General features: G+C 49.9%; 4 protein-coding genes and 1 non-coding gene across 11 annotated transcripts in view; 3 read left to right on the forward strand and 2 right to left on the reverse strand.

The window, feature by feature from the left end:
- Nucleotides 1-18,812: 18,812 nt before the first annotated feature.
- Nucleotides 18,813-24,018, reverse strand: LOC126027638 (protein FAM187B-like). Its single transcript, XM_049786639.1, has 2 exons — nt 23,309-24,018; nt 18,813-19,197 (listed from the first exon to the last, which is right to left on the reverse strand). The coding sequence occupies exons 1-2, from the start codon at nt 24,016-24,018 to the stop codon at nt 18,813-18,815; spliced, it is 1,095 nt and encodes a 364-aa protein (XP_049642596.1).
- Nucleotides 21,206-21,324, forward strand: LOC126029206 (5S ribosomal RNA). Its single transcript, XR_007502851.1, has one exon. It is a non-coding gene; the product is annotated as a 5S ribosomal RNA (ribosomal RNA).
- Nucleotides 24,019-33,255: 9,237 nt separating the features above from the next.
- Nucleotides 33,256-33,972, reverse strand: LOC126027660 (protein FAM187B-like). Its single transcript, XM_049786664.1, has one exon. It carries the CDS (start codon nt 33,970-33,972, stop codon nt 33,256-33,258), a length of 717 nt encoding a protein of 238 aa, XP_049642621.1.
- A 7,860-nt stretch (nt 33,973-41,832) lies between these two features.
- LSR (lipolysis stimulated lipoprotein receptor) lies at nt 41,833-59,279 on the forward strand. 2 transcript variants are annotated; one of them, XM_049786593.1, is made up of 9 exons: nt 41,833-41,979; nt 43,210-43,554; nt 51,636-51,755; nt 54,155-54,301; nt 57,631-57,783; nt 57,892-57,948; nt 58,042-58,173; nt 58,427-59,043; nt 59,125-59,279. In XM_049786593.1, exons 1-9 carry the CDS (start codon nt 41,880-41,882, stop codon nt 59,158-59,160), a joined length of 1,707 nt encoding a protein of 568 aa, XP_049642550.1. In that variant the 5' UTR covers nt 41,833-41,879; the 3' UTR covers nt 59,161-59,279. The 2 variants fall into 2 exon arrangements, with proteins under 2 accessions (XP_049642550.1, XP_049642551.1); XM_049786594.1 differs by having other exon boundaries at nt 41,834-41,979; nt 58,045-58,173.
- Nucleotides 59,280-61,138: 1,859 nt separating this feature from the next.
- USF2 (upstream transcription factor 2, c-fos interacting) overlaps nt 61,139-68,875 on the forward strand; it is an 8,506-nt gene continuing 769 nt past the window's right edge. The window contains exons 1-9 of one of the 6 annotated variants that reach the window (XM_049786633.1): nt 61,139-61,229; nt 61,509-61,555; nt 61,708-61,826; nt 62,004-62,204; nt 62,596-62,746; nt 62,840-62,930; nt 63,121-63,179; nt 68,566-68,660; nt 68,749-68,875. The exon at nt 68,749-68,875 is cut by the window's right edge and continues 20 nt beyond it. In XM_049786633.1, the coding sequence (XP_049642590.1) occupies nt 61,153-61,229; nt 61,509-61,555; nt 61,708-61,826; nt 62,004-62,204; nt 62,596-62,746; nt 62,840-62,930; nt 63,121-63,179; nt 68,566-68,660; nt 68,749-68,875 (967 nt within the window). In that variant the 5' untranslated portion in view covers nt 61,139-61,152. The remainder of the gene's footprint in view (nt 61,230-61,508; nt 61,556-61,707; nt 61,827-62,003; nt 62,205-62,595; nt 62,747-62,839; nt 62,931-63,120; nt 63,180-68,565; nt 68,661-68,748) is intronic. The other 5 variants (XM_049786635.1, XM_049786634.1, XM_049786636.1 and 2 more) reach the window with 5 other exon arrangements.

Here is a 68,875-nt window from a genome sequence, read left to right on the forward strand (position 1 = left end):
TCAATCAGGTTAAGGGAAAGTAGGATGTGAGCTCTAAGTCAGCCAATCAGATGAGGGCAAAGTAGGGTGTGTGTTCTGTGTGGTCAGGGGATTAAAACAGGGAGTGTACACTGTGTGTTTAAACAGGATGTTTGCTCAACGTATTTAGCTAGGGCCTGTTTCATCACTCTCTCTCCACTGGATATAAAAACAGACCCTTTACTCTAGGGGTCCTCAAACGTTTTAAACAGGGGGTCAGTTCACTGGTCCTCAAACTGTTGGACTATAGGTTTTTTTTTTTGGGGGGGGCATACCCAGTGATGCTCAGGGGTTACTCCTGACTATGTGCTCAGAAATCGTTCCTGGGTTGGGGGATCATATAGAATGCCAGGGATCAAACCCAGGTCCATCCTGGATTGGCTGCGTGCAAGGCAAATGCCCTACTGCTGTGCTATCTCTCAGGCTCCTATAATTTTGGGGCCTTAGTTTGAGGACCTATGCCTGAGACCGAGAGAGGTAGTCAAGAGACAGAGAGAAGGAGTAGAAGAGAGCACATTCCATACATGCGCACTGTGCCTCCCCCCCAAGAGTCAGCTGCTAAGCAGGACATGCATCAGTGTCGGGCCAGATAAATGTCCTAGGTGGGTTGCATATGGCCCAGGGGTGGCAGCTTGAGGACCCCTGCACTTTCCCTAATTGGTGTTATTCTTCAGCCCCTGCTGGTAGACATTCTCTCCAACTTCAGTTGTTTCATGACCAAGGGAGTTCTTGTTTTCTATTGCATTGTTCCTGTGCTTTTTCTAGGACGGCAAAGAGAACAGTGAATTTATTTTCAAATCCACCCATCAACCCACAAAATTTAATTAAGGTCACTCCCAGAAACCACATGTCACCAAACCTAATAATTTAATAGTAAAAGTATAAAAATATCATAACAGTGATTGCCTTTGGGGGGTGAAGTGGAGCTAGAGATTACCTGAAAAGGGGTGAAGGGAATGTGAGGGGGTGATGGAAATGTTTCTTTATCTTTTGTATTACAGAGTATATGCTCTGGTCAAAACTCAGCATGGTCAGGGCCAGAACAATAGTACCATGGATAAGGCACTTGCTTTGCAAGTCTCCATCCTGGGTTCAATCCGGGTACCACATATGGTCCCCCAAGTCTACCAGGAGTGATCCCTGAGCACAGAGTCAGGAATAAGCTCTGAGCATCATCTGATATGGCCCTCCCCTTAAAAAAAAATCACAAAATCTCAGTATGTTTAAGATGTGTCCAATGCATTACATACTTCCTCAAAATACAATGGTAACTATTAATTCTGGTTAGGGACATGAAAACTGAAATGCTTGGTGACTAATGAAGGTACAGTCTACTTTATAAAACTTCACTGATTTTGAGATGAATAAAAAATTGCAAACCTCGGGGGCCAAAGAGATAGCATGGAGATAAAGCGTTTGCCTTGCATGCAGGATGGTGGTTTGAATCCCAGCATCCCTTATGATCCCCCGAGCCTGCCAGGAGTGATTTCTGAGTATCAAGCCAGGAGTAACCCCTGAGCGCTGTAGGGTGTGACCCAAAAAACAACAACAACAACAACAAAATCCAAACCTATGGAAAATCAATTAAAATGTCATTAAAAATAAAACATTTGGGGGCTGGAGAGATAGCATGGAGGTAAGGCGCTTGCCTTTCATGCAGGAGGTCATTGGTTCGAATCCCGGCATCCCATATGGTCCCCTGAGCCTGCCAGGAGCAATTTCTGAGCATGGAGCCAGGAGTAACCCCTGAGCACTGCCGGGTGTGACCCAAAACCCACAAAAAAACAAACAAAAAAAATTTAAAAAATTTGGTCTGGAGCAATAGCACAGCAGGTAGGGCTTTTGCCTTACACATGACAGACCCAGGTTCGATCTCAGACATCCCACATGGTCTCCAGTTGCCTGCCAGGAATAATTTCTGAGTGTAGAACCAGGAGTAATGCCTGAGAGCTCCTGGGTGTGGCCCCAAAAACCAAATCAACCAACCAACCAAACCAAACCAAATCTATTGATAAAAATGGCCCAACCCCAAAACTGAACTTCAACAAGCTGCCAAACCTTCATATCATCCTAGGAAGATCTCTGGGTCGAGAACTTTCTTGCCCTTTTAGAATGGAAGTGGGCAAATTTCTCTCTCTTCTGACTAGGACCAGAAGTTACCACACCTGACCTCCTCTGCCATAAAAATAGGCCCAGCTCCTTCTCCAAATTTCATGGTATTGACTACCCAGTGGGAGCACAGCAAATTTGACTGGAAAGTTGCATAGAAGCTCACCAAGCTCAAATGAGCAAAAACAATAGCATAGAAGGCTCAATTAATACTAATTAGCTCAGTAAATCCTCCAACAATGACTTTAGGAACACGACTATGAGCTATAACAATCATCACAAATTGACTTTTATAGATCCAGTTTATGATAACTCTATTTGCCATTTTGTGGTAATAAGCCATAGAAAGTTCATTTTTTTTTATATGTCTACAAAAGGGGAGAGTTTGGGAGGTGAAAGGAAAATGGGATATTGTGTTAGGGTCCGGAGTAGAAAGATGAGACCACACAACTGCAGTAAAGCTGAACAAAACTTTAATCTGTTTGCCAACAGCCCCCAATCTGGAGGGGTTCAGGGATTTCTACTGGCTCTGCCCTCAGAAATTGCTCCTGGCTTGGGGGAACCCTATGGGAGTAACCCCTGAGCACCTCCAGATGTGGCCCAAAAATACAAAAACAAAAATGGTAGTGTATTATTATTAAATGTATGTTTGTGTCTGTGTGTCTGCTTAGTTTGAAAGAACTCAAAATAATAGTGCTCCCAACCAGGTCACCTTTGCTACTGAGTGCTATCTAAGGGTGCTTAGGTTGGTAACCATTGCTGCATACTGTCTAAAGCTACTCAGATTAGTACTGATGTTGGTGTTGGTCACTGGGTGACTTATGTGAAGTGGGAAGGAGAGAGATGGCAGTCCCAAGAAGGGAATCTGCTGCTTTCTATCAACCCATCCGGAGAAGTGGTTGGAAGAAATAGGACTAAAAATGTCCGCAGCGAGCCCTTGCACAACACAGACATCAAGTCCTATCAGCTTCACTAGGCAGCTATCAAACTGCACCTGACATTCACTGGAGATTTTTTTTGGAGAAAATCTCCACCACTAGCAATTTTCTTGGGAAGCCATGGATTCAGGCTGGAGCAAAGACTCAGCTCTTTGCAGGAAAAGGGAAGTCAGTCCTAGATCTTGCCCAGATCTTTCAGAGCTGTTGTATTTCTTTATAGAAAAGAATTTCAGGGGGCTGAAGAGATAGCGCAGTGGTAAGGCGTTTGCTTTGCAAGTGGTTGACACAGAACCAATGATGGTTCGAATCCCGGCATCCCATATGGTCCTCCGAGCCTGCCAGGAGCGATTTCTGAGCAGAGAGCCAGGAGTAACCCCTGAGCACTGCTTGGTGTGACCCAAAACCAAAAAAAAAAAAAAAACCAAAAAAAAAAAAAATTTCAGGAGCAGTGAAGTAAAAACAAGAGAAAGCTGAGGAAGGGCAGGTAGAAGATGAGAGACAGAGATAGAGACGAGACAGAGAGACAGAGACAGAGAGACAGAGACAGAGAGAGACAGAGAGATAGAGAGATATGCTTTCAGGGGAGAGCAGAGGCTTTTCCAAAGGTGGAGAAAGCCCCAGTACACAACTCAGCATCAATATAGGAAAGTCTTGTCTCAAGAGGAAAGATTCGGATATATGTGTTCAGGCACCATGTACCCAGGCAATACATATGTGTTCCTGTCCCTTGTTCTAAGTTGACATTTAAAGGATTCTCCCAACCTGCTCCACATAGAGCTTTTTACCCAGGTAACAGTTCCGTTGCTAGGGTGGTTGCCATGGAGAAGGATTGATGGTCTTCTTTGATATTCCTTTCCTGGCCTTTGTACCTGCTGGAGCCTCTCTCTTTAGCAGGTCCAGTCTTCTCTGAGACTGCAGTGGTGTCAAGTGATACCCAATAATGAAGTAACCTCTCCAAACCTCATTTCTTAGTTTGACTACATCTCAAAATTCATTGCCTTGCCGAAGGGATAGTACAGCAAGTAAGGTGCTTGCCTTGCACACAGCCGACCTTGGTTTGATCCCCAACATCACTTGAGCCTGCCAGAAGTGAATCCCTAAGTGCATAGTGCAGAGCTGGGAGTAACCCCTGAGCACTCTCAGCTGTGGCCCAAAGATAAACAAACAAACAAACAAAAATAATGTATTGCCTGGAGGAACCCTTCCCTACCTGCTTCCCTGCGTCAGTACATTCAACCTTACTCCCATCTCACTCCACCTTCATCCAGCAGGGGTTGATTGCAGTAAAGGAGTCAAACAAACACAAATGTGGAGACAAGAACATAGGAACTGTTCAAGTTTTAGGGTCTACTGAGCAGCCTGGTCTTACAGGCAGGCCAATAAAATATTATTCCCCTACCACTCCCCTGGCCTCCCAACTGTTTTTTTACTTTATCTTTTTGGGTTACACCTGTGATGCTCAGGGGTTACTCCTAGCTATGCTCTCAGAAATAGCTCCTGGCTTGGGGGACCATATGGGACACTGGGGAATTGAACCAAGATCCATCCTAGATTGGCTGCGTGCAAGGCAAATGCCCTGCTGCTGTGCTATTGCTCCAACCCCCAGGTGAAGGTGAGACATTGTTGATAGGACAGTTATTGGACATTCAATAGGCACAGAAAGGCCAGAGGTTGGGGTATGTCATGCATCTAATCACAGGCATCGAAGAGACCTTAAACTGTTTATGCTATTCTTTCCTGGGTACATTATTTTTTTTCCCTATTCTCTATTCTATTTTTTTCCTGGATGCACTTTTGCAAATCCTTTGCATTCTAAGACCAACCTAAGCAAAACCTAGGTGCATGTCCCTTCCTTGGTGTTTCTTATGAGGGAACCAACTTCCCATGCTGTCTGCATTCTAAGCTGAAGGAGAAGAGAGGCAAGACGTGATGGTAGTTTGTGAGTGACTGACAGTTACCAAGAGAAGCATGAACAAAACCTAGAATGATGCTGACTGTATCACTCTACCAACCACAATGGCACATCCTTGGTCTAAAGCCTTCATGCATGCCACACTTTACTCCCTACATCCTGGGCAGGTTATGTGGTCTTTCATGGGGGGCCTGGTGGGAACAGAACCCTCCTGTTCCAAAGACCTGCAGATTATTCATGCCGGTGACCCCGATGAATTGAAGGTTGGTGCATACCAGGCTTGTCAGGACACAGGAGAACAGTAAAAGAAGAAGCACTGACCACTGTTTGCCTTTAGAGGGAGGAAGTGGTAGAAATGGGAGTGGCAGGGATCTGGGGCTCAATCTTTCTGGAAATGAGACCAGAACCATCTATTCATGAGTGCCTAAGTATCTCATGCATGTGCACACCCATGTTTAGCTCATGATCTCTGTGAAGAAAGGGGCAATTTGCATCAGAGATGGGCGGCCTGAAGGCCCTGTTGGAGCCTGGACTTGTTGCCTGCTGAGAAGGCCTCACTGAGGAGCAGGAAACAGACACTCCACCCAGCTTTCCAGGTGGACTTCATCATGCTCATTGCCAATGCTGGACAGAGTACTCCCTGAGCTTCAATCAGTAGGGTGCAGTTAGGAAACTGAGGCAGGGAGAAAGTGACCCCATGAGAAATCTTTGAACTGGAAACTGCTCTGTGAAATCCCCACCACAAAGGATCATAGCACAATTGGAAGAAATTGGACTTAGATCTCTCAAACCCCTCAAGACCAAGGAATGTCTCTGGAACCAACTTGGATTTCAGTTACAGCTAGGAATGTACCTAAAATATTAGTGACAGACCATATACATCCCTAAGCTGGAGCAATAGTACCACCTTGGCATTCTACCTCCAAGCTTATTGAGATCTGTAAAATGGGGACAATATGGGCACTTAGTGGGCAAGTGTCTGTAGAAGACAAAATTGAGGTCCGCCTGAACCTCTAGGATTATTAGTGTTAGGATCATGGTCTCCACCAAAGAGATCATACAGGAGAAAAGAACAAAGGAGGAATGAAGAAGAAAAGAGAGCCAAGAGAGAAGATAAAGCTTTGCTAGCAAAGAGAAAGAAGTAGCCAGTGAGGAGGAAGGGGTGGGAGTTGGAGAAGTATGAAGTTGAGGACATTTCAGAAGAGCCTGTCCCACCCTGCCCCAGAGTCCTAACAAAGTTGTTCTGTATTTTTGGGGTTTTTGTTTTTTGGGGGGGCACACCTGATGAGGCTCAGGGGTTACTCCTGGCTATGCGCTCAGAAATCGCTCCTGGCTTGGGGGACCATATGGGATGCTAGGGGGATCCAACCGAGGTCTGTCCTAGGTCAGCCACGTGCTAGGCAAATGCCTTACCACTTGCGCCACCGCTCCAGCCTCTCTCTCTCTCTCTCTCTCTCTCTCTCTCTCTGGTTTCTTTTTGAGTCACACTTGGCGGTGGCAGTGGTGGCAACGGCAGTGCCGCTCCCGGCAGCATGGGGGGACCATATGGGATGCGGGGATTTAAACCACCATTGGTCCTGGGTCTGCTTGCAAGGCAAACACCCTACCGCTCAATTGTTCTGTTCTTGAAGGAGCTGATGGCCAGGTCTTAAAACCTGCCTGGCCACCATGGTGGTGTGCTGATGGACTGAGTCCTGAATGTCATTCTTGGTTTCTGATGTCCCAGCTATGAGTCATAATCATGTTCTGCTCTCTTGGGCCTTGGTTTGTTCAGTTTCTTTTGTTGTTGTTGTTTGTTTTTGTTTTTTTGGGTCACACCTGGCAGCGTTAAGGGGCTATTCCTGGCTCTGTGCTCAGAAATCGCTCCTGGCAGGCTCTGGGGACCATATGGGATGCCGGGAATTGAACCACCATCTGTTCTGGGTAGGCCGTGTGCATGGCAAATGCTCTACCGCTGTGCTATCTCTCTAGCCTCATCAATTTGCTCAGGTTAGCTCATATTACAGGTTGTCACAAGAGGCTGATGAAGCCTCATGGGGTTCTGAAGCCTTCTGAGTCGAGGGCCAGGCAGCATGGCAATTCTGCTAGTGAGTTGTCATTCAATTTTCCCAGTTCTCACTTGGCAGACAAACCGAAAGGCTATAAATAGCCGCCTCTTGGTTTCTCATAAGCCCGTTAAATACAACTTGGCATGTGGCCCAGGCTTCCTGTCAGGACAGTGGGCAAGGTCTGTTTTGGAGAGATTGAACAGGTGCCAAGGCCCTGGACTCAGAAGGAAGCCCCGCTCTGCACTGGGGCTCAGGTGTCATCCCAGGTCCACCCCCTTGTACCCTCCAGACCAAACTCACCCATTGACCACTCAGGCCCTGTGAGCCCTGCCCAATGACTCAGGCCTACCATGGCCTGTTTGCCCCGCCTCACCGTCTGGGCCAGAAACAGGTCAGTCTGTTCACAAATGGATTCTGAGAAGGCTGTGCCAGGTGTTGATGGTCGGGGAAGAATGCTCGAGAAGGGGAGGGATGAGAGAAAGAGAGACAGACAGAGACAGAGAAGAGAAAGAGGAGGGCAGAGAGGTGGAAGCACTAGGAAGGGGGCTGGCGAGTCTAGTGCCTCCTTCTATCTCTATCCAGAAAGTTCTCAGAGGCTGACCTCACCCCTGGCTCAGAGTGAGGTCCCTTGAACAATAGTCAGATTCTAAATTCCCCTCGTCTGGGCTCATCTGCTCTGCATGTGATGTCAGAGTTTAGCACCTGCTCTCTGCCTCAATTTCTCCAGGTGTAAGATAAGATAGTAACAATGTCCATCCAGCTGGATTGTCAGAGTCTATGGCTGCCATTTCTCTCCATCCCCACCACTGCCCCCACCCTCACCCCCACCCCCACCATCATCACCTCTTGCCTCTTGCTGCTCTGAATCGGCTTTGACTGCTCACACTCACTGAGTGGTCCTCAAACTATGGCCCGCGGGCCACATATTGTATTTGTATCTGTTTTGTTTCTTCATTGCAAAATAAGATATATGCAGTGTGCATAAGAATTCGTTCCTAAGTTTTGTTTTTACTAGAGTCAGACCCTCCAATGGTCTGAGGGACAGTGAACTGGCCCCCTGTTTAAAAAGTTTGAGGACCCCTGGCTCACAGCCTTCCTGTCAGAATTATCAGTTAAGAACAAGAATACTGGAGCCAGCCTGGTTGGGTTCCACCAGCAGCCACACAGCTGTGAAACCTCAGCCTTATTTTGAACCTCTCTTTGCTGCAACTCCCTCCCTGGAGCACAGGGTACAATGACTACATAGACCCCAGAGGAAGTTGAAGACAAGAAAGATGGCCACCCACCGAGGCTTAGGACAGCACACCTTCCTTTGCTGCTGTTGTTCTTAGAAGAGGTGTGAGTGCTCTCTTTCCACCAGGGCTGCTGTGATGTAACCAACCGGAAACTGTCCTCAGATCCTCTAGGGAAACATCTGCTTGAGGAACACACACACACACACACACACACACACACACACACACACACACACACACACACACACACAGAGCAAATGGTGCCGAGAGATAAGATGATTGTCAGAACTTGATTGTATCTAACTGCAACTTATGCAAACCTCTCCTTGGACATCTCAGTTCTGAAAGCCAATAAATTCCCTCCTTTGCTTATTTTGGGGGAAATCACATTCAGCAGTGCTCTGAGCTTACTCCTGGCTTTAAGCTTAAGGATTAGTCCTGGAAGACTGAAGGACCATAAGACTTGCTGGGCATATAAACTGGGTTGCCCACTGTAGCCCACTATACTATCTTTCCAGCCCCTATTACATTTCTTTATTTTGTTTGGTTTTTGTTTGTTTGTTTGTTTTTTGGGATCACACCCAGCAGTGCTCAGAGACTACTCTTGGCTCTATGCTCAGAAATCGTCCCTGGCAGGCTTGGGGGAACAAATGGGATGCTGGGATTTGAATCACCATCCTTCTGCATGCAAGGCAAATGCTATACTGCTGTGCTATCTCTTCGGCCCGTACATTTCTTCTTAGCTTAAACCACTTTGTTCAGATTTCTGTGATTAGTAGCCATGTGGATGGTGACTAAGAGTGAGAAGCAGCAGGGAACTCAAATACCAGATAGGGAAGAGAGGAGGAAGCAAAGGAAGAGATAAACAGGGCTGGCTTGAGAAGGGCAGGCTGTATGCCTGCCATGTTGTTTACTGTCTGTGGTAAAGTGGTTACAGAACTCAGTGGCTTCACTTTCAGGTGAGTTTGAGATGCAGACCCTGTGAAGCCAGGGGTAGGTAAAAGAGAAATGATAGCACAGCACGTTTGCCTTGCACACGGCCAACCTGGGACTGACCCGGGTTTGATCCCCAGCATCCCATATGGTCCCCCACACCTGCCAGGAGCTATTTCTGAGTGCAGAGCCAGGAATAACCCCTGTCACCAGATGTGTCCCCCCAAAAGAAAGAAAGAAAGAAAGGAAGAAAGGAAGGAAGGAAGGAAGGAAGGAAGGAAGGAAGGAAGGAAGGAAGGAAGGAAGGAAGGAAGGAAGGAAGGAAGAAAGAAGAGAGAGAGAAAGAAAGAGAGAAAGAAAGAAAGAAAGAAAGAAAGAGAAAGAAAGAAAGAAAGAAAGAAAGAGAGAAAGAAAGAAAAAGGAAGAAAAAGAAAGGGGCAGAGAGATAGCATGCAGCTGATCCAGGACAAATGGTGGTTTGAATCCTGACATCCCATATGGTCCCCCATGCCTATCAGGAGCAATTTTTGAGCACAGAGCTAGGAGTAACCCCTGAGCACTGCTGGGTGTGGTCCAAAAGCCAAAAGAAAAAAAAAAGAAAAAAAAAGAAAAGAAAGGAAGAATAAAGAAAGGAAGGAGAAATGGAGATAGTAAAACAAAGCATTGCCCTAACTTATTTTGTGTGCTAGGGAGAATGTAGGGGGCTTAATGCACTTGAGAGGTAAGTGGTCAGGTAGTTGAGTAGTTTCATCTGTAGTTGAGTAGTTTCATCTGTACTGTGGCTGTGTGAGGAGCAGAACATATGGATGCAAGTTCAGGACAAGGTGGAGAAGCTCCCCTGGGTGGGCTAGTGTTGAGTTCTCGGTCTCTGAGGATCCTTGCCTCTGAGTTCTGTGCCCGCTTTCATGTTTGGGCTTAGATTATCAGCTGAAACATCTGCAGTGACTTGCTGCTCCTGGTTCTGAAAAATGGTTTCTTTCAGGAAGCTCTAAAGCAAGAATAGTTGGACAGGCAAATTATTATATAAACACTGAACCAGTTGCAACAGCAGACCCGAGGCACAATGGTGGCAGGCACCCCTGGCTGCAGAACTCTAGACACAGTCCTCATTCCTCCTTGGAGACATTTGGATCATGTGTCTTCATCACCTTTTCCTATTAAGAGATGGGGGCTGGAGTGATAGCACAGTAGTAGTGCATTTGCTTTACACGTAGTCGGCCCAGGACAGACCCGGGTTTGATTTCCAGCATTCCATATGGTTCCCCGAGCATGCCAGGAGCGATTTCTGAGTGCAGAGCCAGGAGTAACCCCTGAGTGCCACTGGATGTGCCCCCCCAAAGAAAAATATGGTCTTTATCACCCCACCTTTGAAATCTGGGCCAATCTTGGACCAATTAAGCACAGTGACAGTAATGAAGTGCTAGTTCTAAGTTTAGGTTTCAGGAAGAGTTGCAATTTTCACTTGCTTTCTTGGGACCATTGCATGGCCTTGTGGACATGTTTGAATTTACCGACTGGAGAAGAGACTGGAGACTTCCCAACCAAGTGCCACCTAGTTCCTTGAAGGTGATGACAAGTGCATGAATAAGTCTAGTCAGGTCTGGAGAATCACCCAGGTCAGCTTAACCTATATTCCCCATCTACATATTAGAGAGAATAATCAACAATAGTTGGATAAAGACACTGAGTTTGGGGGTGTTTTCTTATGAGGGTTTAACCCAACCTTGACCCATGGTCTTCCTAAACCTAATCTTCAGATCATGTGGCAATCAAGGTTTCCCTGCCCCAGTTCCTGGTCACATGCTGGTTGTAAGCCCGGGGCCTAAAGAGATCTTGCTGCAATTTTTATTCACTTTCTTGGGCCCTCACTACCACCTTGTGGACAAGCCTGGGTTGGCCTGCTATAGAATGAAAGACCATGTGAAGCAGAGCCCAGTTGTCTGAGTACATGGCAAGTGGTCAGCCTATAAAACAGCTAACTCCCCGACATGAGAGAGACCTCAGCCAAGGGGCACAGAGCCATACTGAGCCCGTTACTGATCAGCAAAGCAGAACTAATTTCAACTTAGAGCAGAATTACCCAACTGGTTTGTAAACTTGCCAAGTAATAAAAAAATATTCTCTTAGGAGCCTGGGCACTAGTATAGCAGGTGGACATTTGCTGTGTACAGGACCAATCTAAGTTTGATATTTGGCACCGCATATGGTCTCTCAAGCTCTTCAGGAGTGACTCTGAGCACAGAGTCAGGAGTAAGCCCTGAGCACTGCTGGGTGTGGCCCCCAAACAATAACAACAACAACTATTCTCTAAGATCTTTGAGTTGGAGGATTTTGTTTTGCAGCTATTGCTTATAATTTAATCTTTTTCTTTGGTGTTGTTTTGGGGCCACATCCAGTGATGCTCAGAAGTTACTCCTGGTTTTTTTACTTGAAATAACTCCTGTCAGTGCTGGGGGACCACAAGGGATGCTGGGAATCGAACCCAGGTCAGCCACATGCATGGCAAATGCCCTACCCTCTGTGCTATCACTCTGGTTCCATAATAACTCTTTTTTTTTTTTTTTGGTTTTGGGGCCACACCCTATGACGCTCAGGGCTTACTCCTGGCTATGTGCTCAGAAATCTCTCCTGGCTTGGGGGACCATATGGGATGCCGGGGGATTGAACCTCGGTCCGTCCTAGAGGTTAGCATGTGCAAGGCCAACACCCTACTGCTTGCACCACCATTCCGGCCCCTCCATAATAACTTTTTTTTTTCATTTTTCATAATAACTTTTTTTAAGCTCTGTTTCCTTCTGTTAAACACAGGAACTATTTGGACTGGTAATGAGGAAGGAGGAAGCTGTAGATTTATGAACTCAAAGCTCTTAGCACACTATTTGATAGAAAGAGGTTCAATTAATGGAAGTTTTTTTGGTGTGTTTAGAAGGGGCTTGGGTTTGGAATCCATGCCTAGTAGTGCTCAGGGGCTCTTCAGTGCTCTGCAGTGTCCCCTAATTATGCTCAGTGCAATACCAGGGATTGAACTGGGGTTGGTCATCTGCAAGCCAAGTGTCTCTCCAGGAAGTTATTTTAAAAAGAGGCAAAATAAAGGACAAAGAGATAACTGATAATGTTCCTTTTACTCTGAGTCTCCATGCCTCGGCCTGCCATCTGTGACTCATTTCAGAGTGGGTGTCCAGTGGCCCATATTCCTCATGCTTTTGCTTTTAATACCACCAAACACAGACATTCCTTAGTGGGATCTTGGGAAGAGGTGCAGCTGGTAGCCTGAGGATTAGAAAATCTATTTCAATTGCAATTATAACTAGTTCTAGACTGTCTCGGGTTCTGATGCAATCTGTCATTTTCTTAACATATGACATTAAGCAACCAAGGAACCCACTATGAGTATACAATTTAATTCCTGAAAATTAGGGATACTGCAGTTCCCTTTTAGAAGTACTGCTCATTCATGTTTTTCTTCTTTTACCAAAGCCATATTCTATTCCAACTCTTTCAGGAACTGGAGATGCAAGGATCCGGTGGGGGAAACAACAACAACAAAAATCTCTAACCTCAGTTAGAGTTCTCAGTTCAGTGAGCAAATAAAAATATTAATCTAACATGAGAAAAATACCAAAGTTGGGGCTGGAGCGATGGCGCAAGTGGTAGGGCTTCTGCCTTGCATGCGCCAACGTAGGAAGAACTGTGGTACGATTTCCCGGTGTCCCATATGGTCCCTGAGCCTGCCAGGAACAATTTCTGAGTGCATAGCCAGGAGTAACCCCTGAGCATCACTGGAAATGGTCCCCCAAACAAAAAAACAAATAAACAAACAAAAAACAAAAACAAAATAAAAACAAAAAAACAAAAAAACACCAAAGTTACTAGTGATTTTTAAGGAATTGATATTTAGGAACCAAAGCTGTTAGTGCTCAGGGGTCAATCTTGATGGTGCTCAAGGAACCATATGCTATGTTAGGGATGAAGCCAGGCTGGTCACGTGCAAGGGAAGTGCCTTAACCCCTGAACTATGTCTCCAACCCATGACTAGTATTTTGGAAGGAAAGCGTCTGTCAGTCAGGAAGTACTGAATGGTGCCGTGATAACAACTATTCCCCATCTTATGGTTTATGTTTATTTCTTACGTATATGCCTGTTTGTTTGGGTCAATTAGAGTTCCACTCATTCCTCAATCTAGGCTGTCCACGCAGCCTCGGTCTTGAGTGTTGGGGGTTCTGTGCTAAGGAAAGAGGAACTATAGAGTATAGTGCGCTGACAGTTAGGGTGTTCTAGATTAAGTGACACATATTGCATCTGTCCACAGAACTAGCTATATGTCCCCACTCAAATATAAGGAGGCCAGTAAGTGTCATCCCACACTGTGCTGGGAAGCTGAAGAACAATAATACTGATCACTCTGGATGTGTGTACATGTAGGATCCTACAATGACTGATACATTTATCAGAACTCATAGAAGGCACAACACAGCCTCATTGTAAACTATGGACTGGACAGTAATACAGTGAATGTTGATTTATCAAATGTAACAAAATCTCCTCTGTGTGTTGATGGTGATGGAGAAGCTGTGCCTGGATGGGAACAGGGACAGGAGATAGGAGAGAACACTCTGTACTTTAATTACATTGTGAAAACCTTAAAGTGCTCCAAGAGACAAAATACAAATGGCCTTTTAAAAATTTACAATATGGAAAGGAAAAGGGCAGAACAGGGCAGTTAAAATGGAAACACGAAATAGGCTCTGTCTTACGTGGCACCTGGGCTTGTGGATGACCTAATAGGGGGTCACAGTTCCGGCTATTCACAGACGAAAATGACAGCTTCTCTGGAGGACACACACCCTCGTGTGGAAGGAATTCAGAATTACTGCTACAAATTCACATTAGAGGGTTGGGAGTGACAGTACAGAAGAAAGGGTGCTTGCCTTGTATGGGGCTGACCTGGATTTGATCTTCAGAACTTTATATGACAACCTGAGCCTCCAGGAGTGATCCCTGATTGCAGAGCCTGGCGTAAGCTCTGAGCACTGCCAGGTAGGTCCTCAAACAAACAAAGAAAAGAAAACAAACTCACATTAGATTACACCATTCTACTGTTCAAAAACTTTTCCATAAAACCTCACCCAGGCCTACATGGCTATCTTCATGATCTAGCATCAGGCTCTCTTCTCTGTGTCCTTTACCCTCAGATAGATCTTTCTACCAATCAGACACCCAGCCCAGGGCCCTTACAGATCTGTCTGGGCTTAGTTTGGTAGGCTGAATTGTGACCTAACCCCAAAAGATATCAATCAGCTCCTTATCCCCATGGTTTGTGAGTATGAACAGGTTTTGCAGATGTGACTGAGAAAAGAATCTTGAGAAGGGGAGATTATTTTGGATAACTGTGTCCCTTCAGTGTAATCACAGGGTCTCTTATAAGAGTCAGGAATAGAGATCAGAGAGAGAGAGAGAGAGAGAGAGAAAGAGAGAGAGAGAGAGAGAGAGAGAGAGAAAGAGAGAAAGAAATTTAAAAGTATTTAGTCTTTTATTGTAGATTTGGAGATGGCAAGCAAGTGGCTTCAGCCCCCTCAAGTATTCTAGTCATGACATCTTAATTTTAGTTGAAAAAGAAAAAACTCATTACGAACTTAGAAGTTTCAGAACTGTTAGGTCATATATCTGTGCTGTTTTAAGTCATCAAGTTTGTGGCAATTTGTTAGAACAGTCACAGGAAACTGAGATCGCCTTCCTGCAAAGCTCTGCCATCAGCCTCTCTCTCTTGTTATTCAAGCCTCATCTGAAAGGTCATCTCTGGGAAGCCAACCCTGCCTATGCAAGGTAATAAATATATGTAGAATGAATAATTAAAAGTGCAAACAGGCACTTGATCCCAATAAAGGCTGAAGCAAGAGCTCACAAATTAGTATTTGTGGCTAAAGTCAACCTACAGGTGTTTTCTTTGCCTGGATTAAATTGGAAAAAAATTTAGTACTTTTAGCTAATATTCATAAATGAGATAGCTTTTCTCCTATAACTCTTTTCCCAGAACCATCAGATACTTTCAAAAGAAGTAGGCCTGTTTGTACTACACCACAGTACATGGTGATGATTGTCTAGAGTTTCATAACATAGTATCAAAGGGCACCCCCCCCCCAAATCTTCTAGTACTCTTTCAGTGTAACTGTTGCCCCTATAGTCTTTCTCCCTTGTTAATAATTTTTGCGGCTTGCAGAGACTCTCTATTAGAAATTCTGGGCCTTGAAGTTTTCCTATAAGCAGTTAGTTTAAATGAAAGAATAGAAAGAAGCAAACTGTTCAAGTGGCAGAGCATTTGTATGGAAGTGTATGGAAACACTAGTATGGAAGGCTCTGACATATCCACAGCTGTGTAGCTCCACAGATCATTGCAGGAATAACCTTTGTGGCCTATTGAGTACTAAAGAACCCAAGAACCACACCATTGGACTCTAGAACTTAACTGGCAGGTCTGTACCATCAAGCCAAACACTTCTAGGAGTGGCTCCTAGGCCCCTGAGTATGTAGGGTCAGTCCCCTATATTTTAAAATAGTGATAGAATGTATCAGCAAGAAGATAAAAGGTACAAAGAACCAGAAGGAAATTTTATAGCTAAGCAGCTATTAAAAAAAAAAAGGCTCCTAAAATAGACTTAATAACAGAATGGAGATGAAAGAGAAGCCAGTGAACTTGAAGACAGATCAATGGACCTTCTCCAATCTTTAACAGAAAAGAAAAAGACTGGAGAAAATTTACCCAAATCTCTGAAACCTATAGGACATCCGAAAGTTTAGTATTTACATCTTTGTATTTACATTTACATCCGAAAGTTTAGAATTTACATCCAGAAATGAAATGTTGGGCTGAAAAGTATTTGAAGATGATTACCTCAGAAAATCGAGGTGGGGAAGAGGACAAGTGGAGTTTTTGTTTGTTTGTTTTTTGTTTTTTGTTTTTTTTTGGGTCACACCTCGTAGTGCTCAGGGGTTACTCCTGGCTCCATGCTCAGAAATCACTCCTGGCAGACTCAGGGGCTCGGGGGACCATATGGGATGCTGGGATTCGAACCAATGACCTTCTGCATGAAAGGCAAACACCTTACCTCCATGCTATCTCTCTGGCCCCCAGCAAGTAGAGTTTTAACAAAGTGGTTACAGCTGTGAATACCAGAAACCCCTGAGAACTTTGGAGTCCCTCCAAGAATGGGGCTTATCCAGGATGTGTGACATCCAAGATTAGGGGGCTGGATATAAAAACCCACTCCAGTTTGTCATGCATAAGGATTGCTTCTAGGAGCACCAACCTCTTGCCTCTACTCCACTATAGATTCCTGAAGGAAACTGGAAATTTCTATACATGCAGGAACCAATCAAAGGACAGCTGAAGGGGTTTCCAGGTGGACTGGCATGGACCAACCAGCCTATGATCACCATCTAACAATTTGTCATATAGGTAATAGCTTCAAACTACATACATGTCTGAGCCTTCTGTTCCCATGGCCGAGCTGGGTCCTTTGCTCAGAGTCTTAAAAGCTACTATGAAAATGTGGGTCAGGTTGTATTTTGATTTGGAGGTCAACAGCAGTTCAGGTTGGTAGGGTCCATTGCTAATGGCTAAGGTCCTGAGGTCCAGGCTTTTTTGCTGGCTGTCTCCTCGGATCCTGGAGATCACTTTGTCCCTGCCCAGCTAGCTTTCCCCACAAGGTGGCTCACTTTATCAAGTCAGTAGGACCCTCTTTACTCTCATCTATAAGATCATCTTCTGGGTTGTGAGTGAACCAAGGAGGGGTGTTCCAACATCAGACCCCACTTCTTTCATCAGTCAGAAGCTAGTCTCAGGCTTCACATTCCATTAGTCAGAAGCCAATTTTGGGACTCACTATTCTATCAGAGGCCAGTCTCAGGCCCCCAGCCTTATGGCTGGGGAGAGAGTCACAAGAGATTTTCAATATGGGGCTGGAGAGATAGCACAGCGGTAGGGCATTTTCCTTGCATGCTGCTGACCCGGGATGGACCTGGTTCAATTCCCAGCATCCCATATGGTCCCTAAGCCTGCCAGGAGTGATTTCAAAGCACAGAACCAGGAGTAACCCCTGAGCACGACTGGGTGTGACCCAAAAACCAAATTAATCAATAAACAAATGAAGTTAAAAAAGAAGATTTTGATATGGACACAAGATTGTTCAGGAAGCAAAGGTTTAGCCTAGCGTGCAGGCAACCTGGATTTGATCCCCAACACTGCTACTGATCCCCCAAATGTAGCCAGGAGCAACTCTGCAGCAAGTCAGGAATAGTCCCTCCACCCAGCTGAGTGTGATTCCAAATCCACCCCCACTCCTTAAGACCTAAAGTTATGGACATGGGGAGAAGGTAATCATGGGAGACAGGCTCGTCTGCACCATGGGTGGGGACTGCCTGGGTTATGGGTGCTGTAACTGTAGAATTCAACTCATACTTGGCTCTGGCTACACCCCTTCAGCCACTTCATCAGAGGACAAAATTTTTAGGGCATAGGAGGTACTTTGAAGTCTTTTCTCTCCATTACGGCCCCTTCCCAAGTGGATTGCATGACCTCCAGCAGGAAGCCTCATCCCATGTCTGTGTCTTTATCACTACAAAACAAGGGTCCTTAGCTCCCCACCCCCTACCTCTGTGTACACTGCTTGTGACAGGTGTGATTTTGCCGCAAAGGCGCCCTCTTCGCCATTACTTTTCCAGCAGGCCCATTCGATGGACACTCCCTGCTATGCAGGAATATGCATCTCTGGCACCCCAGGATGACAGGGCTGGTGAGAGCAGATTTCTGCCCTCCCATCAGGGACAGAAGTTCCTGTCTGCAAGCTTCTGAGCCCTTCAATGGTTGTTCACGATGAAAATAGCTGGACAGGAATGTTATCAGGCATGAATATTTTATCTCTCTCACTCTGCTCTACTCCAGAGTACATAGCTTCTGGGAACAATGAAACCCAGTGAGTCCTTTGGTCAGCCGGGCCAGGTCTGGAGTCCTATCCTCATGGAGAAGACTGTCCCGTTGGGATCTGCTGATGGCCAGAGCCGGGAAGGATGATATATGTCCAGCTGCCTTTGGTGTCTTTCAGGAGTTGTGGCCAAGCCACATAAATTCTACACCCCACTGGGGTCTGCTGGGACTAGGACTAGGGTCAGGGAGGACAGAAGCGCATTGCTGGTGGGAAAACCTGGGGCTACCAGCCCCAGCTCCAGGGGTAGAGAAGAGACTGCACAGGGGGCCAGGAAGAGATTGTAGAGGGAAGGGGAGAGATTTCAGAGTAGGAGAGAGATTTCAGAGTAGGGAAGAGTTTGCACAAGGTTAGGGGAGAGATTGCACAGGGCAGGAGAAATTATTCAGGTAGGGAAGAAACTGTATAACAGGTAAGACACTTTGTTTTGCACATATCTGTCTTGAATTTGATCCCCAGCATTTTATATGCCCCCTTGAGCATGATCAGAAGTGATCCCAGAGCACAGAGCTAGGAATAAGTCCTGAGCACTGTCAGCTGTAACCCTATAAACCAGAAACAAAAGCAGAGACAGTCAAATTGGGTGTCAGGAAAAGGAGCACTGAGGTGAGAGAGTGTAGCCAGGGGAACCTGGCTATCTTTTATTTCACCAACAACACCCGGTCTGCTTTCTTGTTCCGAGAAGGGCGGGACAGGGTGAAAATCACCCCCAGCAGGCCGAGGACGGTGCCTCCCAGCAGCATCAGCTGCAGCCCCCTGAGCACCGAGCTGGCCTTCATCTTCTGGGGCTCCGCTTCCTCCTGCTCCTGCCCAGCCTGTGGCTTGGCCACACGCTGCTGCTCGGTTTCAGGCTGCGGGTTGTACTGGGCCATGAGCTCCTGCTGCACAAAGCACCTGTACACGGCAGGCTGGAAGACCTGCAGGCGCTGGCCGCCACTCCCCATGTCCATGATGCTGCTGATGTCCTTGCCCGAGAGCTGGTCCTGCCACGTCAGCGGACGGTTGTTGACTTCCCAGATGAGTGGCCTGCAATGGAGGGCAAGGTTGGCTGGAGCGCCCAAAGTGTGGGGACTGATGTGGGAGCTTAGGTGGGTGACAGGTTCATCTTATTCCTCAAGGTGTGGCTCTCAGAACACCTTCCAGGAGCCCTGGCAGCAAAGGGAATCACTGGACAAATGCCAGAGCTGTTTTGCTTCATCCTGAAACTAGGGGTACAACTGGGGTACCAAGTTCAGAGGCTTCACTGGGAGACCCAGCCACTCTCTGAATGTTTCTTGCCCTCTTTCCTTCCTCTTTTTCCTCTCCTACTGTCCCTAGGTTCTCCTTTTTTTTTTTTTTTTTTTTTGCTGGGTCTTGGGGCTTTTGCCCTTACCTGGAACATTCTTCCCTAAGTCTGAGGTCCCCTCCCTGCCTGGGTCGGACAGTGGCTTGGCAGAGAGCACCCCCTGGAACTCTCCATCATGTACCCTCCCGGGCTTCTCACTGCCCTTCTGGCCATCACAAATTCTGTCTTTAGTTCCTGCCCCTGGTATGTTCCTCCAGGAAAAAAAATAATATGACGCCTATGGAGTAGGAAAATTTTTTTCCCTTCTGAGGCAAAGAAGATCTAATTAAAGAGCGGTTAATAACCCCCCTCCCCCAGAGTGCTGCCCAACACACTTCACAATGATCATAAAACTGGGGTGTGGGACATGGGTTTCTGCGACAACAGCAACATGTTTTTGACCCAAGGTTCAGAGGCAAGAGGCAGTCTGGACAGTCAGTGGCCCATCAGGACAATGGGGGCCAAGAAAGGCAATTTCTGTTCTTATCAGAGGCAGAAGATGGTCTATGGTTCCCTTCTCACTATCCCACCAGCATCTCGTGACACGAAAGGATACTGGTGAACATAAAATGCAGGACACAACTGGAGGGATAGCACAGCAGTAGGGCTTCTGCCTTGCAAGTGGCCAACCCAGGATGAACATGGGTTCAATCCCCAACATCTTATATGATCCCACAAGCCTGCCAGGAGCAATTTCTGAGCGCAAAGCCAGGAGTAACCCCTGCATGCTGCTGAGTATGGTCCCAAAACAAAAACAAACAAAAGAAATACAGAACACAGACTGAGTGCAGAAAGAGAACATGGGGGCAGACAGGAAGTAAAGTGGGGCAGGCACTTATCTTGCATGTGGCAAACCCTGTTTTGATCCATGGCATCCCATCATGGTGCCCAGACACCACCAGCAGTGACCCCTGTACAGAACCAGGAGTCAGCCCTGAGCACTGCAGATGTACAGACATTCTCCCCACCTGATAAACATCTTGTCTTCAACAGCAACAGCAACAACAAAAGGCTTCATGGTAGCAACATTCTAGTAACCCCACCAGTCATGTTTTGAACATAGGCCTGACTCCGAGGGACTGAGTCACTGAGGCATTTTCTTTCCAGCCAGAAAAGGGATTAGCAGTTGAAAATGTCAGGCTTGGTCTTTGCTCTGGATCCCTTCCCAGGAGGAAAATTCCCCCTGTACTTCTCTGCAAGTGCCCCCTTTCTCTAGGGAACTTTCCTTCCTTAGGCTCAGCAATCTCTCAGAAATCCTTCCCAAATTCACCATCCCATTTGTTGCATCCAACAATTTTTTTTTCCCATTTTTCTCTCGCCCAGGTTCCTGAAACAAAGCTTGGCGACAATGTGCTGTAAGTGAATCTGGCAATTCAGGTGCTACTATGGTGGAGGGACAGCGGGGACATGGAGCTGGAGTGGCCTCTGCACATTGTGTCCTCATCAGAATCAAATAAGGGAGTGGCCTTATTTGCAAGCAGGACAGACACAAAGTAGACACCCAACCTGTGACAGCCTGTGTGCTGAGAGCTGAGAAAGACACAGAGATGCAGGCATGCTGGAGATGGCGATGTGCATGACCAGAGAGGTCAAACTGCAGGCAGTAGGAAGAGGCAAGGAAGGGCAAGCCCTGCTGCCTTGGCTGCACAGGGTGCCATCTCTCTCCGTGAGGGTGAGAGAATGGATTCCTGTCACTTAAAACCATCTACAGTCTACGGCCATACCACCCTGAACGCACCCCATCTCGTCTGATCTCGGAAGCTAAGCAGGGTCGGGCCTGGTTAGTACTTGGATGGGAGACCGCCTGGGAATACCGGCTGCTGTAGGCTTAAAAAAACAAACAAACAAAAAACACCTAGACAGTGGCATCTTGTTATGGAAGACCTAAGAAACCAATGGAGAGGGGCCCGAGAGATAGCATGAAGGTAAGGTGTTTGCCTTTTATGCAGAAGGTCATCGGTTCGAATCCCAGCATCCCATATGGTTCCCCAAGCCTGCCAGGGGCAATTTCTGAGCGTGGAGCCAGGAGTAACCCCTGAGCGTTGCCGGGTGTGACCCAAAAACCAAAAACCAAAAAAAAAAAAAAAAAAAAAAAAGAAAAGAAACCAATGGAGAAACAGAGGTTCAGAGACACACAGCTAGAAAAACAAGGGTTGAGAGGTGACTGGAACCCAGGCCTCTCTCTGCACCCTCTGCTAGGACAAAATAAAAACAAAAACCAACCAAACAAAACCAAAAACCAAAAACCAACCAAACCAAAAAACCTGCCCTGTAGGAGAGCCACTCTACTTGGGTCCTGGGGAATCCTCAAGCATTGATGGTGTCACTTGGTTCTGATCTCCAGCCTCCTGGGTCTAGCCCTCAGGAACTTCTTGATTATTTGTTTTTGTTTTGGACCACCCACACCAGGTGATGCATTCCTGGCTCTGCATTAAGAAATTATTCTTGTGAATATTCAGTGATGCAGCGATAAGGCATTTGCCTTGCACATGGCTGACCTAGGACTGACTGAGGTTCGATCCCGACATTTCATATGGTCCCCCAAGACAGGAGCAATTCAGCAGACTCAGGATGAACTGGGGTTCGATTCCCAGCATTCCATGTGGTCCCCCAAGCCTGCCAGAAGTGATTTCTGAGTGCAGAGCCAGGAGTAACCTCTAAGTGCTGCTTGGTGTGGACCCAAAACAAACAAATAAATTACCATTGGTGGTGCTCAGAGGACCACATTCGACACTGGGGATTGGACCTAGGTCACTGATTCGAGGTAAGCAAGATAATGCAAAGCAAGTACACTCTGTACTATCATTTCGAACCCCCTTTGGAACTTATCTGGCAAATGCCAGGGAGCAGGTATCCCTCCCGTCTTGAGCGGGTTCCTGACCTTTGGAGTTGGGGGTGATAGTGAGCCGGTGCTATTCGAAGAGAGGGAAGTAATGGGTGAGCCCAAATTGCCTGAGCAAGATAGAGGAAAAGCAGCCCACTGGAATCAGCTGATCAGATGAGGGTTCCCTGTCACTTGCACCCCAGAGAGAGGAAGAGCTGGTACTGGCATGAAGGAAAACAGGGGTGGGGGACCAAGAGTCGAGTTGTAGACATTAAGGTCTGGCCTGCCCCTCCCACCAAGACCTTTTTTTTTTTTTTATTTTTGGGCCACACCCGGCAGCGCTCAGGGGTTACTCCTGGCTCTGTGCTCAGAAATTGATCCTGGCAGGCTCAGGGGACCATATGGGATGCCGAGATTCGAACCACCGACCTTCTGCATGAAAGGCAAACACCTTACCTCCATACTATCTCTCAGGCCCTCCACCAAGACCTTCTAAAGAAGGGCTGAACCCCTTCACCAGGCCCATCTTTACAAGAGAACAGAGACCTTTTTGGTGCCTGCACTCCAGCGACAGCAGAACACACATTTGGGAGCTTTCCCAGGGACCCCGGGAAGCAAACCTAGAGAAGCATCACCAGGCCCCAGCCTTTCCCCCAAGGCTCTCTGATGCTGCTAATAAACCAGAAGCCTCTGAAATTCCCCCAGTCATGGTCACCCTTACTATCTCCCCCTCTGCACCAAGCCACACCTGCAGTGGTGAGATGCCCGCTGGGTCTATGGCCTCACCCCAAGTTTCTGTCCCTGTCCTCTCCACTATGACTCCACAGTGTGTGGACACCAAGGGATTCTTGCCAAAACAGAGGACAGTGGAGAGAGGCATGGAAGTTACCCTCCTAAAAAAATCTTTCCCTGTGTGGATTAATCACCAAAGGCTGCCGGCAATTTGGGGAATCTGGCCAGTGATTGGAGGCAGATCCACTTTTTATCACCTGTAGATAGACCCTAGCGGGCAAGAAATCCATGCTGAGTCGGTCATCTCGTCTATCTTATAGTTGTCATAGATGGCGTTCACTATCCCGGCTCCTTTGCAGGTGACGTTGCACCTTTCTATCTGCAATTCGGGACGAATACGGCTCGACTGCACCTTGGTTTTCCCCAAGTACAGCCAGCAGGGCACAGGGTCAGCCGGAAACTCCTGGATGTAGCAGAAGCCTAGGCGCTTGCGCTCCCCTGGCTTTCCACAGTGACTACAATCTTGCCAGGGCTCCCACTGAGTGAAAATCAAGATCTTGTTCCCTGGCTGCAGGGTCTGGTTCTGTAGGGGTCTCTGGTTCAGGGATCTGTGGATTATGTTGATGGTGCTGACATCCTGGAAGTCAATCTCATATTTGAGGGTGCTGTTACTCTGACGGTCCTGACAACGGTAAAAGCCAGTCTGGGAAGTGGATGGATTTTTGATGAGAAGTTGGCTGCCGCTCAGGACTTGCAAGTTGGATACATTGGTGAAGTTACTGGACCATCTGGACCCATTCTGCAGGGATAAGTAGGACCACTGTGGCTCCGAGAAATTGCATGACAAGACGACATCATTGTCCGACAGGAGAGCTTTCTGGCACTGCTGGCCTTCCGCACAGCTGATCCCATAGTAGCCCTTGGCTGCTAGGGCAAGATTGAGCAGCAGCCATAAGATGGTCAACATAGTGGACTGAAGATCTCTGCTGTGGGCTGGCCACCACCCTGGACATTATGAGGTCACTCATGAGGCTCAGACCTCAGGACTGCCCACCTGGTATCCAGGTGAATCATGATCTACCTTTGTTTTGTGGTCATTTCACAAGCCTGTTGCTTCATTCCTCCTCCAATCCCTCCACTCTACTGGAGTTGGAGGGGCATTTGTCTATTTAGAGGCCACCCCACCACCTTTTGTCTGGCACAAATGTGTCCCATGTGGGGGACCGGAGGGATAGCACAGTGGTAGGGTATTTGCCTTGCATGCAGTGAGCCAAGGACGGACCTGAGTTCGATTCCCAGTATTCCAAATGGTTTCCCAAGCCTGCCAGGAGTGATTTCTGAGTGCAGAGCCAGAAGTAATCCCTGAGCACCACTAGGTGTGACCCAAACCCCACCCCCCAAAGTGTCCCAAGGAACCTCCAGACATGACTCTCCAGGGACCCAGGTTTGAGGGAGGGGTTGGGCATCAATCCTTGTTAACTTTCAGGCCTCCCGGTCCCTACCCCAATCTCCAACCTTCAGTCATAATATTTTTTTGTTTTGTTCTTGTTTTATTTTTGGGTCATACCCGGTGGTGCTCAGGGGTTACTCCTGGCTGTCTGCTCAGAAATAGCTCCTAGCAGGCACGGGGGACCATATGGGACACCGGGATTCGAACCAACCACCTTTGGTCCTGGATCGGCTGCTTGCAAGGCAAACGCCGCTGTGCTATCTCTCCGGGCCCCAGTCATAATATTTTTTGCCAGATGGTTAGTTTTGTTTCTTTTGGCCACATCTGGCAGTGCTCAAGTCTTATCTCTGGTCATGCTCTGGGATCACTCTTGGTGGGGATTAGTAAATAGTAAGTGGTACTAGATATTGAACCTGTAGCAGTGACATATGAGGCCAGCACCTTACCCTCTTGTACTATCTCTTTGGTCCCAGATAGGGTCAGTTTTATGTTTATTTTTGCTAAAAAAAAAAAAAAAAAATTTTTTTTTTGGTTTTTGGGTCACACCCAGCAGCGCTCAGGACCTATTCCTGGTTCTACACACAGAAATTGCCACCAGCAAAAAATATATTTAACATAAATTGTTGATTTGTTTTTGTTGAACTTGGGGTCAACAACTGCTAGAACAGAAACCAAAATAAAGCTGAAATGATCTGTGTATTTTCTTCCCCAGCCTTCTCCAAATGAGAAGCACTAAGCAGCATTTTAGTTCTAAGCCTAGAGTCCCCATTAAGAAGAAAAATCACCACCATCAACCAAAATAAATCAGTTCAGATAGTACATTGGTAGACTCTGGTCTTGTACTTGGCCAACCCCATGGTTTGATCCTCAGCACCACTAATGGCTCTGTGAGCAATAATGAGAGACCCCAGAACCAGGAGAAAGCCCTGAGTATTACTGAGTGTGCCTCTGTATTTTTTTAAAATACAAAGGATAGACCAGTCATAATGAGGCAGAAAAAAATAGTACAATGGTAAAGCGCTTGCCTTACAAATGGCCAACTGGGATTAAATCCCTGACATTCTATATGATCCCTTGAGCACCTCCAGGAGTGATTCCTGAGTGTAGAACCAGGAGTAAGCCCTGAGCATCACTGAATGTGGGTTCAAAATAAAAAAAAAAAGACAGGAAACAAACAAAAAAATAAAACAACAAAAAGATAAACAATGCAACAAGAAAGGGGGGTCCTAAATAGATGCTTTCCGGTAGTGTAAAAGCAGAAACAAGAAAGCAAGTGTTGGGGGTCAGAACAACAATAGCAACAACAACAGTGGGTAACGTACTTGGCTTGCAAGCAACCAACCTGGGGTCAATCACCAGCATTTCGTTTGTCCCCTGAACACAATCAGGAGTAATTGCTAAGAACAGAACCAGTAGAAACCCATGAGCATCACCAGGCATGGCCCCAAAACAAACCAACCAAACAAAAAGGCCAAATACTACCTTGTTTTACCTCACCTCAAAATATAATAGGATTTTTTCATCACTGTTGTCTTCTGCAATAGTGATATCTATAGAAAAGTTATCTACTTGGTCATTCATATTATCTACCTATCTATCTATAGGCTTTTGTGCCACTGTTGGTGGTTTTCAGGGTTTATTCCTGGCTCTGTACTCAGAGATAATTCCAGGCAGGGCTCAGAGGACCATATGGGATGCCAGGGATTGAATCCAGATCAGCTGCAAGTAAGACAGGTGCTCTACCTATTGTACTACCTCTCTGGCCCTTTGAAATATACTTTTTTATAAATATTTGACCTTGACCCACAGTTCCTCATTCATAGATTCCTCAAATCTTGTATGTCTTAAGTGTTGGGAGTCAAAAATATGTTTTTTGTTATGTTTCTAGGTGACTTCAGAGGAAGCATCCATGGCTGGAGTGGCACAAGGAAGCAAGCCAATGATTTAAACGTTGAAATTTCTCGTGATTTAATGGTTAAAACATCTCTGACCTCACTGGCCAATGTCCAATGAGTTCATCAAGTCTATGAAGTGAAACCTCTGTAAAAGCCCAAAAGATGGGTCTTCTGAGAGTTTCTGAGTTGATAAACACATGAGATTTGGGGTGATGGCATAACTATGGGGACATTGAAGCTCTTTTCCTCCCCCCCTCACATCTGATCTTATGTACTTTTTTTTCCTGGCTGACTGTAAGTGAGATCTTTTGTATTGCATCAGTGACCTAGTGGCAAATGGGTGCCCCGGATCTATGACTCAGTCTAGCAAAGTTATCAAACCTGAAGAGTCTCCTGAAAACTTCAAATTTCAAGCCAGTTGGTTAGAAGCTACAGGATTGTGATTTGTGTCTGAAGAGGAGTGTGGAGCGGAGCCCTTTGCCTGTGTAATTTGATGATCTGGATAGTGTTAAAATTGAATTGATGCCATTGACTTTTCAGACACCCTGCTAGTGTCTGAGATTGACTGTAGAGAAGGGGGGAGCCTCTGCATATCCTCCTCTGGAATCACACCGCAGGAACCCTGTGCATGCATGGCTGGTATTGATCAGGTAGTTACAAGTCTATTTGATTGATGGGGCCGGAGAGATAGCATGGAGGTAAGGCATTTGCCTTGCATGCAGAAGGTCTGTGGTGGTTCAAATCCCGGCATCCCATATGGTCCCCAGAGCCTGCCAGGAGCGATTTCTGAGCATAAAAAGCCAGAAGTAACTCCTAAGCGCTGCCAGATGTGACCCCCCCAAAAAGTGTTAAAAAAAAACAAGTTTATTTGATTGAGGTGAATTTGCAAAATCCTTGAATCGTGGGGCTCATTGTATTCATCTTTTTTTTTTCTCCCTTTCCCTTACATTGTACTCATCTTGAAAAAGAAAAATAGGGGCCGGAGAGATAGTACAGCGGTAAGGCCTTTGCCTTACATGCGGAAAGTCGCTGGTTCAAATCCCGGCATCCCATATGGTCCCCCAAGCCTGCCAGGGGTGATTTCTGAGCGTAGAGCCAGGAATAACCCCTGAACATTGCTGGGTGTGACCCAAAAACCAAAAAAAAAAAAAAAAGAAAAAGAAAAAGAAAAATAGAGCAAAAAAGTGGGATAAAAAAGGGAAAGTTTGGTGTGTGGTTGTGAAATATTTTAGGGAAGCTGATCAGGCCTTGTTTGAACCTTTTCTGGGGAGGCAAAGTCTTCCTAGAGGCCTGTATGAAGCAAGAACCAACAACCATGCAACCATGTGGCTACTAAGGAAGAATATTCCTGAGAGGTTACACCCTCAGTAGCGACTTGGCTTAAAGACTGTAGAGGTCAGAAGCCCTGAGGAGGAATGGGCAAAGAGAGAGAGAAAATGGGTGAGGTCTGAAGTTTCTCTGGGGCCGGAGGGATAACACAGCGGTAGGGTGTTTGCCTTGCATGCATCCAACAAAGGATAGATCCGGGTTCGATTCCTGGGATCCCATATGGTCCTCTGAGCCTGCCAGGAGTAACCCCTGAGGGCTGCCAGGTGTGACTCCAAAAAACAGAACAAAACCAAACCTGAAGTTTCTCTGGAAAGCCTTCCTTTCTCACTTCCTTTCTCTCTAGGGCTGGGCTTCCTTATATTGCTGTCTCTCTCAGTTCTATAAAGTTTCTTCCTCTTCACAGAATCTTATAAAGTTCCTTTACTGAGACACATTAATACCATGACTATACCATGACTGCTTAGGCTAAAGAACACCTCATAGTTTTTAGAGTTTTGTTGTTGTTGTTGTTGTTGTTTTGTTTGAGGGGACACACCTGGTAATGTGTGTGTGTTACATTTGGCTCTGGGTTACTCTTGACTCTACTCTCAAAGATCACTCCTGGCAAGCTCTGGCTGGCGGGGGGGGGGGGGGGGGGGGAACGACACCAATTTTAGTGCTGGGGACTGAACCTAGGTCAGCTACATGCAAAGTGAGCACCTTCCCTCTGTCCTATCTCGCTGGCCCTTGGAGATTTTAAACAGGTAAGCAGGACTGTGGGGACACTGTGATAAACCCCGTTTCAACCTTTATTTTATCTAGATGAAAAGTCACATACTGAAACCAGCTTGACATTTTTTAACTAAAAAAATGTTTTAACTGGCCTCTGTGGGGTGCTTTTAGACATTGGCAAATGTAATATCCTAGAGATTTCACACAGGACTCTAGATTCCAGAAAGTCTTTAAACGGTGTGGGTGAGGGAGTCAGGGAAGTAGTACAGTGGGGAAGGCATTTACCTTCCATGAGACCAACTAAGGTGCCATCTCTGGCACCCAATATGGCCCCCTGAGTGCACCAAGAATCATCCCAGAGTGCAGAGCCAGGAGTAACCCCTGAGCACTGCCAGGTGTGGCCCCCAAACTAAATACAAACAACCAAAAACACCCACACCAATTTGGATGAATTTTTTGCTTACTGCTCTAATTCTCTCAGATAACCACTACAGACTTTAAGAAAATGATGATGAAGGGCCGAAGCCGTGGCGCAGCAGTAGGGCGTTTGCCATGCATGTGGCTGACCCAGGACGAACCCAGGTTTGACACCCGGCATCTCAATGGTCCCCCAACCCTGCCAGGAGCAATTTCTGAGTGCAGAACCAGGAGTAATCTCTGAGCCTCACCAGGTGTGGCCCAAAACAAAAACAAAAACAAAAAAATCTTTCTCCATAAAAGGAAGGGCTGGAGTGAGAGCAGGTAGGGCATTTGCCTTGCATGTGTCTGACCTGTATCCTAATGTTTGATGCCGGCTCTCAATATGGTTCTCAGAGCTCTTTCAGGAGAGATCCCTGAACACAGAAACAGGAAGTAAAGTCTGAATACTGTCAGGTGTAGCCTCCAAATAAAAACCAAATGAACAAAAATGAAAAGAAAAGAGGTGCAGGAGCATAAGCAATATTTAAATATACACCAAATAAAAAATTTCTCCAAATGATGAGACACCAAAACACAAACCTTGCAATAAGATCTTCAAATCCATATAAAGAATTTACATATAAAGAAAATGACATGTAGACACTTTATAGAGAAAATGCTGAAAAATCAGAGAAGAAATTTTTTTGCTGTTGATGTTGCTGATTTGGGGCCACAGCTGTAGTGCTCAGGCTTACTCCTGATTCTGTGCTCAGGGATCACTCCTGGTGAACTCTAGGGGTGGGGATGTACACAGTGCCAGGGGTCAAACCTAGGTAAGCCCCATTCAAAGCAAGAGCCCTATCCACTATACTACCTCTCTGGCTTTAGAGAAGAAATCTTAAAAATGATGAGATGAGCCCGGAGAGATAGCATAGCGGCGTTTACCTTGCAAGCAGCCGATCCAGGACCAAAGGTGGTTGGTTCGAATCCCGGTGTCCCATATGGTCCCCATGCCTGCCAGGAGCTATTTCTGAGCAGACAGCCAGGAGTAACCCCTGAGCACCGCCGGGTGTGGCCCAAAAACCAAAAACAAAAACAAAAAAATGATGAGATGAAAATGATATTTTACTCTCAAAGCAACAGTCTTAAAACTTTATACTGGCTTGTAGACAGAAATAATGGAATCACATATTCAAAAGTCCGCTAATTTTTGGTATTATAATTGAATAAAGATATCTTTAAAAGCTAGGACAATACAATCAATAGATTTTCAGATGAAAGAGAGAATTCAGCCAAAAAAAATGCACACGATAAGCTATACTACAAAGAATTCTCAAAAAAAAAAAAAAAGAATTCTCCAGGCAAACAGAACAAATAACATCCCATCTAAGTAAGGAAAGGCAGAAATGAGAAGTTCTAGAAGAGTAAATATGAGAGTAACATTGTTAATATTGAATGTTTTAATTTCTTGTAGAGTAGAAAAGGATGCAAAATAAAAATACCTCCTAACAAGAATGCAACAGATGAATGGAGGACCTCAATGAAAGTAAAAGATGAAAAGTTGTCCACATTGGCTAAGATATGTTACAGCACAACTAATATTCTAATGAGAAATAATTAGTAGTATAAACTCTAAAGAAAATTTATAAAGGAATAAATAGCTAGTGGGGCAGGAGCGATAGCATAGCAATAGGGCATTTGCCTTGCATGCAGCTGATCAGGATGGACCTGCGTTTGATCCCTGGCATCCCATATGGTCCCTGAGCCTGCTAAGAGCGATTTCTGAGTGCAGAGTCAAGAGTAACTCCTGAGCGCTGCTGGGTGTGGCTCAAGTACAAAAAAAAACAAAAAAAAAACTAGTAAGCTAATAATAAAAATAACAGACTATGAAGTACACAAAAGCAAGGAAAAAAGAAACAAAAGAAGTAGAAAATAGGGGCCGGCGAGGTGGCGCTAGAGGTAAGGTGTCTGCCTTGCAAGCGCTATGACCGCAGTTCTATCCCCCAGCGTCCCACATGGTCCCCCCCAAGCCAGGGGCAATTCCTGAGCACTTAGCCAGGAGTAGCCCCTGAACATAAAACAGGTGTGGCCCGAAAAAACAAAACAAAACAAAAAAAGAAGTAGAAAACAAATTGAAAGATTTAATTTTTTTATTATTTTATTTTATTTTATTTTATTTTTTGGTTTTTGGGCCACACCCGGTGGTGCTCAGGGGTTATTCCTGGCTATCTGCTCAAAAATAGCTCCTGGCAGGCACCAGGAGCCATATGGGACACCGGGATTCGAACCAACCACCTTAGGTCCTGAATCGGCATGCCACTGTGCTATCTCTCCAGCCCCAACAAATTGAAAGACTTAAAACCAACTGCATTAGTAATTATGTCAAATTTAAATGAACTAAATAATTCAATTAGAAGCCAAAGATTTTCAACAGTAGTGAGATAGTACAGGGATTGAGGTGCTTGCCTTGCTCACAGCTGACCCTTTTGATCTCTGCCACCACATATGATCCCTTGGAATACCAAGAGTGACCCTGGGCACAGAGCCAGAAGTAAGCATTTGGGCACACTGGGTTATGGAAATGACATCATTTTTATAAAATGCTTTTTCAGAGATTAAAACTGGTGGAATAGGGCCGGGCGGTGGCGCTAAAGGTAAGGTGCCTGCCTTGCCTGCGCTAGCCTTGGACGGACCGCTGTTCGATCCCCCGGTGTCCCATATGGTCCCCCAAGCCAGGAGCTACTTCTGAGCATATAGCCAGGAGTAACCCCTGAGCATTACCGGGTGTGGCCCAAAAATAAAAAAAAAATTAAAAACAAAAACAAACAAAAAAAAAACTGGTGGAATAATTCTAAACTTCTATGAGTCCTTAACATCTTCATTCTAAAACCTAATGACATTAACTCAAGAAAATCTCTGTTATGAACCTGGATAATATCTAAACAAAATATTAACAAATTTAATCTAATGATAAATAAAAAAGGAAAAATTTTATGACCTAATGGTTTTTTTCCATGAAGGCAAGGTTTATGCCAACCAATGGTTAACCATTGTTAACAAAATAAAAAAGCAAAGTCATATTGTTTCAGTAGATGCAGAAAAAACACTTGATAAGATCTAACAGTGATTCATGGCTAAAAACTTTAGGCAGGGCCCGGAGAGATAGCACAGCAGCGTTTGCCTTGCAAGCAGCCGATCCAGGACCAAAGATGGTTGGTTCAAATCCCGGTGTCCCAAATGGTCCCCCATGCCTGCCAGGAGCTATTTCTGAGCAGACAGCCAGGAGTAACCCCTGAGCAACCCCTTGTGGCCCCCCCCAAAAAAAACAAAAACAAACTTTCAGCAAACTAAAAAAAAATTCTTTTTAGCTTGCTAATGTTTCTATTAAAGAAAGACATGAAACAAAATTATACTAAATGATTGAAAGATTAATAATATAAGCATGTCTGCCTCTAGCATTTCACTAGAGGTAAGTAAACTCAGCAAATAACTAGATACAAGTCATATGAATTATCAAATAAATTACAATGTATATGTTTTTGGGTCATACCCAGCACAGTGTTCAAGGCCTATTCCTGGCTCTGTGCTAAGGGTTTATTCACGGCAGACTCGGGGGAGCATATGGGATGCCGGGGATCAAACTGAGGTCAACTGCGTTCTAAGCAAATGTCCTACCCACTGTGCTATCTCTGTGACCTTCTTAAAAAAAAAAAAAAACGACCTTTAAAAATTCAAGAATTTTATACTAAGAGCCAAGCATAACAAAAAACCATCTTGAAGAATAAAGTTGGAAAATGCTTACTACCAGATATTATGACTATTGTAAAGCAATAAGAAGCTGAGGCGTGGGTGGAAGAATGCACAAGCAAACAGTGGCTGAATCCAATGAGGAAGTAGAAATACAGTAGTGTCTATGTAGGCCTGAACCTAGTTTTTACATTTGAGCTCTTCTTCAACATCAGGAACCTGTATGGGAAGGGACTAGACCTATGCTAGTTACTATTCTGCTCCCAAGCATCACCTGCCTAGTGAGGCTGTAGAAGCACCAAGGAAATCCTGCTGAATGACACCTGAGGAGGCCAGGAAAGACCATCATGAAGATTTATGGAAATGAGTCAGAGCCTGCTTTCCACTAGAAAGTAACCCGAGGATTAAGATGGGCACAAGAATAGGGCTTGGGGCTGGAGTGATAGCACAGTGATAGGGCATTTGCTTTGCATGCTGCTGACCCAGCACAGACCCTGGTTCAATCCCCAGCATCCCATATGGTCCCCCAAGCCTGCCAGGAGCGATTTCTGAGTGCAGGGCCAGGAGTAACCCTGAGTGCTGATGGATATGGCCCTAAAACAAAAATGAACAACAACAAAAAAGAAATAGGGCTTGGGTGAAGATCAAAGAAAGGGCCAAAGCCCTGGTTCTATCACCTGTAAATGGAGGCTAAGGGGCAGGTAAGCCACATGTTGTTGGTCAACTTGCCCAACTGGTAAATGTCGAAAACGAAGAACGGCTGGTTGGTTTCCTTGACATGGTCACAGAGAACAATGCAGGCTTCCACCTGAAGCTCAGGCCTCATGCGGCTGTATTGTTTCTTCTCTCCTCTCAGATAGAGCCCACAGGGCATAGGTTTATCATGGGGTGCCTCAATGTAGCAGTACCCCAGGCGTTTACGTTCACCTGGCTGTCCACAGCGGTTACAGTCCTGCCAGGGAGCCCAGTGGGTAAAGACAAGGATGCTGCCACCCAGATTCATAGTCTTATTCTCTAGGGGCTTCTGGTTCAGGCCTTTGTGTGTAATATGTAGCATGCTCACATCTTGAAAATCGATTTCATACTCCACCAGGAGGGCACTGTTATTATCTTGGCAGCGGTAGAGGCCTGTGTGGATGAGCTGAGGGTTGCTCAGCTGGACACTGCCTCCAGTAAATTTCTTGATGTTAGCTACGGAGGACAAGAGGAGGGGCTCTTTCTTCTGAAGGGAAGTGAAGTACCATTGGGCCTTAGGATGGTCACACTGCAGGACAACATCGTTGCCTGAGACTAGGGCCTGCTGGCAGAAACTCTTATAAGGACAAGTAATTACATTCTTCGTCCACAGAGTGGGGATAGACAAGCTAAGTAGCCACAGAACAGTCAGCATGGTGATCAAGACTACAGAAGAAGGCTAGGAGCCACTGGGGGCATTGTGAAGTCACTCCTGGAACTTAGGCATCAGGTTCAACAGCAGAATGAATCTTGGGAGGTTCATTACACTTTAATTCACACCGTCAGAGAAATTAGGATTAGGTGGTTAAGTTGGAAACTCAGATGTTCACAGGGGTTGGGTTGAAAATAAAATCAGGGCCCGGAGAGATGTGGTGTTTGCCTTGCAAGCAGCCAATCCAGGACCAAAGGTGGTTGGTTCGAATCCCGGTGTCCCATATGGTCCCCCATGCCTTCCAGGAGCTATTTCTGAGCAGACAGCCAGGAGTAACCCTTGAGCACCACCAAGTGTGGCCCAAAAACCAAAAAAAAAAGAAAAACAAAAAGAAATCATTGATCCTCAGTCAGAACAAGTGAACCAAAAAAAAAAAAAACAAACAAAAAACAAAAAACAAATCACTTGCCATCTACCTACCTGGTATGCAATGATCAAAGGAACCTGGTCCTTTAAAAAGAGGAAGAAAGGGCCGGGCGGTGGCGCTAAAGGTAAGGTGCCTGCCTTGCCTGCGCTAGCCTTGGACGGACCGCAGTTCGATCCCCCGGTGTCCCATATGGTCCCCCGAGCCAGGAGCAACTTCTGAGCGCATAGCCAGGAGTAACCCCTGAGCATCACCGGGTGTGGCCCAAAAACCAAAAACCAAAAAACAAACAAAAAAAAAAAAAAAGAGGAAGAAAGGAGTGACTCATTGTCACTATTTCTAAGATCCAGTGGGGAAGTGCTGCAAGGGACCTCTAGCTTATACGGGGGAAGAATTCCTGAACTAGCATATCAGCTCCGAGGGATGTGCTGAAGCTTTTTTCTTGCAACTCAGATCTCCACTCTTCAGAGAGTTGCAACCTTTCCCGTAACCCTCTATGGTACTATCTGAGAAGGCATTGGAAGATGTGCCCTCCTTGGCACAAAAATAGTTTTTTATTTTTATTTTTTTAAATTTTTTGGGGGGGTCACACCCGGCGGTGCTCAGGGGTTATTCCTGGCTCCAGGCTCAGAAATTGCTCCTGGCAGACACGGGGGACCATATGGGACGCAGGGATTTGAACCGATGACCTCCTGCATGAAAGGCAAACACCTTATCTCCATGCTATCTCTCCGGCCCCAAGAATAGTTTTTTATTTAACTGGTTTCTATCTCCCAAGTTTGGAAACCAAGGATTCTTATAAGTTTGATCAACTGTGTGTAAAGTAACTATAATCACAGTTCTATTCAAGATGCACTCTGTCTCTGTTGCTCCTTTTCTTTCCTTATCTATTTGTCTTTGTTACTGCCTCTCTACTTTCTCTTTCATTGTCCTAGACCTTAAAGTTTCTATGGCACCCATAAAAGCTAAGATTTTCCCCCACACCCCAAGATTTTTGTTGTTGTTGTTGTTGTTGTTTTTGGATCACACCTAGCAACGCTCAAGGGTTACTCCTGGTTCTGCAGGCTTGGGGACCATATGGAATGCTGGGGATTGAACCTGGGTCATCTGAATGCCAGGCAAATGCCCTACCTGCTGTGCTACTATCACTCCTAACTCAAGCCATGACTTTTTTCACTTTATCATTCTGTCTTTCTGGGCATATCTATAAGGTTTTGGCAGTATTTTAATTTATTCAGACTTTTTTTTTTTCTTTTTGGGCCACACCTGGTGACTCTCAGAAATCGCTCCTGACTTGGAGGACCATATGGGATGCCAGGGGATGGAAACAAGGTCCGTCCTAGGTTAGCGAGTACAAGGCAAATGCCCGATTGCTGCGCCACTAAGTTCTAATTGAGTTTTGCCTCAGAAGCCTTCCCAATTTTTGCAAACTTTGTCCAATGTCTGACCAACATTTGGCTAATGTTCTGATTTCCAACTGCTTCCCTTAAAACGAACAAGTTAAGTCTGTCTGCCAAGTGGTTCAGACAATAGCCCCAGTCCTCCCAGTGCAGACAAGTCTTGTCCCTTTTGCTCAATGTCTAAGTCAAGGCCCAAGTGTTTCTACTTTTGATTACGGCAGCTCTCCACTTCTGCTACCAACTTTGGTAGCGTTCAGGATAGTGTATTTTGTTTATATTTCATGACCACTGAGGATTATTACTAGAATCTCTCAGGGGTCCAGGATTACAGACAGCTCACATCAAACACATCTAGTTTCATGCTAGAAGGGGGAAGAACACTCTGAGATTCACAACCCAGTTAAATGCTCTGATCCTCCACACCCCTTTTTTTTTTGGCACACCTGGTGTTTCTCAGGGGATCTCCTGACCCTGGACTCAGGAATCAGTCCTGGCCAGCTCAGGGGACCATATGGGATGGCAGAAATTGAACCTGGATCTGCTGAGTGCACTTGGCCCTACATACTATATTATCCCTCTGGGCCTCAAATGCTCTGATCTTTTTCGCTCGTGCACCATCGGCCAGACACAGCTGTGAGGCAGCAGCACACACCAAGCCAACAAAGGAAACAGGATTCTCCAATGTCCAGGAAACACTTCAATGACAGCTGGTCATTATCACCACAGCTAATATCTATTATTACACCCAGCTGTGTTCTGGGCTTACTCTGTGCTTGGGGATCATTACTGGTGGACGTGGAGACTGTATGGAGTGCCAGGAATTAAACCTGGGTCAGCCATGTTTTTTTTTTGTTTGTTTGTTTTGGGGCCACACCCGGCGGTGCTCAGGGGTTACTCCTGGCTGTCTGCTCAGAAATAGCTCCTGGCAGGCACAGGACACCGGGATTCGAACCAACTACCTTTGATCCTGGATCGGCTGCTTGCAAGGCAAACACCGCTGTGCTATCTCTCCGGGCCCGGTCAGCCATGTTTAAGGCAAACATCCTATCTTTGGTACTATCACTTAGGTCCCCAAGGCTCTTCTTTCAACTGCTCCTAAAATTTTCATCAGATTACAAACCAGTGGTTAAGTCAATAAACTGTGGTTTACAAAAGTATAAAAGCTGGACAAATAAAAATAAGGTGAAACTGTTTTCAAATGGAGTTTAGAATGGAATTTAGAGTTCCAATTCCATTCCAAATGGAGTTTATACATTTAGTTTGGTTTTTGGGTCACACCTGGCAGCGCTCAGAGGTTACTCCTGGCTCTGTGCTCAGAAATAGCCCCTGGCCGGCTCGAGGGACCATATGGGATGCTGAGATTCAAACCACCTTACCTCCATGCTATCTCTCTGGCCCATTTATTTATTTATTTTCCAACTGAGATTTAGAGTTTAATGTAGTTTCCTCAAGTTTGGCTGGCTAACATTAGGTCTCATGTACCATGAACATGAAACTCCTGAAAGGGAAGGCAATTTCCACAGCTGCCTACACCAATCTGATTTTGTTCTTCAGAGCTGAAAGAAGTACAACCATCTCTGACCACAGTAATTATTGGAGACCCAAACAAAATCAGGGCTTTGTATCCAGAAGAGCTGCAGGAGAGAATACTTATTTGTTTGCAACCAAGTTTGCCTGCTGCACCAGCCATTGATGGGAGATATCAATTGTACCAGGACTGTAGTGGGCACTGTGACCTCAGGCAATCTGCTGTGAGTAGCCCAGGCTTGGCCTCCCCATCTCCACATTAAGAACATTAGAGCTCACCATCACAGATGCTCGCTGTTGTGAGTCTCTCACAAGATTATCTTGGCATAGTCCATGTTTAGAGTAAGTAACAAGTTTTAGGAGAGTGGAAATGAGACCAGTCCGAGGCTCTGGAAACATCTCTTCATCCAATTGTGGTGTTTGGAGGATTCCATTTTTCGGGGGTGCTAGCAATGCAAGAGGCATCATTCTGTGAGTTACGTGGGGGAGCCATGTGGTTGTCTGGAGAGAACCATGCAAAGAATCCATGCATGGAATCATTGTATGCAAAGCATGTGCTCTAGACCTTTGAGTTTTTCTTTGGCCCTTGATCTACCTTTCCTTTTTTGGTTGTTGTTGTTGTTGGGGACCTCTTCAGTGTGCTGGGGGATTTCAGAGTATCCCTGATTCTTAGTAGAAGTGCTTAGGAGGCCATGTTGGTACTAAGGATAGAACCTGGGGGCCTGCCCATGCCAGGCATGTGCTCTAGCCCATAAATTGTCTTTCTGGCTTCAGCACCACCTTTTATTAGTGTAATCTGGGCCTAACAACTTCCTTCCTCTTGCCTAACATTCATTTCACATAATTAACACTCACCTTGCACAAAGAGATTTAGATTAAGTTCTAGCACTCTTTTAGATTAAGTACCAGCACTCTTAGACCTTCTAGTAAGTATTATTGGAAAAACTAGATTATGCTGCATAACAAAAGAACTCTTGAGTCTCTCTGATTTAGCGCTTTTTGTTTATCCGGTTTGCTCACATTATGAAAACTCTTGCTCTATTTGGTAAAATGCTCTATTCCATACAATCCTTTCAAATATCATTGCTGATCCAGGGTGTACCATGACATCATTCAAATGTCCTGATATTCTAATTTCTCCATACAAGATACAGCAATAGGGCCCGGAGAAATAGCCCATCCAGGACCTAAGGTGGTTGATTCGAATCCCGGTGTCCCATATGGTCCCCTGTGCCTGCCAGGAGCTATTTCTGAGCAGACAGCCAAGAGTTACCCCTGAGAACCGCTGGGTGTGGCCCAAAAACCAAAAAAAAAAAAAAAAAACCAAAAAACCAAGATACAGCAATAGCCATTATGGACATGAAGAGATGTACCATATTATTCCTTGTTAGGGAAATGCATGGTGAGATATCACAGAATACAACTAGGATGTGTGGAACCAACAATGTGAACTTGAAGAACTGACCATCAGGCTATGGAGGGACCAAATCACAGTGCTTAGCCCATGGGAATGTGGAAGATGCAGTGATGGGGTAAAGTTTGTCCATTTCAAAAACAGTTCCAGGGCCAGAGAGGTAAGTTGGTGGTGGACTGCAAGCTGTGTGCATATAAGACCTTGAGTTTGATCCTCTGTAGTGCAATAAACAAACAACATATAATGAGTTACCACATAGCCTGAAAATTCCACTTCTAGATATAATGTCCAAATGAACTGAATATGAATATGCCAGTTCATAGCAGTGTTGTTCATGATGACCAAAAGAAAAACAAAAACAAAAACTGAAGCAACCTAAGTGCCCAATGACAGAAATGACCACACCAAATGTAATGTATGCACACTAGATATACTAGTCAGCCATGACAAGGGAAAGTCGTGCTTATTATCATCTCTATGAGATGAAAGGACTTTGAAAAACTCTTAGGGAAGTAATGAACTAGGACTATGTGAGTTCGCTTCAGTGAGGTGCCCAAAACAGACAGTTGTTGTCTTAATATAAATCAAAGAGTCCTAGAGTTGGTGTGGGGATGGTGAGGCCTTTCTGGGGCTCAACCCGGTTCCCGAAGCCCCTATGGCCTGACAGGTCTGAAGGTGGCAGGGTGAAGTCGGAGAGATTCACAAAGCAGTTAGATGAAGTTTCAGGAGTCAGCCAGCTTTATTTCACGGTCCCTACCGCCATGCACACCTCCTCACATGGCCTCTTAGACTAAGCCTTTTCCTAGCAACTACTTCTCTACTCCCTCTGGGCTCTCTCAGGCTCTGTCTCCCTTTCAGCTGCTTCTTCCAGGCTTCCTAACTGGCTTCCAGGCTGACTAACTTCCTTTAGTGATGCTACAGCTGCTGCTGCTTTGATGTTGCTCAATTGCTGATGCTGAATCTGATGCTGTATCTCTGATGATGATGGCTCTCTCCTGCTTCTCTAACTCTCCTTCTTATCCCCTTTCTCCTCCCTGCAGACTCCTCTACCCGCCCATTCCAGGTGTGGGCAGTTCTGAATTCAGGTGGGATAGATGAATTGGGGGAGGGTATACCCACAGGCAGTAAGATAAAAAATAGAGGTTAGCAGGTGGCAGGTGGGATCAGGGGATTGTTTTGCTGGTACAGTTTACCTTGGGGGATGATGTAAAAGCTTAGGGTATAAACAGTAGCAATGAGTCCACAACATAGTAAACATAATAGCACCAAATTTGACACTTATAAAAGATTAAAATGTCATGGCACGTGTATTTTACCATAGTAAATATGTATTTATATTTGGATTTTGAGCCACACTCAGAGGTGCTCAGGGTGTACTCTTGGTTGTGTGCTTAGGAGGATGTTGGGTTTTGCACTGTCTACACACACACACACACACACACACACACACTCACTCACTCACTCACTCTATTTTTTCCAGCCACACCCAGCTGTGTTCAAGGCTTATTCCTGACTTTGTGCTCAGGAATTACTCCTGGTGGTGCTCAGGCTATCATAGATGGTACCAGGGATCAAACTGGGGTCAGAGGTGTGCAAGGGCCAAGTACTATTTCAGAATATGTGGAGACAGTGCGCTCCTCCCCCCACCATTTAAGAGGGTGAGGGACTTACAAAGGTTGGCATTTTATTAAAAAAAAAAAAAAAAAAAAGGCCGGGGAGGATGTACAACTTAAAAGTCCGGAAAGAGATGGTGGACTTCCAGTGGCAGGAATGTTAAAAGGCTTGCGCAGAATGTCCGGTGCCAACTTCTGCAATGCCTAAATCAGTGAGCCAGCCAGGAGACCGTGGGAGGAGGTGAGACCTAAAAGCCGTCAGGTCACAGCAAACATCTGAGTTTCCGCTGCTAGGGTCTCCCTTGCAGTTTTGAGGAATCTGGGACCAGCAAGACGCATCTGCGCGGGTGGCAGTTGGCGACCCCTTAGTCCTAGGCGCTCCCGGGCTTATTCAGGCAGCACTACCCGTAGGCGCCACCCGGGAGCAGCAGAGCCCCGCGGAGGCCCGCGCCCCACTAGCCTCGACACCCCGCCCCGCAGCGCAGGTGGCTGCGTCCCGGGAAAATCCCTGCGACCGAAACCGTTCCGAAACCCCGCTCCTCCCTTCGGCCTCTTTGCGACGCAATTGTCCAAGACCCAACCTGCGGCCAGAGAAGCTCGCAGGCCAAAGTTCGAGCTGGGAACCTGGGGCCGCGGTGGGTGGTGAGAATTTAAGCCGAGTGTCGGGAACTTTTCTAAGAATCCGTTCCCCACCTTGGGTGCAACTGGGTGCACAATTTTTCCTTTCGGCAACTTGTCTTGGTCTCGTTCATTGCAGTGAAAGTCCAAGAGGCCATCAGAGACCCCCCCATCCCCCCAGAACTGGAGGAACCCCAAGTCTCACGGAGAAGTCAGGCGCTCCAATCAAGCGTCCCCAGGCCAGTGCAAGAGTTTGGACTCGCTCCTCCCAATAGGGTGTGCCCAGGCGGATCCATAGCCCAGCTGGGGACAGGGGTGTGGACAGGAGGGCACAGGTGAGCGTCGGGTGCCACCCCCATCAACAGGTGATTCAGTCCAGCCGAGTCTCAGTGAATCCCCGTGAGTCACTCTCTTCCCAGGAGGGGCTTGGCCGAAAGGTGGGGGACCCGATCGGGATTCCCAGGGCAGCGGGGCGCCCTCCCGGGCGGAACCGGTCACTTGGTTCCGGCCCTCGGTGGTGGCCAGGGGGTGCACCTGGGTCAGCCCACTTCCGGGGAGGGTCGGGGAGGAGCCCCCCCCTTTGGCCGCCCACCCGCTAGCCCGGCCCCCTCTTCTCACCCCGAGTACCTGGACAGGTCCATTCCCCGGGGCGCACAGGGGGTGCGGGGCTCCGGGCTGCACCGTGCGCCCAGGGAAGTTTCTCCCCGCCGGCTAGAAGCGCGCTTTTCGGCCGCGTGGTCACCGCTTAGGAAAGTCCAGAATCGGGGCAGGCTGGGCTGGAATTGGGGGCGAGGCGAGGAAGTGGGAAGGGGGAGGAGCGTGCACCCCTCCCGGCCTTTGGCACGCGCCGCGCCCCCGACCCTCCCGGTACCTGGGAGGGGACGCGCGCGCTGGGCACTCCCCAGACGGCCTCGATGGCGCCTGCGGCCGGCGCTCAGCGCTGGAGGCGAGGCTCCGGCCCGGGCACCCCGACTTGGGGCGCGGTCGTCTTCCTGGGGTTCTTTCTCTGCACAGGTACGGAAAGTGGGCCGCCCAAGGCTGCAGATTTTCGGGGTGGAAGGGCTCTCTAGAAGGATGGATGGAAGTTCTGCGCCCCCCCCTCCAAATGGGGCTTGGAGACCTGGGGGAGGGGACGCGCCAAGAGATTCCGATCTTCGGGGGTCTCGGTTTCTGGGTCCGAGTGCGGGGACGCCCCCGTGGGTGGTGGGGCGGGCAGCCCCCCACCTTATTGTTTCTTAGCAGGGAGTGGAACTCCAGGGACCGCATCCTGGAGCTCCTCCTGGGAGTCGGGTTCTTTGTGCTGTGGCGGTCCAGGACCGCGCGCACGATCGTTGGGAGAGGCTGCTGCCCTGGGGCCTTGCTTGTGCGCACCCCAAACTTTATAAGTTTTTAGGAGTCAAGGGTAGAGGGCTTTCGAGGGCTGGGTTGGATGCTTTCTAGAAAGAGTTGTCGAAGGAATAGCGCGTAGACTTCTTCGGTGGGGAGATGAGACTCTCGAGGAGACTTGGCTTGGGGAGACTCTGGCCCCCCGCCGTGCTTGGCGAGGCGAGGGTCTGGGGGATGGACTTGTGAACTCAGTCTGCCTTCCGCTGGCAGCTTTCTCCCCACCGGTGTTTGTTTGTGTGGGGGCAGGGGGTACTTTCTCCTTTGCAAAGCACTTTTCCGTGTGTTCATTTGAGAAAGCTTTGGGTAGAGTGAGCGGGGAGGCTTGGTGGACAAAGATGAGCGGGGTGAAGTTCCTCGGAACCAGATCAGCTCAGTCCAAATCCAAGATTGGCCCCTCAAATGCACACAGGGCTGGGCTAGGCTAATGGGGGGGGGCGAGTCAAGGATTCTTGGTAAGTTTCTCAAGCGCCAGCCAGGGCGTCTATCCTGTCTTGTAGTGGCCATTTGGGCTTCCCTATCCAGACCTGGGAGAGAGGCCCTTTTAGAAATGGGGGACCCGTAGGGCGGCTCTAAGGCTCCCTGAGGGAGTGTGGGACAGACCAGGGCTTCCAAGGAATCTGGCCACGAGGAATCTGGCCATGAGGCCTGCTGGCTGGCACGCAGGCGTCCTCCCACCCCTCCAGAAATGGGTCATGATTCATTGTCCTGTTCCCTCAGGCTTTGGCGATTAGGAACTGAGTGTGTCCCTCCCACCCCCTACTGTCCAGTAAAAGCAGGAACCCCACTGTCCCTGCCGAGTGTTTTCCTCCTCTTGAGCTCACAGCTCACAACAACCTCGCTGTCTCCTCTGACCCATAGGCCCCGCCAGCGCCATCCAGGTGACCGTATCCGACCCCTACCACGTTGTGATCCTTTTCCAACCCGTGACCCTGCCCTGCACCTACCAATCGACTACCACTCCGACGGCGCCCATCGTGATTTGGAAGTACAAGTCCTTCTGCCGGGATCGCATCGCTGATGCCTTCTCCCCAGCCAGTGTGGACAACCAGCTCAATGCCCAGCTGTCGGCCAGCAACCCGGGCTATAACCCCTACGTGGAGTGCCAGGACAGTGTGCGCACCGTCCGCGTGGTGGCCACCAAACAGGGCAATGCCGTGACCCTGGGCGACTACTATCAGGGCCGGAGGATCACCATCACCGGAAGTACGTGGGTCAGGGCTGGGCTGGCCCTGGGGTGGCGCTGGCTCCCCCATGCCCTGGACTCCCCACCCAGAAGCTTGTGCCAGTGTCTGAGAGGACGGAGAATGACAAAGGGCAGCGTCCGCCCTTCTGTCCATCTCTTCCTTCCTTTAATTAGCAAGGATTCTGGGAGCAGCTGGCTCATACCCAGGACCCCCTTCCCCCCAAAACCTAGCAGCATGCAGAATCAGCCTTTCCTTTCTTCATGAAATTCCATGAGATAGAGAGAAAGGGTTCCAGGGAGAGAGAAAGGGATGGGTTAAACACAACCCACAGTACCAAGTGTGAAAGTACCAAGATGGAAAGTAGGGATAAAATCTGGGCCCCAGGCAGAGTGTATGTGTTTGTAACAAAATAGCAAGGGCTTTATGTGTCAGGCTTTAAATTGGTTTACCTGGCTCAGCCCATCAGACACATAGTAACACTATGCGTAGATTCTAATAGAGCCCTTTTCACAGAGGCCCAGAGAGGTAAAGTAACTGGAACAGGGTCACACAACTGATGATAGAATTTTGAGTCCCAAGTTAGCCACTTATTCAGAGCTTGCCAACCCTGAACCTGCCCAGGCTGATTTGCAAAGATCCACGAAGTGGGTTTGGAATGACAAGTTAGAGTTTGAAATGGCATCAGCCCCTTCATAGGCCCTCCACCAGAAACCTCATACACATTTTATCCTTGGGACCACTGAGGCACCAGGAAGTCAGTTCAGCTAGGAATGGAGGGTGGGCTGGTCTGAGAACTGAGGTCCTAGTCCACTGTGAGGGCTGGAAATTCTTCATTCATTCACACTGTGCCAGGGAGGTCTGGGGGAGGGAAAGGTGGTGGACAGGGCAATTCAGGTTCCTGCTCTCAAAGTGGATCTGGTACCAGAACAATAGTACAGCAGGCAGGGCATTTGCCGACCTAGGTTCAATCCCTACTATCTCATAAGGTTTCCTGAGCACTGTCAGGAGTGATTTCCTGAGTGCAGAGCTAGGAGTAATCCCTGAGCATCACTGGGTGTAGCTTAAAACCCAAAACAAAACAGATAAAAATAGTGGGTCTTGAGGGCTAGAGCAGAAGTACAGCAGGTAGAGCATTTGCCTTGCATACAATTAATCTGGGTTTTAGCTCTGACATCCATATGATCTGAGCACTGCCAGGAATAATAGCAGCATTGGCAGGTGTGGCTCCAAACCTGAGGCAACAACAACAAACAACAACAAAACCGAATCCAAAACTTTGGGTGTAGTGGGGAGGGGCAGGCACTAAGAGCTGGAAAGAGTGGAGGAGACAGAGAGCTACAGGAAGTGCACCCCGCCACAGGGCCCACCTTGAACCTCTGCACCTGGAAAAGAATCCAGGAAGGTTGGGGGCAGAGAGGAAGGGATGGGTAGCAGTGGGCAAGGGAGGAGCGCCCTCTCCCCCCTCCACGACATGTGCCTCCTGTTCTCAAAGCTTTCCCTTGGGCTCCCTTTGCAGACCCCAAGGGCCAAGCCATGCAACCCCTCCTTTGCATCCTTCATTGGGACTGGGCCTGGGGGCAGCAAGGCAGGGCTGTAGGGAGCTAGCCTGTCAGTCCTGTTCAGGGAGGAACCAGATCTGAGTTGCCACAGTGGTTCAGCCTACACTGAGGCGCTGTATCTGATCGAGGTGGCTTCTTGGGCCCAGTCCACCCTAATTCCCATCCCTTTCACTCTGGAGCCTCTCCAGCTTACATCCTCCCTACTTCTTCTTCCAGGGGCCCTGTTGGCACAGCCTTCATGCCGAGGATGCCCTTGAAGTCTGGCAGCAGTCCTATCTGCTGAGTCCAATCCCCAGCATGACCCTGGGGCTGGCTTCCATGCAATACTCAGTCTCTGGGGCCTGAATCTTTTAAGTGGCCTTGACCTGTACAGCTGTGACAGGTGGTCACCGCTGCCACCTGGAAAGCTCCATTGTGTGTGTGACCCGTCAGGAAACCTGTAGCCACAGGCACTTCCTCTGGTTCAGCTTTGAGGCTTTGAGGATGAGGAAAGTGGGCTTCCCTGCTTTAGATGTGGGGGCCTGTCTGCTCCAGCCATTGCAGGGATATAGCCCCTCAGCCCGTGGTCGTGCCCATTGGGGTTTCCTGCATGGATTTGGTTGGGAGCTGGTTTCTGACCCCTGCGAGTGCTGGTGGATTTCTTTCTGGAGGGTACCTGAGGAATCAGAGACCCCAAAAAGGGTGCAGCCCCGGGTTGTCCCACACCAGGCACAATGGAGCCTGCCCACTCCCCAGGGGTGTCAGGTTCGAGGCAGAGACTGGGTGCGCCGGGCAGGAAGGAGGTGGACCTAGCCTCTGCACTGATCAAAAGAAGCCGGAAAGTCCTATTTTTTGTGGATTTTGAAAACATTATGCTGGCCAAACAAAACGCAGGGAGGCCTGAATTCAGGTTCTGGGGGCCCAGACTTAGCTCCTGGCTTGTCAGCCTTTCCCTTTCCGGGCATCTGCTGCTCCCGCAGATGGGCAGAGACCAACTTTTGAGCCAACTGGTTATGGAGTATTGTTTAGAAGTGTGGGGACCCAAAGGTGTCCCAGCCAGGGAGCCCCCTGTGACTGACTTCCTTTCCTGATCCCCCAAATTCTCCCCATCTCCCGGAAGAGGTGGACATGTCTGATGAGTAACAGCCGTCTTGGGTATATGAGGGGATCTGAGGAATGACCAGAGGTCTAATGTTAATTATATGTTGGGGTCAAAATGTAGAATTTAATTGAATCCTGGTTTTCACTCTGGCTTATTATAGTCAATTTGCAGTGAGTTATGTCTAGAGGGAAAGATAGAAAGATAACAGGTGGGAAAAGAGGTGAGAGAGTGTTTTGCTACGGAGAAGCCTGGGGTGTAGGAAACATCTTTTGGGGCAGTTAGGGAACTCCAAGTGGTACTCGGGAGGTTCAGGGACTCCACCAGTGATCCTTAGCTAGCCAGGCTAGAGTATTCAGTGCAGGGGCCTGCAGTGCTAGGTATCAACACTTTCCCTCCAGTGTCACCTGTGGTGCTTGGGGACCTTCAAGGCTGCATCCAGCATTGCTCAGGGAGCAGGTGGTTCTGGGAATGAGTCCAGATCAGGCGACAGCCTTGCTGTATTATCTCCCAGTCTTGTTAGCTATTTAGTGGGTGGGGCTGGAGCAATTGCATAGTGGGGTAGGGCGTTTGCCTTGCATACAGCCAACCTGGGATGGACCCAGGTTTGATCCCTGGTATCCCATATGGTCCCCCTGAGACTGCCAGAGGTGACTTCTGTTTGTTATTTTATTTTATTTATTTATTTTGGTTTATGAGCCACGCCCTGTGGCACTCAGGGGTCACTCCTAGCTCTGCACTCAGGAATCACTCCTAACAGATTGGGGGACAATATGGGGTATGGGGCTTAAACCTGGGTCTGTACTGTGTAAGCCACGTGCAAGGCAAGGTAAATGCCCTACTTCTGTGCTACCACTCAAGTCCCTAGATTTTTGGGGGGATGAGAGGGGTAACATTTACCAGTGCTCAGGTGTTACTTTTATTATTATTATTATTATTTTTGGTTTTTGAGTCACACCTGACAGTGCTTAGGGGTTCCTCCTGGCTCTACGCTCAGAAATCACTCCTGGCAGGCTCAGAGGACCATACGGGATGCCGGGATTCGAACCACCATCCTTCTGCATGCAAGGCAAATGCCCTACCTCCATGCTATCTCTCCGGCCCCAAGGTGTTACTTTTAACTCTGCACTCAAGAATCATTCCTGGGGCTGGAGAGATAGCATGAAGGTAAGGCGTTTACCTTTCATGCAGAAGGTCATCAGTTCGAATCCCGGAGTCCCCGTGCCTGCCAGGAGCGATTTCTGAGCACGGAGCCAGGAAAAACCCCTGAGCACTGCCGGGTGTGACCCAAAACCCACAAAAACAAAACAAAACAAAGAATCATTCCTGACAGGCTGGGGGACCATAAGGGGTACTGGAGCTTGAACCCAGATCCATCCTGGGTAAGCCACATGCGAGGCAAACGCCGTACTGCTGTGCTACCACTCGGGCTCCTAGATGATGATGATGTTATTATTTTTTTCTTTTTTTGGTTTTTGGGTTACCTGGCAGTACTCAGGTGTTACTCCTGACTCTGCCCTCAGGAATCACCCCTGACAGGCTGGGGGACCATATGGGATGCCAGGAATTGAACCAGTGTCTGTCCAGGTTGTAGAGGTGACTTCTGAACGCAGAGCCAAAAGTAACCCCTGAGCGCTGCTGGGTGTGGCCATAAAAATTTTTAGGGGGATTCATGGGGGCCGGGCGGTGGCACTAGAGATAAGGTGCCTGCCTTACCTGCGCTAGCCTTGGACGGACCGAGGTTCGATCCCCCGGCATCCCATATGGTCCCCCAAGCCAGGAGCGACTTCTGAGCACATAGCCAGGAGTAACCCCTGAGCGTCACCGGGTGTGGCCCAAAAACCAAAAACCAAAAAAAAAAAAAAATTTTTTTAGGGGGATTCAATAAGTAAAGGGATCCATAGAAGGGCAACAGTCAGCTTGTAGCCAGAGCTCTAATGGGCCAGCATATGACTGTACCCCCAGTTCTTTCACGACTCCTCAAGAGCACCCCGACTTAAGACCTTCAGATTCACTGAATTTGCACTGCCCCATCTCCTGTCAGGACCCTCCTGACTGGGACCCACCCTCCTCCTCTCTGGACCACACGTAGCAAAGCCACTTTATTTTTTGTGGTTGGAAATAGGTTTATTTGAAAATAGAAGGTAAGGAAGAAGCGCCTCAGCAGGGGAGGAACTGAGAAACTTAGATTACTAGGAAGTTCTTTATTTTTTGTTTTTGTTTCACATTTTTCGTTTCTAAGGGCAGGGATTTCTGTCTGCAGGCTGGAGCGGTGAGGCCCCAGCAGTTCAAGGAGAATTGTTAGATCTTGAAAGATCTTGTTTTTATAGTTAAACTGGGAGAAGTTGAAAAGATACTTTAAATGGGAAAAAAAAAAAAAACCCATGTAGTTAACTCAAAACAACACACTTTTCAAATTAGGTAAAATCGAGTATTTGCCACAATGTAATGAAAAGTGTGGCACGGCTTTCTGTTTTTGCAAATCTCCTTTGAAAGCTGGCTGAGTAGAAGCAGTGGGTTCTCAAAGCTCCTGGAACACCCCATGGTGAGTGAGGTAGCATGAAAGAGGCAAGTAATGCCCTGTGTGGTCTGCCCCCCAGGATGCCTGACTGCCATGGGAGAGCACCAGGCCTGGGTCTAACCATCCTGGAAGTGGGGCCTGGATCACGCATTTCAGTGATCAGACCTAGACCCTGGGACACCTTCAGTCAGGATGGGTTGTTGATTGGAGAGTGGCCGTTTAGCATAGTTCAGTGCCCAGATAGATGCTGAGTTGACAGCATCAGAGTTAACAGCTACAGAGTTCTGACAAGGTGGACCAGGCTTCATTTTCAGGCCTTTATTGAGCCTTGGGTACAGTGGACAGACTGGGAATGAGCTTGGGTTCCTTTGTGGGGACTGAGAGAGACCTAGTTTTGCTTGTCAGGATCCACATTCCCTTTAGGATGGGAGCATAGGGCGCTGGGCCTCTTGCTGGCCAGGTGGGGTCAGCTATGTGGGCAGGGTGAATCAGCCTATGAAGTCTGGGAGACCCAAGTATGTCGGGGTGAGAGACCTGTACTCTACAGAGGTTTGCGTGAGGATGGGGGTGCTGCAGCTGGCAGATCCAGGCTCCATGGACCCAGCTAAGCTGTTTGGCACCTCCGCCTTTAGGTGTGAGGTTTTTTTTTTTTTGTTGTTGTTGTTTTCTTTTTGGTTTTTGGGTCACACCCGGCATTGCGCAGGGGTTACTCCTGGCTGTCTGCTCAAAAATAGCTCCTGGCAGGCACGGGGGACCATATGGGACACCGGGATTCAAATCAACCACCTTTGGTCCTGGATTGGCTGCTTGCAAGGCAAACGCCAACACTGTGCTCTCTCTCTGGGCCCGGACTTGAGGTTTAATTAACCAAAAAAAAGGGGGGGGGTCTTTATTTCCTTTAGTCATGGATGCCAGTAGCCTGCATGGACCGGGCGCTGTGGATTGGGCCTGCCCAGCCTGCTACTGTCTAGAGAATGGGGAATAGTAGCTCTCTGGGACTCTGAGCTGTACCCCACTGACCTGCCTTTACCTCCTGTCTTTGCTTCTGTTGTGAGTGGGTCCTCACCCTGTGCCCAAGTTGATGAATGGCTTAAGGGATTTAACTAATTGGGGCCCCAGGAGTAGAGGAAACCGGATGTGCTGAAAGACTTTCATTACTAGGTAATTAACTGGCTCCTGGCCCCCGGCTGCTGAGACAGGCGCGTCCCCAAGCCCAGGCCTGACCTGGAATGTTGGACAGATGGCCCAGTCACTTGAGCTCTCTCTCTCTCTCTCTCTCTCTCTCTCTCTCTCTCTCTCTCTCTCTCTCTCTCTCTCTCTCTCCCCTCTCTCTCTCTCCTCTCCTCTCCTCTCCTCTCCTCTCCTCTCCTCTCCTCTCTCTTTCTCTCTCTCTCTCTCTCTCTCTCTCTCTCTCTCTCTCTCTCTCTCTCTCTCTCGCTCTCTCTCTCTCTCCTCTCCTCTCCTCTCCTCTCCTCTCTCTTTCTCTCTCTCTCTCTCTCGCTCTCTCTCTCTCTCTCTCTCTCTCATATATTCTCTGAGACCCAGGCTGCTCCTGGTTCTTGGGATCTGACCTATTTATCTATCTATCTTATCTCTTCATCCTGGGCCTGGGCTTGTCTCTGCAGGAGCCTCTAGTCTAGCCCTTCTTTTTTTTTTTTTTTTTTGGGCCACACCCTGTTACTCCTTGCTATATGCTCAAAAATCACTCCTGGCTTGGGGACTATATGGGATGTTGGGGGAGATCGAACTGTGGTCCATTCTAGGTTAGCACTTGCAAGGGCAAACGCCCTACCGCTTGTACCACAGCTCTGACCCCCCCCCTTCTCTCCCCCTCCCCGTCCTTCTGTTGTTCAACTATTGCTTGCTCAGACAGGCAGTCCAGGGTGAGATTCTGGGTCTGGGGTGTGCTTTGAACTCCACCTGCTGCTGTGCTGCGCCCCTTTGGGTAAATGAAGAAATCTCACCCATCCAACAGACAGGAAGGCTAATAGCCTGCTTCACTGATGGAGAGCAGCATTTAGACCTTAGGTGTCAAGTGGGTGGCCGGAAGCTTTCTGTTTATTTGGTTTCCGAGGATAGGTTTCTGGAGGGGCGGGCATTGAGGAGGGAATGTGCTCTTTCTCCAAGGAGAAGGTAGGCCAAATAATGTTGGGGCCCTCTGGTTTAGGTGACTTTTTTTTTTTTTTTTTTGGTTTTTGGGCCACACCCGGTAACGCTCAGGGGTTACTCCTGGCTATGCGCTCAGAAGTCGCTCCTGGCTTGGGGGACCATATGGGACGCCGGGGGATCGAACCGCGGTCCGTCTCCTAGGCTAGCGCAGGTAAGGCAGGCACCTTACCTCCAGCGCCACCGCCCGGCCCCTAGGTGACTATTTTTTTTTTTTTGTTTTGTTTTTGTTTTTGGGCCACACCCTGTGAGGCTCAGGGGTTACTCCTGGCTATGCGCTCAGAAGTTGCTCCTGGCTTCTTGGGGGACCATATGGGACACCGGGGAATCGAACCGCGGTCCGTCCTATGTTAGCGCAGGCAAGGCAGGCACCTTACCTCCAGCGCCACCGCCCGGCCCCAAGTGACTATTTTTAACTTATTGAATTATTGGTTTTTGGGCCACACCTGTGACACTCGGGGGTTCCTCCTGGTTTTGCACTCAGAAATTGCCCCTGGCAGGCTGGGGGACCATATGGGATGCCAGAAATCGGGTTCCTCCCGGGTCAGCCCTGTGCTAGGCAAACATCCCACCACAGTACTATCTCTCCAGACTGTAGGCAGCATTTCGACTCATTTCCATTCAAACCTTACAGATGCTTCCTTGGGAGGCATGGCCAGGGTCCCAGCTACAGGTGCTCCATTTGCTGACCTGCACCCGTCCCCATACTTGGTATATTGGTAGAGCGCAGTCCAGCCACCCCCACCATGATGCCCTCACTTTTATCTTCCTAACAGATGCTGATCTGACTTTTGACCAGACAGCTTGGGGGGACAGCGGGGTATACTACTGCTCCGTGGTCTCGGCCCAGGACCTTCAGGGAAATAATGAGGCTTATGCAGAGCTCATCGTCCTGGGTAAGTGATCGGGCCCTCCTGTGGCCTGGGAAGGGAATTGGCTGTGCTTTAGCTTCCTCTTTGCCTTTGCCCTATGCCCTCTGGCTTTCTGGGCTCTTCTGCTTTCCCCTCAGCACCGCCAGTCACTTGGGCTCACCTGTCCCCAGCACCCCAGGCAGGGCCCCGCTGCCTTAGGATATTCCAGCTCACCAGGGGCAAGACTTGGGTCCTCTCTATCTCTCCCCCTGGGCTCATTTTTTGGTGAAAATCCAGTGGATCGGGGTTGGTGGGCAGTGAGAAGGGGCAGATGGTGTGTGTGGCCAAGCAGAGGCCAGATTGCCTGGGCCACACTCACCTATGCGTCTCTTGCATGGGACTTTGCCTCTCTACCCTGCTGGGACAGTCTTTCATGGCCCCGTGGTGGTTGCTTCCCTCACATGAAGCTTTTTTGCTACCTGGTGAGGGCTCCATGTCTGCCCACAGCCCTGAGCCAGGCTGGCACATATAGTCCCATGTGGTGTATGCTATATGTGACATGCTATGGGCTGTCTCCGTCACCACCGCACAGGGGTGCGAGGAGACGCATGTGTGAGTTCACACATGAGGAAGAGCGGGTTCCTGGGTGCCAAGGTGATGGCGGTGCATGTGGGGTGTAGGCTGTGTAGGCACTGTGACCCCTGCAGTTTGATTCTTGGTCTGCATCGGCAGTTCTCAGATTCTGGGCTCAGGATCCCAGACAAGTCCCAGTGGAGATTTGGTGGATTCTCATTTGAGGTCCCACACGTCTACTCAGACACTGGGAAATTGTTAGAATACCAAGTTTGGGCCTCACAGACATGCCCACACTTTTGAGAACTGCCTGCCTGGGTGCTAGATTAGCCTTTCGTAGGGTTAATTGGGTACATAAACTCTGGGGAGGGTACAGCTGGGCTAGGGGTGTCCCTGAGACATACCTAATCGCTGGCTGTCTGACAGGGCAAGGATATGCATGGACATCCTCATGAGTCACAGTCCTAGCACTGTGCTGTGACTTTTGGGGGTTTGTAGGGCCTAATCCCTTCTCTGGCCTCAGCTTTCCTATGTCAAAAAAGCTGTCTTAGAGGGCCTGGAAAGAGAGTACAGTGGTATTTGCCTTGCAAGCAGCCAATCCAGGACCAAAGGTGGTCGGTTCAAATCCCTGTGTCCCATATGGTCCCCCATGCCTGCCAGGAGCTATTTCTGAGCAGATAGCCAGGAGTAACCCCTGAGCACTGCTGGGTGTGGCCCAAAAACAAAACAAAACAAAAAAAAAGCTGTCTTATAATGGCCTTAGTATAAGCATAAAGCAATTTGTTGTCAGTGGCCAGATTGGTAGTACAATGGGTAGCACACTTGTTTTGCACATGGCCAACTTGGGTTTGATCCACAGCCCCACAGACAGTCCCCTAACCTCCACCAGGAATGATCCTTGAGCACAGAGCTGGGAGTAAGCTCTGAGCACCACAAGGTGTTATCCCACACACACAAAACAAAAAGACAACTCGACAACTCGAATTGTCATGCATGCTGTATTTTATTTCTTTCCCTTCAGATTTCAAAGTCAATTGAAAATATTTCTGTTCCCTGACACTGGCTCTGGGCCTGCGGGCCTCTTGTTTCTGCTCCGTGGGGTCCCATGGGGCTATAGGATCAGCTGAAGGTGTCAAAGATTGAGCCCCTCACTGATACCAAACCTTAGAATCCCTGGAATGTGGACTAGAATTCTGAGCAGCGGAGTCCTCTAGTCAGGAGGGTGGGTGGAACTGTTTGGTGGGAACCTTCTGAAAAAGAGTACGAAGAGGGAGGGTGAGGTAAAGTAGCCTCCCCCTGACCCACTGGGCTGGCCCTTGCCAGCATAATCTGTCTCTCTTTTGTCCCTCCAGGCAGGACCTCGGGGGTGGTCGAGCTCTTACCTGGTTTTCAGGCGGGGCCCTTGGAAGGTACCGGGGTGGAGCCCCCCACCACTTACCACTCGTCTAAGTATCATTCTTCCCTGCCCTAAAACTGCTTGTTGTGGATCCCACTAACCCCCGGCCCCTCATTCGTGACATGTCACCTGGCCCTGGGCTTTCGGGGTGTCGGGGCAGCCTGGGGTGTAGGTAGGGGCTCCTGTGACTGGTGCTGCATTGCTTTTTGGGGGTGGCGGGGCAGACTGTCTCCACTCATGACTGCCTTAGCTGGATCTTTTCTGTCCTGCCTTGGTGGAGCCGAAGGTGCATTTCTTCCTATGCTGTCGTGTCCCTCCACCACTGTACTCCAGTCCCTGGCCTGGGGAGTGTGGCTAAGGCTCCGGCTCCCCCAGCAGCCAAGCAGAGAGCTCCCAGGTATCCCGCTCTGTGCTGCGTGACTCGTGTGGCCTCTCCCAGCCTCCCTCTTCAGGGCCTGCTCTTGTGTCTCTGCAGACTGGCTCTTCGTGGTTATGGTCTCCCTGGCTGCCTTCCTCGTCTTCCTCCTCTTCAGCATCTGCTGGTGTCAGTGCTGTCCTCACACCTGTTGCTGCTATGTCAGGTGCCCCTGCTGTCCTGAGAAGTGCTGCTGCCCCAAGGCCTGTAAGTATCCCCAGTCCTGTAGTGTTAAATAATTAATGATGGTTGCTGGATTGAGGTGGATGGATGGAGGGATTTTTCTCTGCCATCTCAGGCCATATGGCTCCGCAATCCCCATTCAGCTGGTGAGTTCCAGGTTAAGGTGAACGGGCGGAATCAGACTCATCCAGAGACAGGCATCAGGAAGCATCCACTTTATTCATGCCCTATCCACCACGTGTGGCCTATATCATAACCAATTAAGCATTCAGCCATTCTTAGCTAGCCCTGCATCTTAACTCCTTTCAGCCATCTTCCCTTTGACCTCCATGCTGGCAAAAGACCAAAGGGGGTGCCAATCCCCTCTGGTCAAAACCTTATCTACCTTTTCCAAGACCCCTCCCAGGAAATGGGCGGGGTCTTGCTGGTAAGGTCAAGTTACCTAGGAAGAATGGGTGGGGGATGAGGCCTCACAGTCCTTTACTGTTTACCCTTGGACAGGCCCAAGAGTGGGGTAGGGCTGGAGGTTACAAGATTGGGTAGGGGGAGAAAGTGAGTCCTGGAGGGCTCACCTCCCTCTGGATGTACTATTATAGGTGATTATTGATCCACTTCGGCTCTTCCTGTTTCCACGGATTCCCTGGTTTCCTTTTTGAAGTCTATAATCTATACACGAGATGAAGGGAAGTTCTCAGATCACACAATTTTCAGGGATCAGAGAGCTAATACCTTGTTGGTAAGGTGCTTGCTTGCCTTGCACCTGGCTAAACCAGGTTCATTCCTCAGCATCCCATTTATCATATTTTTTGCTCTATGGGATTCACTTGCCCATAAGACGTCCATAGTTTTTAGAAGCTTTCCTCCCCTGAACTCAGGCTTCAGCTCTAGGCGGCATTCGCTCCATAAGATACACCTTTTGAGGTGGAAAAAGTGCATCTTTGGTTTTTGGGCCACACCCAGTGATGCTCAGGGGTTACTCCTGGCTATACGCTCAGAAGTCGCTCCTGGCTTGGGGGACCATATGGGACACCGGGGGATCGAACCGCGGTCCATCCAAGGCTAGTGCAGGCAAGGCAGGCACCTTACCTCTAGCACCACCTCCCGGTCCTGAAAAAGTGCATCTTATGGTACGAAAAATACGGTAGTCCCTGGATCTGCACTAGAAAAAAAAATCCCTGAGCACAGAGCCGGGAATAAGCCCCGAGCACCACTGGGTATGACCCCAAAACCAACCCCCCCAAAAATCAAACCAGGGGCCACAGTGATAGCACAGTGTTAGGGCATTTGCCTTACATGCGCTGACCCAGGACAGACTTGGGTTCAATCCCTGGCATCCCATAATGTCCCTGAGCCAGGAGCGATTTCTGAGTACATAGCCTGAGCGTTATTGGGTGTGGCCCAAAAGCAAACAAAAAAATAAAACCAAAAAAGCCCACATTATTCAGCAGAAGATACAGTTGCATTCCCAACTCCCCACCTTGTGGGAGTTGATGAACTTGGCCAAGGATGCAGCTCACCCTGTGGGCTGGGCTTGGAAAGAATAAACACAGAAATGGGAAAGGAGGCTCCCTCATCCGCCACTGCCCCCTTACCAGTCCTTGGGGGCTTCTGGGTCCTCCCAGAGTGCCGGGCATCTCTGCCACTGTGCCCTTCCCACTTTCCACAGTAGTCTATGTGGCGGCAGAGATTGGCAGGTAGAAGTTGGGGGTTGGTCCCATGCCTGACCTGCTCTTTAGCCTGGGGAGACAATGGTCCCTTCTGTGCAAAATGGGATAGTGACAGATGGAGCCCATTCTGGCTGTGTCTGGCGACCTGGGGTGCCCCACCTCTGAGGTGGGGCTTGTCTTCCATAAAACACTCTCTGCCTATTGGTCCTTGGCGCGCTACTGCCCTAGTCAGTCATGACCGAGCAGAGACAAGTCAGAGCCCTGATACCTGCACCACACCCTGCACCTGGCAGTGTTTGCTCTGGGCATGTCGTGAGCGTGCCGGGGAGACTGTGCTCAGGGCTCAGCCTTGGTGCACTCATTCTGTGTCCCTGAGGTCTAATGGGCATTGCTGCCTTGAAAATTTTGGCCTTCTAGAAACTGTTTCCATTTCACTTTTAGAGTGTCTTGCTCAGGTGGTGATTACTTCTTCGGTTCATGGATGGGGAGGGAACCCCAAGGAGTGTTACCAGTTTCCCCCTAAAAAAAAAAAGCTGCAAATGGGTGTTCCTAGGCTTCTGTTCTGGGACCCCCAAACTCAGGTCCTGTTTGCTTCCATGCCTGCTTTCTGGGACAGACAGACAAATCTGAGTTGCAAAAAGAACCAGCTTTGTTTGTTTTGTGCCACACCCAGTGGCACTCAGGGTTTACTCCTGACTCTGCACTCAGAAATCGCTCCTGGCAGGCTTGGAGGACCATATGAGATGTCAGGGATCTAACCCAGATCGGCCGTATGCAAGTCATATGCCCTACCTGCTGTGTTATCACTCCAGCCCTGAAACTAGCTTTCTGAGTCCATCTTCCTGCTCTGTGTTATTGCCTGTGTCCCAGGGAGGAAGCAACTTGTCCTTTAAGGGGCATTCGGGAGCAGCCAGCCTCCTTCAAGCCTGGGAAGGAAGCAGCAAGGAGCTGCCCTTGAACTGTCAAGCCCAGAACTGGGCGAGGGCGGGCCTGGTGGGTGTGGGTGCGGCAGGGCTGGGAGGTGGGAACCACGAGATAGTGGCTCTTGGCTGAGGCCTTGGAACTCCCAAGGCGCCACACTCCTGCCTCAGGCTGATCCCTGTTGCCTCCGGGTCTGGAAAGATCTCAAAGGGGTGGTTAGCCACATAGGTTCCCATGTCTTTTTTTTTTTGTTTGTTTTTCGGCCACACCCGGCGGTGCTCAGGGGTTACTCCTGGCTGTCTGTTCAGAAATCGCTCCTGGCAGGCACGGGGGAATTTATGGAACACCGGGATTCGAACCAACCACCTTTGGTCCTGGATCGGCTGCTTGCAAGGCAAAGGCCCCGCTGTGCTATCTCTCCTGGCCCCCAGTTCCCATGTCTTAATAGCTCAGCTGCCCCAGGCAGTATGGAGCTTGACTGTGAGACAAGATAAGGCCCAGAAAGCTGATTTCGGGGCCAGGGTGCCCCTGCCTTTCTGAAATAACACAGGCCCAAGGTGGCTGGAAAGTTTGGGTAGTAAGTGCTTTTAAGACCTTGACAAGTATCAACTCTGCATTGTGCAAACAGACTTATCGACTACAGTAGGACCCAGTGAAAAAAATGGTGCAGGGACCAAAGAAACACCTTGGTAACCCCACAGCTGTGGGCTGGGAGGGCCCAGAACCTCTTCGCGCTCATGACTACATGTGTGTTTCTCTTCCCAGTGTATGATGCTGCCAAGGAAGCCACCTCGGGCAACGCAAGCAACTATGCCTCGAGCACCTATGCCCTCTCCCCTGCCAAGACGCCACCCCCACCAACCATGATAACCATGGAACCATACAGGTACCCCAGAGACTTCGACCGGAACAGTTCAGGTGAGGCCCGGGGAGCTAGGCGATGCAGGGCTGGGCACACAAGAGGGGACCAGGATATTGGGTTTGACTCCAGGCCCCAGCCACACTGACAGCTGGTCTCCCCCATAGTCGGCCACAGTTCCCAGGTGCCCCTGCTTCGTGACACGGACAGCAGCGTGAATTCTGGTGAGAACTGATCATTGGCTGAGACAGGCCTGGGGAGTGGGGGTGACCAGTTTCTGTTCTTCCCAGCTGATCCTCTGTGTCCTGTCCCCTTAGAAGTCCGTAGTGGCTACAGGATCCAGGCCAGCCAGCAGGATGACTCCATGCGGGTCCTGTACTACATGGAGAAGGAACTGGCCAACTTTGACCCTTCTCGCCCTGGCCACCCCAATGGCCGAATAGAGCGAGGTGAGCTGCGGCTATAGAGCCCCACAGATGGTGCATATTCTGGGTCCAGGGTTGCTTCGCCCTAACACCCCCACCCACCCACACACACCACCTCTGCTCCCAATTGGCCAATGAATGCTTGGACCTTCGTATTATCATTCATGAAGAGGTCCAGGGCCCTTGGGAACATTGGTGCCAGCTGGTGGCATCCTGGAACTTAGTGTTCCCCAACCTTCCGGCAGCCAGTGACATCCCCCATTCCCTTTCTCTACAGCCATGAGTGAAGTCACCTCCCTCCATGAGGATGACTGGAAACCCCGGCCTTCCAGGGCCCCCGTCCTCACCCCAATCCGGGATGAGGAATGGGGCCGCCACTCCCCCAGGCGGAGGGAGCAAGAACCCCTCATGGAGCCGCCAGGGAGGTTCTGGGAGGGGTCCAGGCGCCCCCGGGCCCACTCTGTGGATGCTCTGGATGACTTCGCCAGGCCAGGCTCTACCGAATCAGGTCGGTCGCCCCCAAGTAGCAAGAGAGGCCGGGCCTATACACCCCCACGGAGCCGCAGCCGGGATGACCTGTATGACCGTGATGCAAGGGACTTTCCACGCTCTCGGGACCCTCACTACGACGACTTCAGGCCTCGAGACCGTCCTTATGCCGATGCTCGGTCCCACTACCACCACCGCTCCCGAGACGAGGGCCCCAAGGCCAGGGACCCTCAGTATGATGGGCGCTTTCTGGAAGAGGCCTTGAGGAAAAAGGGGCCTGCGGAGAGGAGGAGGCCTTACAAGGAGGAGCCGGAAGAGGAAGATGAGGCCTACTATCCTCCCCCAGCACCTCCCCCGTATTCTGAGACCGACTCCCAGGCATCCCGGGAGCGGAGGCTCAAGAAGGTGAGTGTCCCCCACCCCAGCCCAAGAGCCCGCTCAGCCCCTGGACCCCGCTTACACCCTTGTTTTTTTTCTCCCCCGCAGAATTTGGCCCTGAGTCGGGAAAGTTTAGTCGTCTGATACACATTGTATACATTGTATGTAGCTTTTATACATTGTTGTTTTTTTTAATTTGAGGAAATGATGACCACCTTTCTGCGTTCCCTTCTCCCCAGATCCAATAAAATTTGTAACTATAAGCCCAAGTCTGGAGGGAGTGTTTGTTTTGCTGCGTAAAGTGCGAGACGTTGGGGTTGTGGGAGGCCTGCTGTCTGAGCCTGACATACAATACTGAGCAAAGCCTGTAATCGCTGTATCAAAATATACATTTGTGGGGGCCGGAGCGGTGGCACAGCAGTAGAGCGTGTGCGTTGCACACAGCTGACCTAGGATGGATCGTGGTTTGGTCCCCAGGCGTCCCATATGGTCCCCCAAGCCAGGAGTGATTTCTGAGCGCATAGCCAGGAGTAACCCGAGTGACACTGGGTGTGGCCAAAAAAGTACATATATATATACACATATATAACATATATATACAGATATATACATATAAATATATAACATACATCTATATATGTATGTATATCTGTCACCATATAAGCCAAGTTTGCTGTGTGAAACACCTCAGTGTATGAATGTTATATGGGAGACTGGCTGTAGGGATGGATGTAGGTGAATGAGAAACACCAAGGGAAGGATGTGCGTGTGTGTGTGTGTGTGTGTGTGTGCAAGCCTAGAATCCAATCTGTGTGCGTTGAAGGGGGGTGCATCCAGAAGACGCCCCCCCCAGGCTCTTATCTGGCGGGGAGCTACATCCTGGGCCAGCAAGGAAGAGCCAGCCAGCCAGAGCCAAGGAGGATCCTCCCATCCCAGGCTGGGGTCGGGGAGGGAGAGACGGAGAGAGAGAGGGAGGGAGGGAGGGAGGGAGGGAGAGAGAGAGAGAGAGAGAGAGAGAGAGAAGAGAGAGGAGAGAGGAGAGAGGAGAGAGAGAGGAGAGAGAGGAGAGAGAGAGAGAGAGGAGAGAGAGGAGAGAGGAGAGAGGAGAGAGGAGAGAGGAGAGAGGAGAGAGGAGAGAGGAGAGAGGAGAGAGGAGAGAGGAGAGAGGAGAGAGGAGAGAGGAGAGAGAGAGAGAGAGAGAGAGAGAGAGAGAGAGAGAGAGAGAGAGAGAGAGAGAGAAGTACGTGCGTGCCCCGCCCATCCCTGCGTGCGTGCGCGTGCGCGCTCGAAAACCCCGCCTAGACATGCGCATGCGCCGAGAGAGCGGCTCCTCCTGGGGGGGGAACCCGCTCACAGCAGCCGGGAGCGCGCGCTCGCGCGCGCACGCTCCGGGCTCTCCCTCCCACCCCCTCCCCTCCGCTCCCCGTCCACGACCTACTTTGTAATAGACTTTCCCAGCGTGCGTGCGAGCCCCGCCCCTTCGTCCGGGTTCCACCCGGGCCCGCGCACGCGCGCTCCCGCCGCCGCCGCCGCCAGGATCCAAAGAGCGCGCGTGCCCGCCGCCGCCGGAGCCAGACAGCGCGCGCGCTCCCGCCGCCCTCCCTCCCTCCCTTCTTCCCTCCCCCACAGCCCGGCGCCGGGCCCGCGCGCGCGCAGCTCCACTCAAGGAGGCCAAAAAAAAAAAAAAAAAAAAAAAAGACAAGGGGGAAAAAATAGAAGGCGGCGGCCGGGCCGGAGGACGCGGAGAGCCGGGGGAGGGCGGGCCGCGCGGGAGGGAGGGAGAAGTCGCGGCGGCGGCGGCGGGAAGCGGAGGCCCGGAGCGAGTCCCGCAGCCGGGAGGTGCGCTCGGAGCTGGCGCGGGCGCGGGCGCTCGGGAGGCCGGAGGAGGCGGCGGCGGCTGGAGCGGCGGCGGCGGCGGCGGCGGCATCTCCTCCTCACATGACCCCACTGTTTGTCCCCGTGATCAGCGCGAGCGGCTCCCGTGTCTCCTCCGTCCCCTCCTGCCGCGCGGCGTGAGCGCCGGGCTCGGGGTTCTCCCCCTCCCCTCCCTCTCCCTCTCCCTCTCCCCCTCCCCTCCCCGGCCCTCCCCCACCCCTCCCCCTCCCCCCCGGGCTCTCCCCCCACCCCGTCCCCCCCATGGACATGCTGGACCCGGGTCTGGATCCCGCTACCTCGGCCACAGCTGCTGCTGCTGCCGCCGCCGCCGCTGCCAGGTAAGCCTGTATGCATGGATGCATGCATGCACCCCACTTTATATAGACACACACACACGCACACACCCAGCACCCCGATTTTTCAGCCCCAGCCCAGGCCCAGGCCGCCATGATCCAGGAGCGGCCCACAGGGCCCGGCTCAAAATGGAGGCCGCCTGGGAGGGGGATCCGCACGCACACCCAGAGGCATACACACCCCTGGACACCCCCCTCCCCTTCGGGGTGCCCTCCCCAAAGGCCGCTCTGACCCCCTGGCACCCCCTTGTTCTCGCCCCGCAGTCACGACAAGGGACCCGAGGCCGAGGAGGGCGTCGAGCTGCAGGAAGGTCGGTGGATAAATGCATGGGGAATGGGGCTGCGCAGGGTGTGGATTAGGGGTGCATAAGAGGGGGGTTTTCTCTGGTTTTGATTAGAGCTATGGATGAGCTGAAGCTCCTTTTTTTCCCCCCCCCCACCCCATCCACCCCCGCGATCGCAGGCGGGGACGGCCCCGGAGCCGAGGAGCAGACGGCCGTGGCCATCGCTAGTGTCCAGCAGGCGGCGTTCGGCGATCACAACATCCAGTACCAGTTCCGCACAGAGAATAATGGAGGGCAGGTGAGGCGTCGCCAGACCCCCCCTGCAGTCCGGCCCTAGTGCAGTGCAAATGCGGGGGAGCCCCCCCGGCCTGGCCTGGACCCAGCTGGCCCCCCCTACCCGACCCCAGGCCCCGGCTCCTTGGCCCTGGCCCGCTCGCGCCCACCGCTGCTCACACTGCTCTGCCTCCCCCTGCAGGTGACATACCGTGTAGTCCAGGTGACCGACGGTCAGCTGGACGGCCAGGGTGACACGGCGGGCGCTGTGAGCGTCGTGTCCACCGCCGCCTTCGCCGGGGGGCAGCAGGCTGTGACCCAGGTGGGTGTGGATGGGGCGGCCCAGCGCCCCGGCCCCGCTGCCGCCTCTGTGCCCCCAGGCCCCGCAGCACCCTTCCCACTGGTAGGTGTCCAGCACGCTCCCAGGGAATGAAGACGGGGGACACCCACCAGCCGGCCACGTTCCCAGGGAGGGGGCAGGTGGAGCGCAGAGGTTGTCTTCAGCACCTGCTGCCCAGTCCCCGTTGCCTTAGTGACACCCTGGACTACAGCTCTGGAGCATCACTTTTCTCTCTCTCTCTCTCTCTCTCTTTTTTTAACCTCCACCAAAATGGGAGAGTTTGGAAGGGAAGTTTTGTAGAGGTGATAGCCCCAGAAGTGGCTCTGAGTAGCTGTTTGAGACCCAGGACCCCAGAGAGACATCCAGAGGGACTCCCCACACCAGCATAGCAACATGGGATTGGGTGGGGGCTCCACGATGGCTCAGAACCCACCTGCCCCGTGTCTCCCCGCAGGCCGTCATACAGAACCCCTTCAGCAATGGCGGCAGCCCGGCGGCCGAAGCTGTCAGCGGGGAGGCGCGGTTTGCCTATTTCCCGGCGTCCAGCGTGGGCGACACCACTGCTGTGTCTGTGCAGACCACAGACCAGAGCTTGCAGGCTGGAGGTAAAAGGGAGAAGAGCCAGGGGGTGGCAGCGACCCTCCATCCCGGCCCTGTTCTGACTGCCCCATTTTGGGCACTAACTCTGGCTCTCTCAGCAGGCCAGTTCTATGTCATGATGACGCCCCAGGATGTGCTTCAGACAGGAACACAGAGGACGATTGCACCCCGGACACATCCCTACTCCCCGTAGGTGCAGGAGATCGGGTCCCAAGATGGTGGGGATCTTGGGGATGCTTGGACGGACTGGGGAGGTTTTGGCCACATGCAGGAGGAAGGAGCTGGCTCCCCCATCTTGACTAGGTTTATCTGGGGAAAAAAAGTTGTTTGTCCCATTGGGCCTGCACCCACCTTGCCCACTTTTTCCCTCCTCTGCTAGGAAAATAGATGGAACCAGGACGCCCCGAGATGAGAGGAGGAGAGCTCAGCACAATGAAGGTAAGTGGAGGAGGAGGCGCATAGGAAGGGCTACTTGTGGGTTATGTGGAGAAGGGGAAATGGTCATCTGGACTTGATGGGCAGGAAGCAAGGCCTGCACTCCTGGCCAGTGCTCAGAGTGTGTTTTGGACTGGCTAGTGCTCAAAGACATGATGCTGCTTGGGCCTAGCTGCACCTGGGACACTAGGCCCACACTTATTGGTGCTCGGGGCCCTCTGGGGCATCGAACTTGAATCATTAGGGATACAAAGCATGTGTGCCTCAGACCCAGGGCTACTCTTTCCGTTCTCAGTGATTGAGAGTGAGAGGTGGGCAGGGATTTTCTCCTCTAGAAGGGGGTTTGTTCTGGTTTCTCTAATAAGGAGGCTGAGGCTGCTGCCCTCCAGCCCCTGTTTGTCTGGAGCAAGGCCTGAGAGGGAGGTGGCACAGCTGCAGAGTGATAGGCTCCATGCCTGGCACATCTGCCCTTTCCAAGCAGCAGGTGCCATCCTGAGCTCATGTGGCCCTGCACACTGTCTCCTCTGGCCCTCTACTCTCCTGCTCCAAGTCAGTGAGTGGCCAATGTGATAGGCAGGCAGCATGTGGGTTCAGAGGACACCCTGCCCCCCCCCCTCCCCACCAGTAACATTCAGCAAGGATTTGCTGATGTGGAGAGAGGCTGGCAGCAAGCAGGCTTGGACCTGGTCTGGAGCATCCAGGGGTTTCAGAAGAGTTCTTGTTCAGTTAAAAAGATAGCACAGCGGTAGAGCGTTTGCCTTGCACGCAGCTGGCCTGGATGGACAGTGGTTTGAATCCCGGCATCCCATATGATCCCCTGTGCCTGCTAGAAGTGATCTCTGAGCAGAGTCAGGAGTAATTGCTGAGCAGTGCTGGGTGTGACCCAAAAACAAAACAAAACAAGAGATCGTGTTTATGTGCTGATGGAGCAGGCCACACTTCCAGGGAGGGGGCCTGGACTGGAGGGAATGCTGGGCGTGGCCTGAGTATAATTTGCTGCCTGGATACTTGAGAAGGGACTTAGGGAACCTGGAATCTAGGAAAGCCCTGGATGCTGGGGTTAGAGGTGGTGGTGCCTGCACTGTGGGTTCTCATGGCTGTGTCCAGGCCTCCTTGGGCATACAGGTTCTGTCTCCTGTGCCTCGGGACAGTCTGTATTGCTCCGAGTATTTGTTGTGGTTCGTGAGACAGAAAGGACACAAAGGTATGGCGTGACAAGCATGAGTCCCTTGAAGGAAAGAGAACTGGCCTTAGAGAGGGAACTGGAACTGTAGGGAGTGGCAGGGATGAGCAGATGGGCTGCTCTTGGATTTCGGGGCCTAAGGCCAAGCCTAAGGCATGTCTGAAGGCACAGGGTTTAGAGAAGGCTCAAGGAAGTTGTGGAGTTGGTGGGCAGGAGGGCTGGCCAGGCCCAGATCACATAGGTCTTACAAGGCTCCCTGGTTCTGCCACTGGGTTTGTAGCAGGGCAAGTCGGAGGGTGAGGAGACCCTGGAGGATAAGAAGGCTAAGATTGCACAGAAGGTGTGGTGGAACTACATACCCCAGCCGAGAGGTTGTGATGGGTGGCATGATGCTGGCATGCAGGTCGGTCCCTGGCCAGGATTAGCCGTAGGGTCGCTGCTCCCCTGCCATCCTCTGTGCCAGGGCGTCGACATCACTTCTCTATGAACTCAGCCAGTGGAGACATGTGGGCGTGTTGTTGCCCCAATGAGAGACCATCTGGCCTCATCACCCTACTGTCTCTCTGTCCCCACCTAGTGAGTACTGGCCCCCATCTGCAGAAGGCAGCCTTCTCCACAGCCTCGCTGTCTCCACCTGACACGTGTTTGCCTGCCCTCTGCCCATCACCCTATGCCTCCTCTTGTGCCTTCGACAATCTGGCTCATTTCTCTGCCTAAACAGCTCCATTTGAGGTCACCTGGGGCAACTGCATTGCCAAATCCTGTCTTGTTTTCCTTGTCTGGCTCCAGGCACCTCGTGCCTATCCACTCCCCTAGTCTCGAGAACCTTCCATCCTCCACCTGCTTCTGTGCTTCTGTGTTCTGTGCTTCTCTTACCTCGTGTACTCCTTAGAGTGGGGTCCAGGACAACAGGTTACAGGGACCCCAGAAGTCTGTCAGGACAGATTCTGCTTGTCCCAGCTGCCAAAGGCTTTAGCTGTCAGGTTTCTGATGGTCTGGCTCCTCTGTTGGCCTCTGGGAAGGGTTCCCCACATCCTGGTCATGGACGGGTCCCCACCCTTTCAGGAGTGTCCTTGCTGGTCATGCTGCTCTGAGTGAGCATCCGATACTCCCACTGCACTCCACACCCCATTTCCAGCTGTCCCTCCAAACCCTCCTTCTGGGCACCTAGAGCAACTGTGGTCTTGCTCCCCACAGGCTCCCAGGCCTGGTCCTGTTTCTACAGCTTCCCTGTCACAGTCCTCCAGAACCAAAGTCAGGGCCCCCGCTTCCTGTTGCCGTCCCTTGAGTCTTGCTGAAACTCAATTCCCGGCCTCTCCCAGGGCCAGGGGTGGTCTCCCTAATTGCTTCAGGGACACAGTAGATCAGGAAGGAGGGCCAGGCTGCCCTGCAGCACCAGCCAAGGTGCAGTGTGTGAACTGGGATTCACCATTGCCAGTTCTGGAAAAGCAGTAGCCCAGATCTGTACACAGAATCTGATAGTGGGTGCTGGATGGAACCGCCCTTTCTCCTCTGTTGGTTCCCCCTCTTGATGCTTTGGGTTAAATTTTGGGGCTTTCCCCAGGACTTACAGCCCCCCCCCTCCCACCCCCTTGTGCAATAAGCCTGTATTATTGCAAGTTTCACTCGGACGCTGCCTGAGCTGCACCCTGTTTGGGTCTATGATATTTTCATTGTTTTGGGGTCAGATATTTTCCAGTTTCCCTTGCGATTCCTTTACTGACCCATGTGTTATTAAGAAGTATGTTGCTTAATTTACAAATACTTGTGGGGTTTCTAAATATCTTTTTGTTAATGATCTTTGTAACGTGCTTTGACCAGAGAGCATGTAGTGTTGGTTCAGTTCTTTGGTGTTCATTGAGAGGGAGGCCTGGGCTGGGGTCTCTCCTGGGAGAAGTGCTGTGCATACTGGGGTGACTTATCTCTACCAGGCTGGAGGGGGTGCACTGAGCTGTTGACTGAGGTGATCAGACTAACCGCCATGTGATCTTTCATTGTGTCTCTGACTAGATTTGTGGCAGTTTTGACTTCCAAATTCTATTTAAAATATCATTCATCCCCTCACCGATCTTCCGTTTCAAATGTTCTGAACTATCTATCATCCCATGCCACAAGCTGACCCCCAGCCAGGGTCTTGCTGATTTAGCAGATGGCCCAGGGACTCGGTCCTAGAGTGGGGGTGGCCTTCGTCCAATTTCTGCATATACTCTGAGTGTCTTCATGTCACACTTTTGGAGATCTGAGCACCTCTCTGCCTGATCCCCCTTCCTTCAGACAGACCCTAATAAGGGGACCTCAGAGCTATCCCCATAAGACCCCTACCACCTTAGCGGTACAGAGCAGGAGAAATGCACAATCCAGGACCCCTTAGGTGAACTCATCCATTAGTTTGCCGTTCTTGGCCTTCAGGGTGGGGTTTGTGCGGTTCCCAGATGAGCCCATGCCTCATGCCAGATCCCTGGCAGATGGAGTCCACCCTGGCTTCACAGCAGGGCAGTAGCAAGTCCTGTTAGACACTGGGGCTGTGCCCCACATCCTGCTCTGCCCCCTGGTGGCAGCAGCAAAGAGTGCCTGTGGTGATCCCAGTGGAGTGCCTGAGGGGTAATGTTGGCGTGACTGCGTGCTCTGTGTGTGTATATATGCGTGTGTGTGTGTGCAGGCGGAGAAAGAGCCCAGGAACCACCAGCTGTTGAATCAGCCTCTGGAGCTTAGCAGGCAGCATGGCCAGGTCCTGCTGCTGCTTCTACACCCACAATTTTCAGACTCGGGCCTTATCGTCCTGTCGCTGTGTCGTCCCTCCCCACCCCACCCCACCCCACCCCCTGTGAGGAGGTGATGCTGCTGAAGCTGGTGTCAACATGAGGCAGGCTCCGTGCCACATCCATCATCATTATGGCATTGACAAGGAGTCTGGCGAGGAAGAGGAAGAGTAGAGAACGGGTGGAGGGGTGTTGATTAGGGAGAGAGTCTGCAGAAAGGAATGGATTACCACCAGGCCCAAGTGTGGGTGCTGAGTGCTGCAGAACACCTGGGGATGCAGCCAAGTGCCTGAAGCAGATGGTCTGGCTAGTGTGGAAGGATCAGCTGGGTCCGAGGGCAGCTCCTTTCCCTGTCTCCCAGTGCCACCTCCCGAATCCCATTGGTGTACCCCGGTTGCCTCCTGCCTGCACACCACCTGCGTTATTCATGAACTGTCCCAGCAGGCACGAGAGGGTGTGTGGGGCAGAGTTCGGACAGTTGTACTTTCCCGGGCTAGTTCTGTGCTCGGAAGGTAGGGCAGGCAGTGTTGTGCTTTGCTTCAGCAGACTCTGTTGAGGAATTCTGGGGCCGCTTTCCTGAACATATAGTGTGACCCCCATGAGAGGTCAGAGGGAAGGAAGGCAGATGCCAGCCCAGTGTGAAGGGGCAGCCATGGAGTGCGGTCCTGACAATAGGAAATAAAGCCCAAGTGTGCTACTCTTCACTGAGGGCTCAGCAGGTTTCTGTTACTACCAGCTGTTTGGTCTGTGTTCCTGGTGTCCCGAAGCCCAGTGGGGCCTCTCCCCTGGAAGAGTCCATCTTTGCATTTGTACCGTGACCCCGGGGGCCCTTGGGGCGGGTTTTTTTTTTTTTTTGGTTTTTGGGCCACACCCGTTTGACGCTCAGGGGTTACTCCTGAGCTATGCGCTCAGAAATCGCCCCTGGCTTGGGGGGACCATATGGGATGCCAGGGGATCGAACCACAGTCTGGTCCGTCTTACTCTAGCTAGCGCTTGCAAGGCAGACACCTTACCTCTAGCGCCACCTTCCTGGCCCTTGGGGCGGGTTTTAAGCAGGAGTGAGATGTGTTCAGAATCAGTTGCAGGCTGGACAGTGAATGCTCTTGGCCCTGAGGGGAGCAGAGGGACCCCAGGGGTCTGTGAAGGACTGTCCCCTCCCCACGGCCCTTTGAAGCCATGGCTTCCCTTTTTCCTGGCAATGCCAGTTACTGCCAGACATTTGACCATGATCAGGACAGGCCAGAAGGACCCACTGACCATTGTGGTCAGTTCTGCCCTACGGGCATGTGTGGTTCTCTCGAGCTGCCTGTGTTCGTCCCTGGAGAAGATCTGTGCCTGGGGCTGGGGCTGGGGCTTGGCAGTCTGCACTGGCAAATGCCATGGCCTCAGCAAGCCACTGAGGCAGGACAAGCAGGAGGTACAACCGTGGCTCTTGTCCCCCTTGCAGTGGAGCGGCGGCGGAGGGACAAGATCAACAACTGGATCGTCCAGCTTTCAAAAATCATTCCAGACTGTAACGCAGACAACAGCAAGACGGGAGCGGTGAGTGCCCACTCCCCAGGCCCCTGCCCCCTGCTCCCCCTCTCACTGCTCTGCACCAGACACCGAGCTATCATTCCCCACCTCTGAGGCCCTGGTGCACCCGCAGAGTAAAGGAGGGATCCTGTCCAAGGCCTGTGACTACATCCGGGAGCTGCGCCAGACCAACCAGCGCATGCAAGAGACCTTCAAGGAGGCCGAACGGCTGCAAATGGACA

The sequence above is a fragment of the Suncus etruscus genome, chromosome 14, assembly GCF_024139225.1.
Source record: "Suncus etruscus isolate mSunEtr1 chromosome 14, mSunEtr1.pri.cur, whole genome shotgun sequence".
Lineage (NCBI taxonomy): Eukaryota > Metazoa > Chordata > Mammalia > Eulipotyphla > Soricidae > Suncus > Suncus etruscus.

What these genes read in the sequence shown, in the direction of transcription:
- LOC126027660 (XM_049786664.1), bottom strand. Translation starts at nt 33,972, where the DNA reads ATGCTGACTGTTCTGTGGCTACTTAGCTTGTCTATCCCCACTCTGTGG.
- LOC126027638 (XM_049786639.1), bottom strand. Translation starts at nt 24,018, where the DNA reads ATGTTGACCATCTTATGGCTGCTGCTCAATCTTGCCCTAGCAGCCAAG. An exon ending in CCGCTAGGGTCTATCTACAG is followed by an intron (nt 19,198 to 23,308) that starts GTGATAAAAAGT and finishes CCTCCATTGCAG; the next exon opens with GCCACTCATCTGGGAAGTCA.
- LSR (XM_049786593.1), top strand. Translation starts at nt 41,880, where the DNA reads ATGGCGCCTGCGGCCGGCGCTCAGCGCTGGAGGCGAGGCTCCGGCCCG. An exon ending in GGGGTTCTTTCTCTGCACAG is followed by an intron (nt 41,980 to 43,209) that starts GTACGGAAAGTG and finishes TCTGACCCATAG; the next exon opens with GCCCCGCCAGCGCCATCCAG. An exon ending in GGGAGCGGAGGCTCAAGAAG is followed by an intron (nt 59,044 to 59,124) that starts GTGAGTGTCCCC and finishes TCTCCCCCGCAG; the next exon opens with AATTTGGCCCTGAGTCGGGA.